General features: G+C 47.2%; 1 protein-coding gene across 1 annotated transcript; it reads left to right on the top strand.

The window, feature by feature from the left end:
- Nucleotides 1-517: 517 nt before the first annotated feature.
- On the top strand, nucleotides 518-53,113 carry C2CD6 (C2 calcium dependent domain containing 6). The gene is made up of 9 exons (XM_067547908.1): nucleotides 518-567; nucleotides 1,231-1,407; nucleotides 12,294-12,362; nucleotides 24,596-24,760; nucleotides 25,510-25,624; nucleotides 33,627-33,705; nucleotides 34,806-34,846; nucleotides 38,052-38,435; nucleotides 50,078-53,113. Exons 1-9 carry the CDS (start codon nucleotides 518-520, stop codon nucleotides 53,111-53,113), a joined length of 4,116 nt encoding a protein of 1,371 aa, XP_067404009.1.
- The last annotated feature ends 3,223 nt before the right edge of the window (nucleotides 53,114-56,336 follow it).

A 56,336-nucleotide genomic window follows, 5' to 3' on the forward strand; every position in this document is an offset into this window, starting at 1 on the left:
TTTGTATTGAAACAATAGAACAGTTAAATATAAAAAAGCAATACTTCCTTGTATAAGTATCCATTTGTTAGCTGATTGGGTAATAATGTACTGTAATAATAATAGTACTTATAGTTGGTATATATACCAGCTTATAAGTTGGTACTTATATTGTTCTTTCTATCTTTAAAGTGCCTACAAAATGTAATCCTCCCAAGACTTGCAAGACTGTAGATAAATATGTTTCAATATCCCTGAGATACTGAGCGGTTAAGGCTAGTTTTGCAAACTTAGGTGTCAAAAGTTAGTTCTGAAAACCAGTGTTTAGGCATCTAAATATGGATTTGGGTCCCAGTCCTGCAGCCACTGATGTGTGCATAACTTTACTTATGTGAGTAGTAACATTAAAATCTGTGTGACTACTTAAATGCATATTATTCACATGTGTTTACAGGATCTGGGCCTTTGACATCTAATTTTCACCACCCAAGTTTGAAAATCTGGTTCTAAATAACCTTTGTAAAGACAAAAAATGACAATGGCAGAACTAGGATTTGAACTCAGGAATTGCTTTATCGCAGTCTCAAGGTCAGACAACTAGACTGCCTAACTGCCTTTCCACGTATGCTTCCCATTTGATTTTTAAATTATAACCATGTGTAGAAAAAGTATGTGGCTTCTTCATCTATTATAGTTACAAATTTTGTGTATTCCTCTTATACTGCTATAAAACAGTAGTTCTACTTTGAGTGATTGCTCATATCCATTCCAATATAGGTGTGTGCATGCCACAGTGCATGGTTCCCAGAACTTTTTTCCCCTTAGCAGACCCCGTAGGGCTGGCTCTGGTGCCCCCTGGAGTGCCCTGTGCATGCCGCAGCACATGAGACACTGCCAGCCCCATGCCCCCTCAGTCTCTTCTTTCCGCCCGTGACGGTAGCATGGAACTACCACTTGCTTTCTGCAAGTGCCATTCCCCTTCTTTGATCTCTTTGATTAGTCGAAGTACCCTAGTTAGTTTTAAGTAGTTGTTAAGTATTGTAGTTTAGTAAGAAGTCCCTGACGGACTTAAGGTGGCCGGGCTAAGTCCCGGCTGCCTGGTCTTAAGCCCCCATTGTCCTCCCCTGCTCGGTACCTTAAGTGCCTGGGGGGAGAGCAAACAGGAAAGACAAGAGTAAGATATGCAAGGCTTTTAAACAGTGAGCCCAGAGGGGCAGAGAGATCAGGTTTAAAGCCTTGCTCTTATTGCAGCGCTCCGCTCTGTGTCCGGGCCGTCCTGCTTCTCAGTGCGGAGTGCACCGTGGGCACCGAATGTCACCTCAGTGCGGAGCGCACCGTCGGCACCGGATTCGACTCGGCATGGAGCAGCATCCCCAGTGCTGACGATGAGGAGAGCGCATGGAGCGCAGACACTCCCCTGCGCCGTGAGTATGGGCAGGGTCGAGTACAGAGATGCACCGGCCACGGCCCGTCGAGTCTTCTTCGGGTCTGCATCTCTGAGCAGGGAGCCACCCCTCGACTCCTGGGAGTGGGAGAGTGCCCCTGCCAACGTGGAGGTTTCTGGCGGCAAGAGCCTTGTTGGCTGGCCTATGCCACCTCCGCCCCCCCCCCCCTGCCGAGGGAGAAGGGGCTGGGGTCCCGGGACCGTCGGCACCGGATTTGACTCAGCACAGAGCAGCATCCAATGTGCCGACGACGAGGAGAACACGTGGAGCGCGGAGACTCCCCTGTACCGTGGTACGGGCAGGGTCGAGTACAGAGATGCACCAGACACGTGGTGCTCGAGCTCCACGCGGTGCCGAGGCTCCCAGCAGTAGCGGGGCTCCCAGCGGTAGCAAAGCTCTCACAGCTCACAGCAGCGCCACAGCTCTCCCAACCCTACAGCTCCAGGAGGTGCCACAGCTCCACGCGGTACTGAGGCTCCCAGCGGTAGCGGGACTCTCGTGGCGCCACGGCTCCAGGCAGTGCCGGAGCTCGCAGCGGCGCCGCGGCTCCACATGGCACCAGGGCTCCATGGGGTACCGTAACTCCACGCGGCACCGGGCTCCATGCAGTGCCGCAGCTTTCTGCAGTGCCGAGGGCTCTTTGGAACTGCCCCTCGGCGGTTCCCCTCCCCCCCCCGTGCCAACACAGGCAGTCCTCAATGGCGGAGGCAGCGAAAACATGGTCCCCAGCACAGGCATGGCACCCGGGACCAAAGATGGCCACCTATGTAGTGGCTCAGGTCCCACGGGGGGAACTGTCGTCGGGACAGCCAACGCCTCCACAAGGTGTCCAAGCAGGTGGCACAGACAGCCCCAGTTGGGCCCTGGGGTCAAGGGCCTTATTGGGCCCCATGAGACACCCAGATGGGACCAGGGCCCCAATCCTCTCTGCTAGCAGGGGTACAGTCCATGCCCTGGCACAGCGTAAGGCCCATAAACACTGCTCCTCAGCCGAGGAGTCGGACCCCATGGAGGGACTCTCTACAGGTGCATCCCTTCAGCAAGGGGAGCACCCGCAAGACTTGCATCGGCAATCCTCTTCCTCCTCCCCGGACGAGGCAGTCTCCGGGGATCACATGGCGCCACTGGAAGATTTCAGGGTGCACCAGGAGCTGCTCAAGGGGGGGCCCCTACCTTGAGGTTGGATTCCACCATTCTGCATGGAGGAATCATGGTGGCTAGGGCAGCACTCCAAATGTCCAATGACGCTGCTGCTGCGGCAGGTAGGGCCATAGCCCCCGCCAGTTCCAGGAGGAAGTACTCAGGGCTGCTACCCTCAGGCCTGTCCAGGACCTTCCCTTTCATAGGTCGGCCCTCTTCTCCAGTCAGACCAATGCGAAGCTGCACGGCCCAAAGGACTCCAGGGCCACGCTTCGCTCCCTGGGCCTGTACACGCCCCAGGCTTCCAGGTGGCAGTCGCGGCCCAGGCGCAGCAGCGACCAGGACCTCCGCATAGGCCCTTTTCAACTCTACAGAAATAGGGGGTTTAAAAGACAGACTCAATCCCCCCCAGCTTGTCCTCAGCCCCAGCAGGGGCCTCCCAGGGGTCGGGCAATCGTAGAAGACAGTTCGATGGTGCACCCGAGGGTGGCGCCCTTACTGCTCTCCTGACCCGACCCGCCCTGTCCTGAACAGGTTAAGGCCCTTCTATCCTGAAGGGGCTCCCCCAAGGGTCTGAGACCCGTACTAGACCTGCGTCGTCTGAACAAATATATAGAAGACTTAGGTTTCACATGGTCTCCCTAGTCTCCATAATCCCTGCCTGGATCCAGGAGACTAGTATGCCTCCCTCATCCTACACAGACACATACTTTCATGGGTCCATCCTCCGGAGCCACAGGCGCTTCCTCCGCTTCACAGTGGCTGGCTCTCACTACCAATTTACAGCCTGCCTTTGGCCTATCTTCAGCTCCAAGGGTGTTCACTAAATGCATGGCGGTAATGGCGGGCTGCCTGAGGCGAAAGGGTGTGCAAATCTACCCTTACCTGGACGATTGGCTGATATGGGGTAGGTCCAGGTTCCAAGTGCAGGAGAGCGTTACTCTCACTTGCTCCACGTGCAAAAGGCCGGGACTGCTCATAAACGAGCAGGAGTCCACACTAACCCCAGTGCAACACATACAATTCATTGGGGCCACCGTGGACGCTTCCCAGGCCAGAGCCTTCCTGCCTCAGCCACATTTCAAGGCGATGGTCTCTATCATCTCCCAGCTGCACTGATGCCCCATGACAACAGCCAGGCACTGCCTACTGCTGTTAGGCCACATAGCGGTCTGCACCTACATAGTGAGGCTAGCTTGTCTGAGGCACAGGCCACTTCAGGCGTGATTGGCCTGGGTATATGTGCCGAGCAGACACCCACTGAATTGGGTGGTTCAGTACCCCGCCCGCCCTAGCCTCCCTAGACTGGTGGAGATTCCCCAGGGCAGTAGGGAAGGGCGTTCCTTTCATGGAATTGGTCCTGTCGGTCACCTTAATCTCCGACGGCTCGTATGTGGGATGGGAGCCCACATCAGTGCCAACCTGAGCACTCGGGGGCTCTGGTCGGGGGAGGAAAGGTGCTTGCAGGTCACCGTGGAGGAGCTGAGAGCCATTCGCCTAGCGTGCAGGCTGTTCCTCCGATTCCTGACAGACAGAGTGGTGCAGGCACTGCTTGACAACACCGCAGCCATTTTTACATAAAGGGGCAGGGAGGGGCATGTTCCTCCGCTCTCTGCGAGGAAGCTACCCATTCGTGGGGCTTTGCCGTGAGGCACGACTCCGCTGGACTGCCTCTCACCTCACGGGGGTGCGGAACGACAAGGCGGATTGCCTCAACAGGTCGTTTCTACCCCGCCACGACTGGTCACTGCACCCAGAGGTAGTGACTGCAATCCTCCAAAAGTGGGGTATCCCCCAACTAGATCTATTCGCGTCAGTCTGAAATGCGCAGTGCCAAGGCTCGGCTTGCGACGGGGTCAAGAGACTGGGTCAGTTTCAGATACGTTCCTCAGTAATGGGACGGGGACCCTCAGGTACGCGTTCCCGCCCATTCCACTCCTGCCCAAGTTCCTACTGAACATAAACAGGGACAGGGCGGATGTCATATTCACTACTCAGGCCTGACCGAGCCAGTGCTGGCTCAGCATGTTGCTGGACCTTTCGTTCACCTCGCCCATGGGGCTCCGGAGGTGGCACGACCATCTCTCCCAGGACCAGGGTCGCCTGTTGCACCCGTACCTGGACTCCCTGCAGCTCACGGCCTGGAGGTTCTGAGGCTGACAGAGGTAGAGGGAGCCTGCTTGGTGCAGGTGCAACAAGTCCTGCTGGGCAGCAGGGACCCTTTTACACAGGTAGTGTATCAGGCTAAGTGGACATGGTTTACCTCTTGGGCGGAGTCCTGGGGCATTCCGCCAGCCTCTTGCCTCCACAGGCGACCCTGGAGTACTCCGGGGTCTGGTGCTGGCCTAGTTGATGGTCCACTTGGCAGCTATTTTGGCCTTCCATTACCCGCTAGCGGGGAGATCCCTGTTCTCCCATCCCATGTTGGTCAGGGTGCTCAAGGGGGTGGAGAGGCGGTATCCCCAGGTCCGCAACCCAGTCCCTCCCTGGTATATCAGCCTGGTCCTCTCGAGACTCATAGGGCTCTTGGAACCCATGGCTTCATGTCCTCTGCCACACTTTGTGGAGGGTAGCCTTCCGGGCGGCCATTACCTCAGATTGGGGGATCTCTGAAATTAGGGCCTTGACCTCGGAGCCCCCTTATACACTATTCTATATGGATAAGGTGCAGTTGAGGCCGTGCCCAGCCTCCCAGCCTGGGATGGTTTCCCAATTTCGTTATAATCACGATAAATCTCTCCCTTTTTTTTCCCCAAACCACATGGTTTGGAGGAGGAGCGGAGATGGCATTCGCTAGATGCGACACGAACCCTGGCCTGCTACATCGAAGACACGGCCATTCCAGAAATCGGTGCAGCTCCTCGCTGCGGGCAGGGACCGGATGAACGGATCACCGGTCTCCAGTCAGCACATCTCCGCGTGGATCACATCCTGCATCAAGTGCTACTATGAGCAGGCGAATGTGCTGCTCCCGGGTGTCATCACAGCGCATTCAACCAGAGCTAAGGTCTTGTCTGTGGCTTTTCTGGTAAGAGTGCCCCTGTAGGACATCTGCAAAGCCGCCACCTGATTGTCCTTCCACACCTTAGTGTCCCACTACACCATCGTTCAACAGGCGAGAGAGGACGTAGGATTTGGCAGAGCCGTGCTGAGGTTAGCTCACCGGTAACTCCTACCCACCTCCAGGGTATGGCTATTTAATCACCTATATTGGAATGGATATGAGCAATCACTCGAAGTAGAAAACAAGTTTACTTACCAATAACAGTTGTTCTTCGAGATGTATTGCTCATATCCATTCCACACCCACCCCCCGTCTCCGCTGTCGGAGTTGGCAGAAAGAAGGGACTGAGGGGGTGTGTAGCCGGCAGTGCCTTATGTGCTGCGGCATGCACAGGGCACTGCAGGGGGCACCAGAGCCGGCCCTACGGGGTCTGCTAAGGGGAAAAAAATTCCAGGAACCGTGCACTGTGGTGTGCACACACCTATATTGGAATGGATATGAGCAACACATCTCAAAGAAAAACAGTTACTGGTAAGTAACCCTGTTTTTTGGAGATTTGTGAATCTAAATATTCCTTTTCTTTCTTTCCCCACCCACCCAGAAAGGCCACTTCATTGAAACATGTGCCATGAGGATTGGAAACACGGTAGGATTTCTTTGGTGAAAATTACAAAATAACAGACACAGGTGACTTTATGTCATTGCAAAATAATTTTAATTGCATACAAACATGTACATTTAAATTGTACACTGCATTATAGCCTTCCAAGAGCACTAAATGTTAAAGTGACTAAAAACAGAGGGAAAAGGATAGTGAAAGAGAAGAATGGTAAGTAGATGCCAATCCTTGGCTGGAGTAAATCAGCATAGCATCAGTGAGGTCATAATGTACACATACAGCCCATGGGCTATAGTCTATTCCCAGTGATGCCAGCAGAGCCTCATTGACTTCAGAGGAGTTGCACTGATATCACTGACAATAGAATTTAGATAGTCTGCATAATAAGAAAATTTGAGACTTTTAAAATTATCAGTGAGTGTAAAATCAGTCTGTGTAAAACTGTGCTAATCTACCGAATGCTAGCCAAATTTTTAGGCCATGTGAATATTCATAATATACTGAACCATCTGCAGTTTCTGACACACATTGGTTTGTAAGTGTGGCAGTGCAACTCAGGCCAGGACTGAGATTGTGGCAGTGTAGTGCCTTCCTGTGGCATAACCCTTGAGGGAAGTTGGCAGGAGAAACAACTCCTGCCCTTTCCCTATGATGAATTTTCTCTCTGCGCTGGGCAGGTGCATCATGTCTATGCAGTATAGAGAATACAGGCTAGTAAGATGCAGGTGGGACTTGCCATGAACATGAGCAACACATCTCAAAGAACAACAGTTACAAAAGATTAGTAACTTTTTTCTTCTTTGAGTGCTTGCTTATGTCGATTGCAAGTAGGTGACTCCGAAGCAGTTCCATAGGAGGAGTGGTTGGAGTTCATTGACCCACAGATTGCAGCACTGCTCTGCCAAATGCAGCATGTCCCTGGCTTGCTGTGTGATAGCATGATGTGCAGCTAAGGTGTGGATAGATGATCATGTCACAGCTCTACAGATTGGGTTGGGACCTGCACCAGGAATGCTGCCTAAGATGCCTGCGCCCTTGTGGAGTGAGCTGTCAGCGAAGGGGTAGGTATCTTTACCAACTCATAGCACACCCGGATAAAGGATGTGATCCATGATGGGATTCTTAACTGTACACAGGTAGAAGAAAGAGAGTCCACTAGAGAAACACTTGCCGAAGCAAGACAAAACTTGTGTTCCAGCGACCATCGTGGGCGGTAAGAAGGAACTGTAGAGGCAAGGGATCGATAGGGCCCTATATACAGCACCATGAGGTCGTGATTCAGGGGGATACCAGAGCTGGCCAACCGGATACCACTTGGGGGAGAAACTTCTGGTGACGGCAAGCACACACCTTGGAATCGACATGAACAAGTACTCGAAGAAGAGCAAGAGATCCATAAAAGTAGACAAGGAAAAGTTCTCCTTTGAGTGATTGTACACACATACATTCCACATACATTCCACACACATACATTCCACATTGTACACACATACATTCCACTAGTGCACTCGAGTCAGAGACTTTTACCGGCCATACTGGCAGGCAGCACATGTGCCCCCATTTTCTGAGCCTATTTGCATGGTTGCCACCTCTTTCTCACTTCCTTCTTACTGCCTATGGTGAGAGTTGGAGCTTCCCATCACTCTTGAGCTTGATATTCAGCCTTTGAAAATAAGAAACAGTTTTTTTATATAGCTGCAGTTTAGTTTAGTGTAGCTAGCAAATTAATTTAACTGGGATTTACTATGCGGAAATCCCCAGGTTTTAAATAGAGTGCCACATGCAAGGCTGTGATCCTTGTTAGTTGCCTAATCTGCTTAGCCAAGGGACATGTGAAGGACAATTGTCTTATTTGATCTTCTGTCCTGACAAGGATGAAGAAACAAAGAGATTTCTGTCTTAAAGTACATTTTCTCATGAAGGCAATGTGTCTTTCCTCAGAGACTGATCCTGACCACAAGAGGTCAAAGAGTTTGTCCTGAAGAGTGCCTCTCCCACTGCCTCTGCCACTAAGCTGAAATCTGGTGCGAAACATTGCTCATCTTCCTCCTTGAAGCACTCAAAACTATCTTCATCATCAGAGACTGATAGACCTTCGATGTCTCATTCTTTGCCTATCAAAAAGCTCTGAAGAAGTCCTCCAGTGCTGAGTTGAGGTCTGGTCACAAGCACTGACACTCACCAGCACCATCCAGCTCCAGCAGGTCTGTCAAAACCAGTGCCTTCACTTCTACCAGAGATCTTTGATCCTGGCACTGTTGGGTCCATCACCTTTGGTGTCAGTAGCGAAGCACTTACCTCTGCTGTCAGAGCCATTGGTGCCGCAGGCTTTCCCCAGGCAAAAAATCTTTTGTATCTCTCTCTCGCAGGCCTTCTCTGGTCCTGACCTTAGTGACCTCCACTGCATCAGCACCATTACCACTAATTATCATCACAGCATCAGCAGTTCCATCTTTTTTGTCAATGCAGCCTGGCTTCCTTTCTGTCAGCACCGTCAACAGTGACTCAGCTGTCTGCATTATGTCCTCCCCATTTGCTTCCACCGGCACTGTCAGATACATCAATGATGTTGGTACTTTTGGGACAGCACTATGTGTTACCCATGCAGAGACCTCCATGCCTACTGGGATTGTTCTGCCATTCATTGAGGAGAGTAATATTGTCTCCTCTTCAAATACTGACCATTATGATGCCCACCACCTTTGCCCTACAAAGACTGGGCAGTCCTCCTTGGCCCTACTAGGCCTCTTACAGTGCTCCAAGAGCATCTGAGGCTTTTATTAGCCATACCATCCAGGAGAAAGTTGTCTACCCCAATACTTATATCAATAAGACAAGATCCTCCTTTTAATCTTCAATCCCCTCTTTTTTGGAGCCCACAGGGGAAGAGGACACTAAAGAGAAACCCCTGGATAGTCCCTGTCCATATTTCTTTCTCTTTCCCAGATGGGGCCATCACACCAGAGTCAACATTACCTCCTCCTGAAAACTTGAAAGTTTTTCAAGAACTCATTAGGAGGGTGTCTACATCTCCGGGAATACAGGTAGACCTTGTGCAAGACAATCTACACAAAGTGTTGGACATCTTACAAACTTCTGCTCTGGAATGGATTGCCCTTCTCATTAATGAAGCCTTGCTAGATCCCACAAAGAGGCTTTGAAAGACACTGGCCTCTATCCCACCCACTGCCAAATGAGTGGACAGATGGTATCAGGCTTTCCAGCAAGAATTTGAGCATTTTTTTTTTATCCACCTGCCCCTTTAATGACTCTTTAGTGGTCACAGTGGTAAACAAGCATTCAAGGCGGTCTCACTGTCTGGCTACCCTATAGGTTAAGGAGTATAGAGACTGGACCTATACAATAGAAAGGCTTATGCCACTGCAAGCCTTCAAATGAGTGTGTCAAATGACCAGGCATTGTTGTCCAAATACACCTTTATTAAGTAGTCAGCTATTTTAACATTTGTGAACAAACTGCTCAAAGAATACAGGGATCACTTTTCGATTTTAGTGTCAGAGGGTCATCTCACAGCTCAGATGTCTTTCCAGATGGCTAGCAACATGTCAGATACCATGCCATGTTCAGTGTCTACAGTCATCTAATGAGATGCTCTTCTTGGTTGCAGGCCTCTTGCATCCCCAAAAGAGCTACAAAATACAATAGAAGATTTGCTGTTTGAAACTGTTTTCTCAGAAGACCAATGACACCATGTACATGTTGAAAGATTCTCATATAATCCTTCTTTTGCTGGGTTTCTACATTCCAGTAACAAAGAGGAAGCTGTTTAAATCCCAAACAAAGTACAGAGCTTACTGCCAGCAGAAACCTGAATGTAGAGAAATCAACATTACAACCAACACAAAAAATAGGTTTCATAGGGGCAGATCTTGACATCACGACTGCCATGGCTTACCTCCCAATGATGAACAGGTTCCAGTCCATAGTCTGCCTGTGAGAGTCTCAAGTCCAGCCCAAGGACAACAGTGCACTTGTGTCTACAACTGTTGGGACACATGGCCTTATGCACATCCATGACTCAGTATGTCAGATTTCACTTCAGGCCTGGCTTCACTCAGTATATCATACAAGCAAACATTCATTGGACACACTGATTTGCATACTTGCATGAATGGTTCATTCCCTGAATTGATTAGACCCTTAGACTGTATGCAGAGGCTTCCTTTCCTAACACCAGAGCCAACTGTGACTTTAGTAACAGATGCTCCACTGACTCAAGTACTTTGGATGCCTCAGGAACTTTTGTTCCATATAAATGGGCTGGAACTTCGAGCTAGTTGTTGGACCTATGAGATGTTTATTACTACCATCAGGGATCAGGTGGTTCAAGTTTTTACCAGCATCACCACTGTTACGTTTTATCTGAACAAGCAGGGAGGTGCAAGGTCATCTCAGCTATACCAAGATGCAATCTACTTGTGAAACTTCTGTATAAAGAACTATAGCTAGCTAAAGGCTTTTCACCTTCCAGAGTGGGAGTCACTACACCCCAACTTACAGTCTCTTCTCCTGTGATCTCTTGGTTGAGCAGTAAGGAAAGTCTGTTTCTGTGATGTCCAAGCCATTCTGGTGAACAGCAGAAAGGATTCCACCAGAATCACATGTGCAGCAAAATGGAGAAGGTTTTCAATCTAGGTGGAATGTCATCAGTTATTTCCTGATAACACAGAGATGATACAAACTAGACTACCTACTGCATCTAAAATCCTCTGGTCTCTCTATCAGTTCAGTGAGAGTCCATTTAGCAATCATATATGCAGTACACCTACCAGTGGACGGAGTTTCACTTTTTTTCGCATCGCTTAGTATCCTTAAATTTATGCCCAAGATGATATTGACATTCCACCTTAACCAGACTAAACATCTTCCAGTGTTCTTTCCAAAGCCTCATTCTTCCAAGGCTGAACAGAAGCTTCAGATCTTGGATGTTTGGAGGGCTCTGGCATTTTACTTGGACTGCACAAAGTCTTTCAGATCCTCTCTTAGACTGACTGTAGCCTATGCTGAGAGCATTAAAGGACAACCTCTTATAGGCCTATGTATTTCACATCGGATGTCTGATTGTATTAAATTTTGCTATGATCTGGCAAAGGTCTATTTGCCATCAGGGATAACGGCCCACTCCACTATGGCTCATTCCACTCCATCAACCTTTTTGAGCAATGTTGCTAGAGTGAACATTTGCAAAGCAGCAACGTGGTATCTATATATACCTTCTCCAGACACTACGCTATTATTAAAGCTTCCTGATAGGATGCCAACTGCAGCAAGTCAGTATTGCTGTCTCTTTTCAAGTGGTCTGAAGTCCTACCCTTGTAAAGAAACTGCTAGTGAGTAACCTAAAGTGGAGTGTATCTGTGCACAATAACTCAAAGGAGAAAAAATTTACTTACCTGTACACTAACTGTTTGTTCTTGGAGATGTGTCGTGCATATGTACATGCAATGATCCTCCAATCTTCCCTGCTGCTATGGGTTTAGCTTACCAGTGTGCCAAGGAACAGAGAGGGAGGTGGTGACTATACCCCTTTATACCCTGGGCTTGAAGCACAAGGATAGTGGGGGGTCCATACACCACCTAATGCAGGGGTTCTCAAACTTTTTGCTGGGACCTCCTTTGAAAATATTTCAGGTTGTGATGACACCCCCCATGACATGCCACCCTTATCAGCATGCATAGGGGCTGACAGCTCGCAAACACCCCCCCCCCCCCCCCATAATAACCTTGCAACCTCCTAAAGAATCACAACCCCTAGTTTGAGAATCCATGACCTAATGGTATGACTAGTAAATGTCTCTTGACTCAAGTGCATTGGGTGCATATACATGTACAGTGGAATGTACATGTGCAACCCATCTTGAGAAACAACAGTTACTGTACAGGTAAGTAACTGAGAATTTTTTATCCCTAATAGGAATTGCCTATTAAATAAGTAATATGTTAATAAAATGGGGTGTATCATGTATTTTTCTCTTTGCTTACCATACTTGTACTTGTTTACTGAAAAACTTGTTTGTAAATGTATTTGCCTTAAGAGTTAATTACTTGTTATATTCAAAATAGAAAAACATTATTACATTTTCAGGTTTTCTGCACAATGGAAGTGGAGTTTATGTTCTGCTATGGAAGTTTTGGGTATGGCTACTCGCACCAGGTTTGGACCTCTCTCTCTCTCTCTCTCTCTTTTTTTATTTTTCCCCTCTGTTATAACTTAGCGCCATTCCATTCCAAAGTTCTGACATTTATAACTTCCACATTTCCCAGACTTGGGCTAATCTTTTTATAAAAATTGAATAAAATTAATTGAGATGTTATTTGAGTTAGACAAAGATGAAAAAAGTTGTATGCTTAAAAACTATATATATAGATATAGATGTATATTTGGTGTTCATCTAGCTAGTAAATAAATCATAACAGTACAACTTGGGTTTTTGTACTTTTGAAAACTTTCATGGGGGTGTATAGACCCCACGCTGACATGAAGTCTAGGAGTTAATGCAGCAGCTACCAGCCAGTGCTGACTGGCACATCCTTGCGGCAGCTGGGAGAATAAAAGAGCTGAGAAGTAGAGGGATGGGGCGGCTGCCAGAAGTGCAAGCAGGCTAGAGAAGGAGAGTCCTGCCAGCAAACTGGTGAGAAGCCACCAGGGACAACTCCCTAGAGAAGGGCTGACCAGAACCACAGGCTGAAGAAGCCCACAGAAGCGAGAGAAGTAAAAAAGGAGCTCAGGGTACAGCAGGAGGAATTGTTGAGGATGGATTCTGCCTGCCTAGTTTAAGGACCCTGAGCTGGTTCCCCAACTGATCCCTCAACAGAGACTTAAGAACCAAAAGGGGTTTGCAGGCCTCTTGCGGACCAGGAACAGTAGCCCCTGCCAACTATAAGGGGAAACCTGTACACCACAGAGGGACTGAAATGAACACCCTTCATAATCCAAAATAGGACTGCCATAGAGACTCAGGCAAGAAGAGCTGACTCTGTGGAATGCTCTGTCTGACCAAAAGGGGCGCTGACACATTAGCACCCAGCCCACATATGGTACCAGAAGTGGGGTTTCACTGTGTCTGAGCCCCCCCAATAAGGCCTAAGATTGAGGAACCACTCAGATTGCTAGCCCAGAAGTGGGCTGCTGCAATGGATCACCAAACAGTGGCACAGGAACAACAATTACAGATGCAGAGCTTGATGGTACACTTGTTACAGGCTCAGCAGTGTCAAAATGAGCTGCAAGCAGCGACTCAGCGACAACAGCAGGAAGTTCAGGCCGTGGCTCAACAACAGACCCAGCAAATGTTGGACATGATAGCCACCCAGCAACAACAGCTGGGTAACTGTATGGAACCTAGGAAAGCCCTCCTCCCACTGGCTGGAGGTAGGGCAAAGTTGGTGAGTTGGTCCAGCAATCCTGTGCTGTCCAAGATGGGACTTGAGGATGACCTAGAGGCCTTTTAGGAGATGTTCAAACACCTCACCACCTGCACTACTGGGTCCCTGAGACATGGGTCATCTGCCTAGCTCCAGTTTTGACCAGGGAAACACAGGCAGTCTACAGGGCCCTCAACCAACAATTTGCCCTCGGCTACATAACGGTAAAGGCGATCATATTTAAGTGGCTGCAATTAAGTGAAGAGACTTACTGCTACTCTTTCAAAGAGCAATGATTTAGCCCATTCATGCCGCCAAGGTACTGGCAAAAAAAACTCAGATGTCTGTTGGAACTGGATGAGACCTGACGCCAGAATGAGCATGCAGATATCTGAACTGATCATCCTTAAACAGTTCCTTTAGATCCTCCCCACAACTATGCAAGGGTGTGTGCAGAGGCACCAACCAGAGACTCTGGAAGAAGCAGTGAAGCTAGCAGGGAACTATTTTGAAGATGATATTCCTCAAACCCGACTCAGGAGGCCAGAGCCTGCCTCCCTCAGTTTGACTAGGGCTGCCCATAAGGGGGGGTGGCCGTTCCGAGTCCAGGGCACACCTCACTCCCGACAGATAAGACCTCACATTGGAGGTTGACCATAGCTTACTCCCCACCCTGTTCTCTGAAGTCCAGACTCTGAAGGTCGCATCAAAACAAGACCCCAAATGTCCCACCATATCAAGAAAGAATGCCCAACCATGGTGTCTAATTATAAGGAGGGCTTCTCTTTGCTTGACCAAGTGCCAAGTGGTTTGAAACTGGAATGGCAGCCATATTGACTCTGACCATTAGACCATGCAGTCCTGACTGGGAGAGCAATCATATTAGACCATACTGCCCTGAGGCTAAGAGAGGTCGTTCAAAATCAGCTGTGGGGCTGTAATGCCTATCCCCCTCACCAAAGGGTGACAGGGAATACTAGCCCTGCGACAAGACCAGTTCTCTGGTGGCCAGCTGGGGAACCTGGGGCCACCCTCTACTCCAGCTTCCAACACAGGGACCCTATAAACAGCAGCTATGTGTCTCTCACTCAGTTCGTTGCTGCCATTTCCCTGGGCCTCTTCCCACTTGGTTCCTTTATCTTCAGCCCTTATCTTAGGGTTAAAAGTTCTCAGGCTCTTTGTCTCCCAGTTTAGAACCAAACTGGTTGTCTCTCGAGCTCCTTTGGTTGGAGAGGAGCACCCTTCTTTGGCCCTGTAATCCCATCTAGGAACTGATCTTGCAGCTCCTTTTATCTATCTGAGCCTGCTGGGCTATGATTGGCTGCTACCATGCAGTCTCTGTAGGCAGGACTGGAGGATCCACCTTTACGGCTCCTTTCCTGGGGCGTAGTAGGACCACAGGGCCTCCACCAGGGAGCCATGAAGGCCAGGTACACCCTATCACACATTCCCATAAAACGTATGGAAAAAACACGTCTACTCAGGGAATTCTTGGAGAAGTGAAACTTAATTTTTTTATGTGAATGTTTTTCAGAGGTATGAAAGGCCAAGATAAGCCAAAAAGACATTAGCAAAATTTGTGAAATTTGAATGACCTAGAAGTTTTTAAACTCCCATGTTTTTAATATTCCTTGTGAGATTTGTCCCAAACTTTCTCAGAAGTTTCTATTCTAGAATGGGATGCAGCATAAGAAATTTCAGATAGGTTGGTTTGTTTTTGGTGAGATAAGGTTTGGTTTAGAAAATCAGTCTTCAAATGAGAAACTAACATCAGCCTTAATTATGGAGGGACTAGCATCCTTCTATAATATGGACCATATGCGTGGATGTTATACAATATTTCAGATACAATACTATGCAGACCACAAATTGGTTTCTATTGGCAAAACAGTCCATTATACTTGCTTGCTCATTGTACTGCTTTTTCTTGTTACCTGCCAAATTTTTCAGTCTCTGATTTTACTGAAGGATTCAGATATCTCCTGAGTCCATCAAATCATTAGGGTGGTATTGTCTACTATACCAATGCTAATTATTCACTTTAATATCAGTGTTTTCTTTTTGTAGCTGAAACATCCTGAGGCAGAACTTCAGAAGACCCCTGAACATTCCATGTTTATTCGGATTCCACCACCTGAAGACAGAACAGATCCTCAAAGGTTCTTAAAAATCAGATTTGTTAATGATGTTTCAAAATATCATGGACATCTATAGTATCCATCCACATGTTGTTCCTATGACATTTCACAAATGTAGCTACTGTATATTGCAAGTAAATACCATTCATTCAGCTATCTTACTTTCTTCTTCGAGTGCTTGCTTATGTCCTTTCCCAAATTAGATGTGTGTGCATGCCACATGCACTGGTGCTGGACAACTTATTTCCCCACTGGTACCCACAGGAGCCAACTCTAGCATCCCTGCAGCAGCCTGCACATGCGCCCGCATATAGGCACCGTCGGCTCCCCCTTCCTCTCAGTTCCTTCTTGCCATCAGTGATGTGCTGGTACGTCTCTTGCCTTCTCAAGTTCTCTTGTTAAAACCCAGTGGTTTATTAATTGTTCTAGTTAATAGTTTAGTTATAGTTGGTTCCAATTTGTTAGTTGTTAGAATCCTAGGGTCGGGGCATGCCCTGTTTCCCGGGATTTAAACCCTGCGCTTCACGTAAGACACCTATGCCGAGGAGCGACCCGCATCAAGGTTGTTTAAAGTATTTGGGAAAAGTACACATCTGTGAGAGGTGCAAAATCTGTAGAAGTTTTCGCCCTTGGACTAAAAAAGAACGAGATATACGTCTCAAAGCCATCCTGATGGAGTCAGCACTTAAACTGGTGTCTGAGCCCAGCAGATTGGACTCAGCACCGAGCACGACGGCCTCAGCATGCAGTGCTCCTCCAGCTCCCTCTTCCTCATCTCAGCACTGTTTACAATCTCTGGTGCTGAAGAAGAAGCCAAAGAAGACTCTCACAGAGCAGAGATGCTTCCCTGCAGAAAAGACTAAAGGGGACTAGGTGAGACCCGTGTCAGGCCACCAATCCTCCCTGCGTCAGAAAGGTCCCTTGCCGCTGCGAGCATCGACTCTGGCACTGGGCCCTCCACCGACTCTGAGTAGTGGTAGAGGCCCTCACCACCTGATGCTGCCATTGACTCCAGAGGCTTTCCAGGCAATGAAAGACCTCCTGGCATTGCCCGTGCCACTGACGGCGAGTGATGGTAGGCTGCACTGAGATTGGCACTGGCACCAATGGGCAACGTATTGAGGGACAGATATGCCCGACAGTCCCCATCTTTGAGGCACCATTCACCGGTGCGCAGGCGTTCCCTGGAGTCGAGACCACACTCTCCGGGTCAAGACAGTGTCAGACCAGACTCCCACCATTTGTCTCCAGAGGACCAGCACCAAGTGGAACACTGCCAAGGAGCTACAGAGCGATGCAGGTTGCCAGATTCGCGGCACGTCTACCTGGCACCGTGGCCTCGCTTGCCTAGCCCGTATAAAAAACTAAAGGACAAGAGCAGGTCCCAGCATGCCTATCGCTTGGGTTCTCCGCACCACACTCTGGTGCCGGAGCAGCAGTGTGCTCCACACAGCACCGTGAGATATTTATACTCAGTGTCTCCCTGGCCATCAGATAACAGCACCTCCTTCTCAGGCAGCAAGGAGTTTATTTATATGAGGCAGACCGCAGCATTGATGCCCGGCTTCCCTACGGCGCCGCCAGTGGGAGCATGGCCACGGGGTCAATGGCCCGGATTGTGGCCTTACTGGTGGAGGGTTTTCTTGGGGATTCCGCAGTCCGGTTCCGGGAGAGGAGCATAGGTACTGCAGTCCTCCATCCCTCAAAGTTCAGCGCTGCACTTGGACATGGAGATGGACCATGAGGGTTCATGCACCTCGAGCCTGGGGGGAATCCATCCTTCCCAGAGCAGAGACCCCCACCTCATCTCAACTACCAGCCTCCTCATCGTTGTCGCCAGACGAGGCAGTCACGGGTTCTTCATCAGCAGTACCGCTAGATGACTTTAGAGCAGACCAGGACCTGCTGAAAAGGGTCGCCTCCAACCTGGACCTTAAAATAAAGGAGTTGAACAAGCCAGTGGACAAACTCTTTGGGATACTGGCCTCGACGGCTCCCAGTAGAGTGGCCTTCCTGGTCCATGAAGGGGTGGTTAAATTAGCCCCCCACATCGAAAAAGGCAGAGAGGAAATACTATGTTCTGGCAAAGTACCTCTACACTGACCCTGCACCAGGTTCCCTGATGGTTGTAGGAGAGTAAAGAGTTAAAAGCTGGACAAGTGGCCAGGTCCAAATTACAGGGAACGGGGTCAAGTCAAGGGCAAACCTTGTTTCTGTTAATTGGTGTGAATTTTAGTTAGAGTCTGTTATCCCTCTTTTTCTCCTCCCTTCCTGGCCATCTGTGCAGGGAATGAGTCTATTGCTATTTCTGTGCAAGGTCTTTTGGTGCGAAGAAAGCATTATCTTCCTTCTCCCCCTGGCATGCCTTTACTTCAAAGAATGTTAGTGTAAAATGTAAGTGTAAGGTGATGTGTCTGACCTCTGTATGGTAATCCTGTAGACAACAAACGGGGGTAGGGGTGTAATTATATTAATTATAGAGTTGTTAATATTCATTTTATAGGTGTCAATATAACCAAATAAGGGTCTATGCGGAGTTGCTGAAAATGTATACATTTGCATACTGTTATGGATAAAAGAATTGTAAAGTAACCCCCTCGTTACTCACTCGCGGCATCGATGTGGAACAAGCAGACAATAAAGGGTTCTGTCTTCCTAATCCACTCCCGGGATAACCTGTTTAATTATTTCTAACAGTGGTCACTGCCACCATTGAGAGGGACAGACAGGGGAAAGTGAGCTTGGCCCCCAAGAAAAGGCAAAAAGACTGGACTTGTTCGATCGGAAAGTTTATTCCACGGCTAGCTTACAACTACGAGTGGCAAATGAACAGGCACTGCTGGGAAGATATTTCAACATCTGGCAGTTGTTAGAAAAGTTTGGGGATTCTTTGTCCCCCTCCTCCATACAGGAGTTCGTGGCCATTGTGGAAGAGGGGCGAGCGGTAGCCAGAGCATCTCTGCAGGCGGCTTCCAATGCAGTGGACTCAGCAGCCAGGTCAATGGCCTCAGTGGTGTTGATGAAACGGGCATCATGGCTGCAGTCTTTGGGTCTCCCATCAGAGATCCAGCAGTCGATACAGGATCTCCCTTTCAATGGCATGGCCCTCTTTGCTGATCAGACGGACTCCAGACTGCACGGCATGAAAGACTTGAGGGCATCAGCAGCGGTCTGGGTAATACTACTGCAAGGACTCTGTAGGAAGCCGCTGTGGCCTCCCACGGAGCCAGAGCCTGAGGAAGGACGCCCGCGCTCTGATTGGCTCAACTCACACCCTGCCCTGGAGTCTGCCCGGCAACAAAGGGCCCGGGCCGGGATAGGACAACCCGGCCAGGCCAATTGGCTGCCGCAGGGCGGAGCCCCAACAGGAAGGGGAAGTACAAAAGCCTGGCCCCTGAGCTCAGCAGGCCCCAGACTGCTGCCAGAGGCGGACGTGCTGCCCCGCCAGCAGAGGCCTAGGCCAGAGCCTAACCGCCGCCGACGAACCCCGCCCCCACCTGGGCCCGGGGATTGGATAGGGCCCTCGAGAAGCTGGACTAGGCAACCCGGCCAGGACGACTGGGCCGAGTTACCCCGAGCCCGGGGCCGTACTCTGGAACCGCCAGACTGGGCCGAGACCCCAGAGCGGCCCGAGTGGCGGGCACCCCTGGAGGCTGGGCTAGATTTGGAGGAACTGCCAGCCGCCGAGCCCCTCCCTACAGCGGGGCTGGACTTGGAGGAGCTGCCTGACGCCGAGCCGCTCCCCACATCCAACGACCTTGAGGAGCTGCCCCCTGAAGAGGAGCTCCCCGCCTTACCCCCGGTCGACGAGGAATGACTGGCGGCGCTACCCCCGGAGGACCACCTTCGTGGCACGGAGGAGGCAGGTACTAGGGTCAGTGGGGAGGAAGTAGCCCAGGGACAGCCACGGCCTATGGCTGAAGCCGCCTTATAGCCGGTGTGTTGCGGCGGGAGCCCCGCCGGCACAGTGGCAGCCGCTTCTGCCACTGCTAGGGCCCTGGGCTGGGACGCAGTGGAGACGGGTGGGCCTGCGTCCCCCTCCCCTTCCCCTTTTCCCTAGCCACCCCAGGAGAATTGCTCTCCTGACCCCGCCTGAAGCCGTTGCCTTCTCTGCTCACCCTGCCTAGGGGTTGGAGCAACTGACTCCTGGTTCGCTCGCCCTGCCTGAGGGCCTGAGCGATCTGCCTCTGCTCACCCTGCCTAGGGGTTGGAGCAACTGACTCCTGGTTCGCTTGCCCTGCCTGAGGGCCTGAGCGATCTGCCTCTGCTCACCCTGCCTAGGGGTTGGAGCAACTGACTCCAGGTTCGCTCACCCGGCTCAAGGGCCTGAGCGATCTGCCTCTGCTCACCCTGCCTAGGGGTTGGAGCACCTGACTCCTGGTTCGCTCGCCCTGCCCGAGGGCCTGAGCGACCCACCTCTGCTCACCCTGCCTAGGGGTTGGAGCACGGGACTCCTTGCTCACTCGCCCCGACTGGGGGCTTGAGTGGCAGACTGAGTGCTCGCCCCCACATATGGGCGAATTGCCTAAACTGACCTCTCGCCAAACGCGAGCTATTCCCCTGTAGGAAGCCGCTGTGGCCTCCCACGGAACCCGAAACGCTTACAGACTCCTATAAAAGGAAGGGCAAGGGATATAAGAGACATCAGGGCTCTCGTCACCCACCGGTTTGCAGCCGGGCTCTAGCCACTATACTTGGGGCAGAAAGCAGGCTTTTTGAAGGTGCGCCTGAGAGCGACCTCCCAGTTTTCCCCGTGGATCCAGCCTCCCTTTTCTTTCCTCTTGCCTGGCCCGCTTCCTCCCAGCCTGGGCCACCATTACCTTGGACTGATGGGTGCTCAGCACAGTGGCCCTTGGCTATACCCTCCAATTTGCCTCCCTCCCACCTTCCCATTCCATCCCTCTTTAGGGAGCCCTCTCATGAACTACTTCTCGAGCAGGAGGTGCAAGCACTCTTGCAGGTGGGGGCAGTGGAGGAAGTTCCCCGGGACCAATAGGGTTGAGGTTTTTACTCCCGTTATTTCTTGATTCCAAAGGCAAAAGGACGACTGAGGCCTATCCTGGACTTAAGGCACCTCAGAAAGTTAAAATTTCATATGGTTTCCCTAGCCACCCTCATTCTCTCTCTGGATCTGGGCAACTGGTACGCCACTCTTAATTTAAAGGACGTTTACTTTCATATCGCAATCTTCCCTGGTCACAGGAGATTCCTACGGTTTACAGTAGGAGACTGCTATTACCAATTTGCAGTGCTCCCCTTTGGCCTTTCAGCTGCACCAGGGGTCTTCGCCAAGTGCATGTCGGTAGTGGCAGCATACCTTGGAAGGAGAGGGGTGCAAGTGTTCCCTTACCTGGACGATTGGCTCATCAGGAGCAGGTCAAGGTCTCAGGTCCAGGCCGGCATCACAATGACCCGAAACGTTTGCTAGGCGATAGGTCTCCTAATAAATTAGAAAAAAATGACATTAGTTCCTGTGCAGATGATAGAGTTAATAGGGGCAATGCTTGACTCGTCCAGGGCCAGAGCATTCCTTCCAGAGGAAAGGGTCCTGGCAATGACAGACAGATGTAACCTGCATTTTGTCCCATCCCCTCACAATAGCGAGGGTCTGCCTCAGCCTCCTGGGCCACATGGTGGCCTGCACCTACATGATTCCCCATGCCAGACTGGACCTCAGACCTCTCCAGATGTGGTTGGCATCGGTGTATTTTCCGGTCAGGACAGGATATTTATGGTTCCTCCGGAAATACTTACCTTCCTGGTGTGGTGGATGGATCCATGTTGGATGCTCTTGGGAATGCCTTTCGAAGCACCCCAGCCATCAGTAACACTGATTTCCGATTCCTCGGACCTGGGATGGGGAGCTCGCTTGGGTTCGCTAAAGACCCAGGGCATGTGGACCTCAGGGGAACTGCGGCTACATATCAACGTCAAGGAGCTCAGGGTGATTGGTCTAACCTGTACAGGCTTCCTGCCACATCTTACCAGCAAAGTGGTGCAGCTACTCACGGACAATATGGTATTATTGTATTATATCAGCAGATGGGGGCCCAATCCACGGCCCTGTGCAAGGAAGCCATGAGCTTCTCAGACTTTTGTGTCACTCACAACATTCACCTAATCGCAATACATCTTCCAGAAGTCAACAACTCTTTGGCGGACTGACTCAGCACGTCCTTCTGCTCTCACCACGAGTGGTCCCTCCATTGGAGGTAGCAACCCACATCTTCCAAAGGTGGGGCAATCCCCAAGTGGACCTCTTTGGCACCAGGGACAACAGGGAATGCCCTCGCTTCTGTTCCTATCTAGGACTCAGTGCAGGCTCTATCACAGATGCCTGTCTCCTCTCCTGATCAGGGAGCCTCTTGTATGCCTTCCCACCAATATCTATGATCCACAAAGTTCTCCTGAAAGTGAAGAGGGACAGGGCATCCTTGTAGCACCAGCGTGGACCCGACAACATTGGTTCGGGATGCTTCTGGAGCTGGTGGGACCCAGCCATTGGACCCTGCCGCTGAGCCCGGATCTCCTATCTTCCTTTGGTGGAAGGTAGAAGAAACTTTTCACATGAGATGACATCCAGGTTCCTTAAGGGATTAGAAAGGCTTTTCCTGTCAATAAGGGAGCCTTCTCCTCAGTGGGACTTGAACTTGGTCCATTCCAGGGTTACCGGTCCACCCTTTGAACCCATGGCCTCATGCTCCCTTACGTATCTGTCCTGCAAGGTTACCTTCCTGGTGGCTATTACGTCCACCAGACGAGTTTCGGAGATCAGGACATTGACATCAGAACCACCCTACACTATGTTCTATAAGGACATGGTCCAACTACGCCCGCACCCAGCCTTTTTCCTAAGGTAGTCTCGCATTTTCACCTTGACTAGGATATCTTTCTGACTGTCTTTTGTCCCAAACCTCACAGCTCCAGTGAAGAGAGACGCCTGCACTTTTTCGATGTGACAGGTCCTGGCGTTTTACATTGACAGAACCAAACCTTTTCGTCATTCAATGCAACTCTTCATGGCTGTTGTGGACTGGATGAAGGGGTTGCCGTTTTTCTCGCAACATATCTCAAAGTGGATTACGGCCTGCATCCGAGCCTGTCGCACCTCCGGGGCCCTTGACAGCCCATTCAACGAGAGCGCAAGTCTCATCTGTGGCCTTTCAAGCTCATGTCCCCATTCAGGACATCTGCAGGGCAGCTACCTGGTCATCAGTACATACCTTCGAACCCACTATGCCTTAATGCAGCAAACTTGGGACGACGCTGGCTTCAGTAGAGCGATGCTTCGAGCGTCATGTGCATGAACTCCTGCCTGCCTCCAGAGACACTGCTGGTGAGTCACCTAATTTGGGAATGGACGTGAGCAAGCACTCAAAGAAGAAAGAATGGTTACTTATCTGTAAGTGTTGTTTTTCAAGATGTGTTGCTCATGTCCCTTCCACACCCACCCACCTTCCCCTCAGTCAGAGTTCCGGCAAGAAGGAACTGAGTGGGAGGGGGAGCTGACAGTGCCTATATGCAGGTGCATGTGCGCACCACTGCAGGGGGCACTAGAGTCAGCTCCTACAGGTACCACTAGGGGAAAAATGTTGTCCAGCACCGGTGCATGTGCTGCGCACACACACCTAATTTGGGAATGGACATGAGCAACACATCTCGAAGAACAACAGTTACAGGTAAGTAACCATTTCTGCATCCCTCGGGAAATAAATTTCCTAAATAGTCAACGTAAATTGCAAAAATTAAGATCATGCTTCTTTGTGTTTCTCTCATTTATTCTGCATGCAGGCATGGAGGAAAGTTTCCCCTTCGTTGGGAAAGGAGAGTTCCTCATGACTTTTTGCAACCACAATACTTCAGAAAAGACTCCCTGTCTCTGTATGGAGCACTTGCTAAGTGCCAGAGCCTACAACAGGACTTGCAGGAGCATATCCCCAAACCAGTACTGAGCTCCATTGAAGTCAGTTGGGCTCCATGCCAGTACAGGGTCTGTTCACATGGATTCCATTGCAGGATGTGGTCCTTAGTGATTGGCACTTCATTCATAGGCAGAGTGGAACACTGACTTCTTCCTTGCAGACTTAATGTCTGGGTATGAAAGTTGTCAGTCAAGGCTCCCATCTGTTGTACATATGATTTCTGAGCCCTAACCATGGAATGGGCCTGACAACCTTCTTCCATTCCTACCAAGGAATTAAGGCTCTTCTCTCTCTCTTTCTCTCTCCACACTATCGGAGGGGGAACAGAGCTTCATGAGCCCCAAACATGATATAATGACAACACATGTTGAATATAGTCAGAACCATCTGTTTAGTCCAGAAACTTGTCAGTCATCTCAACATGTCTGTCTTTCTGCATGTGACATAATATTGTCACCATGGCCATGCAGCCTGATGGGATGGTTTGAAAATGCAAAGCCAAATGGCAAAGGTTTCATAATTTAAAAATAAATTAATGTACAACCAGCAAAATTGCTTGGTGTTCCCAATGACACAGTATGCCATGGAAATCACCGTTATTGGGGTATGTTCTGAGTACAAAAATCATGAAGCATGATACTCCTTTTTATGCTCTGATAATGAACTTAACCAAATAGAATTTTTTTTAAATTTATAAAATGATTTCTGTCTGGACTGAGAGAGAGCATGAGGAATTTAAAATTAAAGGTTATTTTTTTCAGAAAATGATAGGTGTGTAAAAACAATGATTTATACAGAGTGCTTTCTTAACCATAGCTATAGCATTGTATAGCATTTTGGAGCCATTTGTCGTCGTCATGAGATGAGGGACTTCTATTCATTATTTTTGTAAAGATGATTTGTGCATTATCCTTATATATTTTCTTGTATTGCTGATCTTAAAGTGATTTGTTTTATTACAGTAATACTACCACAGCACAACACCTGGGACACCCAGCATTCTTATCCCCAGATCTGAATGTGACAGAGGAGACGCTTGAGAAGGATATTCCTACAACATCTGGTGTGCCTTCTGATGGTTTAGAAATGTTTCAGAGTGTTCTGAATAGAATGCCTCCTCGAAACAGGCAAGAAATGTTCACTTTGTACAGAGGATACAAAATGGATCCCTTCTTTTTTAACTTTTGCACTTAGCTTCATTGTGTTAAAAAAAACAAAAAACAAAAAAAACCAGCAGCAGCTTGGAAATGGGAGCATGAGTAGGTGGTGGTTCATTTTGGTACTTACTGTTTCTGCCTTCACACTGTGCAGAGTCATGCTTCACAATCTGCACTGATGGCCGCCCAGTCACATGCAATTTTTCCCTTTATCTGCTAATTTTACTATCTGTGACTTAGTTATACCAGTGCAGACATCCATCCAGAAAGGATTTTGTTAGGAAATAGATACAGAGTTGGTCTTGTAAATAAACGTAGAACCAAAGTAAAGCTAATGTGCTACATTCATTTATGGAAGTACTCAAAGAAGAGGATCAAATAGTAATGAGAAGAGGAGGACCTCTGTGATGAGCATCTTAGTTGTAATTGCTGCCACCTGTCCGTCTGACAGCAGTGTGGAAGAATACCCTTCAAATTGCAGAGGTGGCATTACCATTAAAACCAAGTGAGTTGGTAAGGAAAAGTGTCTTTTATAGTGATACATGTGCACTGAATCTAGAGTTCTTATGTTTTTTAGCTGTACAACAATTATAAATGCCAAAAAATGTGAGTTCATGCACCAAGCTTTTTGGCCTTTTCCTTAGTTGCATGCTGTAGTAACTGACGAACAACCCTGAAAGTTTAGATATAAACCTATTGACTGATTTTTTTCACTTTAGACTGGAAAAATTGAAAAAGGAATATAGGGGTCTGAAAACGTGGCCAGAAAAGGCTGAATATTTAGACCAACTCATCATGAAAAGGGGACCTAAAATGACAACAGAGCAGACTATGGTAACTAAAGAGCACTTAGAAAGCATTCTATATACACTTTATTGTTGCCTTTCTTGTTGGTGAAACATTACAAGAAAATCAGACTAATTTTTATTACATGTTGGATTTATGTAAAGTTCAATACAAACTGGAGAACACATTAGTATATTCAAGTATTTCTCAAACACTATTCTCCTAAGTCACTTAATAGTAACATATGAATTCATGCTGGTGTTTCTGTTTAACCCACTAATAGATTCTGCTGAAGTAGCTAACAGGGCAGAGTTAAAGCTGCTAGCATAGCATTTCTATACTTTAAATTTTTAGAGTTTCTTTTAAGTTTAACCTTAACTCTGAATTTCCTGGGTTTATAGTGTTTGATTTGGGGATAATTAAATCATTCTCCCCCCCGAAAAACGTTATTGGAGGAGAAACAGACTATGAACTTCACTTTATATTGTATCGAACACACCTAAGCTTGCTCCAAATCTGCCTGTTTTATTGAATTTCACATAGTTACCTTGCCCTGTAAAGGTGTTTGAAACCCCCTTGAAGGGTTGTCACCCAGAGCTGTCAAAATTACCGTCTGGGACTTCAAATGATTCTCAACTGCTGGCTCATCCCCTTGGAACAATGGGCCTTCTACAGAGACAACCACATAGGGGATGGGGCAAGCATGATTATTGGGGGCAGTCGGTAGCTTTTGAGTTTAAGCACATGGCTCAGGAGAGAAACCCTACTTAAGTGCAGGGTCATGCTCTGTGCATGAGGCTGTCTTCACCACATGTAAGAAGGACATGCAGGAGGGACTCGGCCAAGCTTGAAACACTGACAAACCTTGGAGATGAGATATGGGGAGGGTGCAGCTCAGAACTTTTGTTTTCAGATATCTGTTTTTCTTGAATACTTTAAAAAAAAAAAAAAAAAGAAAACATACTTGTTAAGACATTCTCTTTTGAAGCCTGTGTTTCTTGCTTGCCTGCCACATTGTCCCAGAGGGGATAAACTAGAGACCTAGAGTGCCCACAGCCTAAGTGGAACTCTGGGCAAATATGTATAAGCAGCTGGGAGCTCTCGGGAGATCTTTGGTTTCTGTTTCTGGGAGATTGTGAATTTGGAGGCCTAGGGTGGCGGTGCCCCACTTTCCATAGATGAGCATCTGACAAGTGGTTTGAGCCTGTAGATGTGTTCTAAGGCTCCAGAGCTAAAAACAGTGACTAGACTGTGCCCAAACCCAGCTGACTTGGAAGCAAGTTCTAGTAACCCAGCAGTTGGATCCACTTACAACAGACTAGTGACCATACAGAGTAATACTTGGCTAGTTGCAATAATCCATGTAATGTATTTACTCTAGATTACTGAAATGTACCCTCAACCTTAACAGCATTATAAATTAACTTCTCTCTTCGAGTGATTGCTCATATCCATTCCATTATAGGTGTGTGCGCGCCCCGTGCACAGATTCCCGGAACATTTTTCCCCTTAGCGACCTCATAGGGTCGGCTCAGGCACCCGCTGGAGTACCGCGCTCATGCCGCGGTACATAGGGCACCGCCAAACCTGCGGGCCCTCAGTTCCTTCTTTCCGCCTGTGACAGTTGCTGGAACGTTTGCCTCTTGCTGGGGTGCTACTTGCCACTTAAGCATTTAGCAGTTTATTGTTCGAGTTAAGTAGTACGTTAGTGATAGTAATTAGATAGTTGCCCTTACGGGCTTGTGGTTGAGCCATGCCCGGCTCCACCAGCTTCAAAGCCTGCAAGTCATGCTCTAAGGCTTTCCCCGTGAGTGACCCTCACGATCGCTGCCTCCGATGCCTCGGAGAGCAGCATAGAAAGGACAAATGTAAAATCTGTAAAGCCTTCAAGCCCTGGACCCAGAAAGAACGGGACTCCCGGCTTAAGGCGATACTGATGGAGTCCGCGCTCCACCTGGACTCCGAACCATCCCAATCTCCGGCGGCACCAAGCGTCTCCTCGGTGCGGAGCGCTCCGCCGGCACCGAAGTCCTTGGTGCCGAAGAAGAAGCGGCCCGTGGCCGCCCACGTGGACTCCCCCCGTGACCGGTACAGCAGGGGGTCACCCAGGAGATGCCCCAGCCACGTGCCGTAGAGAGTACTCCGGCACTGGCATCTCCTCGCAGAGAGCCTCCCCCGACTCCTGGGGGTGGGGGAGTGCCTCTGCAAGGTCTGTCGACACTGGAGGCGTTTGCAGCGGCACACGCCCTCAAGGGCATGCCCACGCCTCTGTCCCCCCCTCGGCCGAGGGTGCAAGGGCAGGTGTCTTGGGGTAATCCCACGCTGGGTGCCCCTGGTGGGTGGAGGAGACAGGAGTCGAGGTCTCCCCCAAGATGGTCAGGGAGGGTCGAGAGAGCGGGCTCCCTTCCTAGCTCCGACTCCCAGTCATCGAGCTTCTTGACATCGAGGGCGGTTGAGAGGGACACGTGTGAGGCGACACCACTGCAGTTCCACCTCGCGCAGAGGTCGCAGCTCTAGTTCTCGTACCCCGGTACAGAGCCTGGCCTGGCACCGATCTCCAACCCTGGTGCGCAGTCCGACTCGGGGACGGCACCGGGCGAGATCTGCAGGCAGTCCATGCTGCCGTCCGGCACCGATCGCCTCAGCACCAACTGCCTCAGCACCGACTGCTGCACCGATTGCATCGGCACCGACCGCTGCACAGATTGCATCGACACCGACTGCCTCGGCACCGACCGCTGTGCTGAATGCCTCGGCACCGAGTGCTGCGCTGATTGTATCGGCACCGACTGCCTTGGCACCGACTGCCTCGGCACTGCAGAGCTGGTCACGCTCACGGTCGGCACAACAGCGACATAGACGGCACCGCTCTCTGTCCCGAGGAGGGAAGCGTCACCGCAAGAGCTCAAGGAGGAGGAGATGAGCCTGATCCAGCTCCTCCAGCAGCTCTTCCCCCAGACGGCACTGCAGACATCGGCACCGGTGGTCGCCCTCGTCTTCATCATCACGGGGCCGGTCACCACCCAAGAGCCGCAAACGACGATCCAGCGGCTCTGGGTCCCGGGGCCGCCACCCTGAGGTAACCCAGCAGACATCCATGCCTGCCCCGGTGTGGGCTCAAGGCCCCTGCCAGTGGCCATACTGGGGGCCCTGGGGTACCCAGGTGGGCCAAGGTACCACCTCTGTCCAGTCCTCTGTGGCCCAACCAGTGCCCCCACCTCTCAGTCAACAGGACCAGGGCCACCCCTCAGATGAGGGTTTGGACCCAGAGGAAGGTCCCTCCACGGGGCCCCTACTGCAGTCCTCCTCCTTGTCCCCAGACGATATGGCGGCCAGGGACCACAGGGCTCCCTTTTATGACTTTAAGGCTCACCAGGACCTCCTTAGAAGGGTGGCGAGCAATCTTAATCTGGATCTTAAAGAAATCTCGGAGGAGGAGGACCCCCTATTCGGGGTGTCGGGATGGGCAGGGCCATCAAGAGTTGCCCTGCCAGTACATGACAGGGTCATGAAGTTGGCTAAGGCCCTATGGCAGACCCCATCCTCGATGGCCCCCACCTCCAAGGGCACCAAGTGAAAATACTATGTCCCCAAGGAGGGTTTTGATTTTTTATATACCCACCCTGTCCCGGGGACTTTGGTGGTTGACACTGCTAACCAGCAGGATCGGCAGGGCGGGCAGGGCCCTCCTAAAGACAAGGAGAGTAAAAAATTGTAACTCTTTGGCCGCAAGGTGTACTCGACCGCGGCCCTGCACCTGAGGATCGCAAACCACCAGGCGCTCCTTGGGAGGTGTAACCTCAACTTGTGGTCCTCGCTGCAGAGGTTTGCTCCGGTGTTGCCCCCTGAACAAGCGGCAGATTTCACCACTGCCACCCAGGAGGGCGCTGTGGTGGCGGCAACAGCCTTACAGTCTGCCAGTGATGCGGCGGACTCCGCCAGCAGGGCCATGGCTTCGGCCATAGTCATGAGACGCTGCTCCTGGCTCCAGGCATCGGGATTATCCCAAGAGGTCCAGCAAGCCATTCAGGACTTACCGTTCGATGGCGCTGGCCTCTTTTTCGATAAAACGACGATAGACTCCACGCCCTCAAGGACTCCCGGGCCACACTGAGGTCCCTAGGGCTTTATACCCCACAGGCCTTGAGGCGTCAGTCTCCACCTCAGACCCAGAGGCAACCTCAGCCTCCTCCCAGGTTGCCCCCCAGACCTGCCCAACCTAGGAGAGGTCGGGACCGGTACCAGGCACCCTATCACCGCGACCGCCAAGGGTCTTTGGCAGGATCTCAACAAGGCCCAGGCAAGGGCCAGAGTAATAATAAACGTCAGTTTTGACGGGGCGCACGAGGGTGGCTCTCCTTTTCCCCTGGATCTTCCCTGGCCCTTTGCCCACAGGCTCCGGCCACATTACGCTGAGTGGGAAGCTGTCACTACGGAGCGCTGGGTCTTTGGGATAGTCCTGCGGGGCTATGCCCGGCAGCTTACTGCCTTTCCCCCAGACTCCCCCCTACCCCGTCCCTCTTCAGGGACCCCTCTCACGAGCAACTCCTCACACAGGAGGTCAACTCCCTCCTCCTACGCGGGGCTGTGGAAGAGGTTCCTCCACAGGAAAGGGGAAAGGGTTTTTACTCATGGTACTTCCTAATCCCCAAGGCCAAAGGGGGCCTGAGGCCGATACTAGACCTCCGCCGTCTGAACAAATTCATCAGACCGCCTCAGGTTCTGCATGGTTTCCCTAGCCTCCATCATTCCTACCCTAGATCCAGGGGACTGGTATGCTGCCCTCGATTTAAAGTATGCATATTTTCATATTTTGATCCTCCCCGATCACAGAAGGTTTCTCAGGTTCATGATAGCTGGCTGCCACTACCAGTTCTCGGCCCTGCCCTTTGGCCTCTCATCAGCCCCCAGGGTCTTTACAAAGTGTATGGCAGTGGTGGCGACCCACCTGTGCCACAAGGGGGTCCAGATCTTTCCATACCTGGACGACTAGCTGATCCGGGGCAGGTCCAGGGCCCATGTGAGGAACAGCCTGGCATTCACCTGTGCGATGTGCACCAGACTGGGGCTGCTCATCAACGAGCAGAAGTCCACGCTCACCCCGGTGCAGCGCATAGACTTCATAGGGGCCATCCTGGATGCCACCCAGGCCAGAGCCTTCCTCCCACGGCCTTGATTCGAGACCATGGCCGCCATAATCGCCGATCTACACAGGTCCCCCATGACAACAGCCAGGCACTGCCTCCAGCTGTTGGGTCATATGGCGGCATGTACGTATGTGGTGAGGCTGGCTCGCCTCAAGCTCAGGCCTCTCCAAGGGTGGTTGGCCTCGGTATATGTACCAGCGAGGCATTCGCTGAACAGGGTGGTCACTGTTCCCACCCCGGTACTGTCCTCTCTAGATTGGTGGAGGGACCTGGGAGAAGTTCTGAGGGGCGTCCCCTTCAGAGACTTAGCCCCATCAGTAACGCTGATTATGGACGCCTCAGATGTGGGATGGGGAGCCCACATCACCAGCGACATGAGCACCCAGGGGCTCTGGTCGACAGGCGAGAGGTATCTTCACATCAACGTCAGGGAGCTCAGAGCAGTCCGCTTGGCCTGCAAGGGCTTCCTCAGATTTCTGAGGGGCAGAATGGTTCAGGTCCTCACAGACAATACAGCAGCCATGTTCTACATGAACAGGTGGGGGGGGGGCACGCTCCTCGGCTTTGTGCCAGGAGGCCATCCGTCTTTGGGACTTTGTAGTGAGGCACGACTTTCATATATCAGCCTCTCACCTCCCGGGGGTCAGGAACGATGAGGCAGATCGCCTCAGCAGGTCGTTCTTACCCCGCCACAACTGGTCACTATATCCGGAAGTGGTGACCTCAGTTTTCCAAAAGTGGGGATTTCCCCAACTGGACCTGTTCGCGTCGTCCTGGAATAGGAAGTGCCGAAGGTTCTGCTCGCTCTGGGGTCACGAGCTGGGCTCCCTCTCGGACGCGTTCCTTCTAGACTGGATGGGGACCCTCATGTATGCGTTTCCCCCCATTCCACTCCTGCCCCAAGTCCTCTTGAAAATCAAGAGGGACAGAGTGGACATCATACTGATTGCACATGCTTGGCCGAGGCAGCACTGGTACAGCATGCTGCTCGACCTGTCTATTGACACGCTGCTCCCGCTCCCGAGGCACTACGACCTGCTCTCACAGGACCAGGGTTGCCTGCTGCACCCGGACCTGGACTCCCTCCACCTGACGGCATGGAGACTCTGTGGCTGACAGAGGGAGAGAGAGCCTGCTCCGTACAGGTCCAGCAGGTTCTGCTGGGCAGCAGGAAACCTTCCACTCAGGTAGTGTACCGGGCCAAGTGGAAACGATTTACCTGTTGGGCGGAGTCGCCCATATAGGCGATTTTGGAGTACTTGCTCCAGCTAAAGCTCCAGGGTCTAGCACTGGCCTCCCTAAAGGTGCACCTGGCCTCTATTTCCACCTTCCATTACCCAATGGAAGGACAATCCCTGTTCTCCCACCCCATGTCAGTCAGGTTCCTCAAAGGGGTGGAGAGGCTATACCCGCAGGTCCGTGACCCGGTGCATCCCTGGGATTTGAACTTGGTCCTCACCATGTTGACAGGACCCCCCTTCGAGCCCTTGGCTACATGCCCGCTGCTCGTCCTCTCGTGGAAGGTAGCCTTCCTGGTGGCCATTACATCGGCTAGGAGGGTCTCCGAGTTAAAAGCTTTGACCTCGGAGCCCCCCTACACGGTCTTCTACAAAGATAAGGTCCAGCTGAGACCCTACCCGGCTTTCCTGCCGAAGGTGGTGTCTCAGTTTCATTATAACCAGGATATCTTCCTCCCCGTGTTTTTTCCCAAACCACACAGTTCGGAGGAGGAGCAGAGATGGCACTCCCTGGATGTCAGACGAGCCCTGGCCTACTACATCGAGCGGACCAGGCCGTTCCGGAAGTCAACACAGCTGTTCGTGGCAGTGGCGGACCGAATGAAAGGCTCACCTGTCTCCACCCAGTGCATCTCCACCTGGATCACCACCTGTATCAGGGCCTGCTACGAGCGGGCGAAGGTGCCGCTTCCAGAAGCTGTGACAGCGCACTCAACCAGAGCCCAGGCCTCATCCGTGGCCTTCCTGGAGAGGGTGCCCCTGCAGGACATCTGCAGAGCAGCTACCTGGTCGTCGGTCCACACCTTCACGTCCCACTACACCATCGTACAACAGGCGAGAGAGGACGCGGGCTTTGTCAGAGGTGTGCTGGCCAGGGTAGCTCAATGCTGATTCCTACTCACCTCCAAGGTATGGCTGTTTAATCACCTATAATGGAATGGATATGAGCAATCACTCAAAGAGAGAAAACAGGGTTACTTAACAGTAACTGTTGTTCTTCGAGATGTGTTGCTCATACCCATTCCAAAACCACCCTCCGTCCCCACTGTCGGAGTCGGCAGAAAGAAGGGACTGAGGGCCCGCAGGGTTGGCGGTGCCCTATGTACTGCAGCATGAGCGCGGTACTCCAGGGGGCCCCTGAGCCGACCCTACGGGGCTCGCTAAGGGGAAAAAAGTTCCGGGAATCCGTGCCCGGGGCGCGCACACACCTATACTGGAATGGATATGAGCAACACATCTCGAAGAACAACCTTTACTGTTAAGTAACCCTTTTTTTTGACGGAATTACGTTAATATTATTGTAATTATTAAAAATCATTGTGCATACAAAATAGAAGAGAGCTGTCTTTTGCACTAGTCTCAGTAGTTTGCTTCTCTCTTTCCCGTCTTGAACTTTTGTACTTCTTTTGTGTGTTTGGCTTATGTTTGACAGAATGATGATGATGGAAAGAAAAGTTATAGTAACAAATGGTCTCTTCCTTGAATTTATTAAGAAGATGCACAGCTACAGTATGTACTTGCTTCATAGATTTAAAATGTCTCTCCTAAAGTTCACAAAGTGGCACTGAGAATTTGCACGCCAAAAAGTGTGACTTTGTATGGAGATAACTCAGGAGGAGAAATTGAGATACTGACAAATAACATTTCACCTATTTTGGGTTTTAGGCTTCTCGTTTCAAGGAAATGGTTGGAAAGATAAAACATGCTACTGAGGAAGGAAGCAGAAGCTGTTCTGACACATCAGGTTTGGAGAACGTTAATATTTCATATTTTTAAAAACGGCAAGTGGCAAGGACAGTGCCAAAAATACAATTTTTTGTGCCTCATTCTTCTACAGCTTCAAAATATATCATCACTGCTCACCATTTTAAGTATAGTTGATGTATATACAAACTATTCTGAATAAAAAAACGAAAGAGGCACTATTAGAGAATGAAAATAGTCCTAGTCAGAGTCAGAATATGTACTCCAAATTTTGGACTTTAAAGTAGTTCAGTTTTAAGTTGTTTTTCCTTATAATTTATGGAGATGCCCATGTGGTTTAGAGAGATTGTCATGCAAACCTGGGAGGTGAATTCAAGGTTTGGGGCAGGCTATTTGTTATGTAATGATTAGCCAGTGGATGAGTGGCAGAATTGGTGTGAATATTGGGAGGATATGTGTATGTTATTAGTAAGTAGGTGTTGTAGATGACCTATTGTGAGCTGTTACATTCAGTTTTATTAACTGTATTGGACATGTGATAGCATGATAGTGTTACATGTGAGATTTGACCAAAGCAAAAATCTACTGTGGTCTGTGGTTTTCAGTTATTATAAAACAATACACAATAAAATTATATACAGGGACAGGGGAATGTACTTATGAAACCTAAAACAGTACTAGCTGTATAAAATGCTCATGTTGGCAAATATCCAGTATGTTCAGTATAAAAAAGTAAATCAAGAGATTGGAATAGAATTCAGCCTTTTGTGAGTAAGACTGATGTTTTGTTAGTTATTACTATAACATAATAAAGGCTTTTGAATGGAATGTTTAAAATATAGAAAAGAAATATTTAAAGAGCATATTGTTAGTAGTATCGCAACAATTGTAGGTGAAATTGCATAAAATAATCTGTTTTAGTTTATTATTTAGTAAGCATGGTGGTCTAACTAGTTCAAGAGATGAAATTTCCAAAGTAAATCAGTTTTTTATCTGCTTTGTGTAACTTGGCAGTGTCCCTTTAACTTATTAAAAGTAAATTAGAATTTAAACATTTTTTTCTGTTTGTTCGGTACTTCATATTTTGTTAGTAAGATTAAGAAGATATATAATTTCTAATTGTTTTTTTCTCACCTGAAGCTGATTCACAATTACAGGAAGAGCAGTTGTTTGGAATTGAGGTAAGGGTGTTATTTCTTTAAAAATTAATTGTATTTTCATGGAATGAATTGTCCATGTTTGTACTTAAGGTTTGAAATACTTTAACACCCTGCAACTGTTAGTTCAAATCCCAGCAGGGGTCAACTCAGCTCTTCGCATTTCTGAGGTAGGTGGATTAACTCTATGTGTCCTTTTACTCAATGGGTGAAACGCTGGTCCCCTTAAAATCCATGGCAAAACTCCTGCTGGCAGACAGGCAGTCAGGATTTCACTTTGTCTTCAAGTTATGATGCTGGTGGTGGTCATTTGGAAGATATGATAAAAATGGAGGACCTGTCTGTCCCGAGTAGACGTTAAAAATCCCATAGTACATTTTGTCCAAATAGTTTTGCCCTCGTATCCTTGGCTAAAATTTTTCCTGCCCAGTCTCATTTATGACTGTCACCCTTCCATGCAAGAGTAGCTGGAATTAACTTGTGTTATATGTATTGTGGACAAGGCTTGGAACACTTATCTGACACCTACTAGTTATGATGGAAAAAAACCTTTGCCTTTGCATCACCACTAAAAGCACACATTTTTCTTCCACCTTGCAACTGCAATGAATAAAACAGTTGCACACTGTTTATTGTAACATATTGCCAGTGCAGTTTTAAAAAGTATCTTGAGTATCCCTGTTTTGTTGCTTTCATTCACTTTCTCTGTCATTATTTTTCTGTGGTAGATTGTGATCATCTTTGTCACATTGTTTCCAAGGTCTGTTTTCTTTTCTCCCCTTTTCCTCCACCTCCTTATTTCCCTTTCTATTTCCTACGTTGTATGCTCTTAACATCTCTGCTATATTTGTCTTTCTCACATCTTCCCGAAGTCTCTTCCATCCCTGTCTCTCATTTGCTGCTGCTTCCATCTGCTCTCTGGTGTTAAGATAGACTGTTCTGCCCTTCCTGCTAAGGGTTCTTCCTAAGGTTTCTCTTGGTTGCCCTCTTTTCTTCACACCAGTTGGTTTCTGTTTGATAGATTCATGTGGGAGTCTGTATGTTAGCATCCAGAGTAGATGCCCGAAATATATCCAATGCTTCCTTCTAATTCTAATGGAGATGTGCTGGCTGGTGATTTCTTAGATCTCGTAGTTGGTGATAAAGTCTCTCCCACCAATGCCCAGAATAGGCACTTATTTTGGAAGTTTTCTGTCTAACATTTTTAATAGATCTCCAGCTCTGACAGCTATACGGTAGCATTGAGAAAACAGTTGAGTTGAAAACTCTCGGTTTGGTTTTGTTACTGTATATTTTTTATTTCTATAGATTGTTGAGTTTAGTGAATACTGTGGAAGCCTTTCCTCTTATCTTTGATACCTGCCTGCCTAGCCTTATTTAAAACGAAGAAAAAAAACCAAACAAACAACACACCTCATTGGTTATAGAAATGGTAAAAATGACTGCTTAATAGAGAACACTTCTGCCCCCTACTGCTTCACGAAGTCTCCTAGTGCAAGGCAGTCTCTGGAAGGTAGGGCCCCCACAAATTTGATTCTGGCAGCAAGAAAACACTTCAGTGTTAGTTACTGGAACATGAGAACAGGGTTTCAAATATCAAAGATCTCACTGATCATGAGGAAGATTGACAACTAAGGACTTGAAATCCTGTGCATCTGTTGAGAGCAGACTGATAAGTGTGACTAGGAAGCACTTTAAGCAAGAGAAGAAACATCTTATCTGTTCAGGTCATCGGGACAATGTACACTCAGAGGGAGTAGCGCTCATTATGACAGGTTCCCCAGTAATAAGGGCTTTTCCCACAAAATCTATTAGCCAACAATGCATGTAATAAACAATTTTTTTTAAAAAAGATCCGAAGAATGCTATCTTTGATCATGTTTACCTTTACTAGGGGCCTTATTTTGCTCACCACTGACGTCAATGGGAGTTTGGCCATTAACTTCAGTGGGAAAGGCTGAGCCCCTTAACAGAAGTATATAATACTGATACATTTTATTTTAATGTAACATTTTCTCATTTCATTTATTTTTATCCTCCTTTCTGTAGCTTCTGTTTTATTGATCGGCATAATGGTGGATATTTAAAAACTAATTACATGAGTTATTGTTAAAGGGGGATTTTTTTAATCTTTATTTTCAAATGTTTATAGTAAAAAAAATCCAATATTATTTAAGCAAAAATGCAGACTCTGGGCCAAATTTCCCAGTTACATAAATGGTAGTAACACAGATGGGAGTGGTAAAGTACTGCACAGAGTTGCCATTCAGTGGGTCTGCAGATTGAGTGTGATTTATACCAGTGTAGTATTCTGTAGGTAGTAATTCAGTCTTGGTCCAAGTGGGTGCAGCTCCTTTTGAAATCAGCGGGAATTGTGCACATGCTTTCACCAGGGCTGAATTTAGCCTGTGGTGTTGAGAACAGCATGGGCTTAAGTTAAGGAAAGAGAGCTTACTGTATCTTGCAACCTTTTGTTAGTTTCCCTACCCAATGAGCCATTTTTTGTTCTTCTACACTGTTGTAAATTCATAAAAGTTAATGTGGCCCTTAGAACAGTACTGTAAAGTATGATTGTTTTGCAAACCAGTGAATGCCAAATCAGTGCAATTTAACTATTTTACCATTTACACTGTACCAACTTAAACCTGATGGTTAACTATACCAGTGACTCTCAACCTTTCCAGATTACTGTATCCTTTTCAGGATTCTGATTTGTCCTGCATACCCTCAAGTTTCATCTCACTTATAAACTACTTGCTTACAAAATCAGAAATAAAAATACAAAAGTGTCACAGCATACTATTACTGAAAAACTGCTTACTTTCTCATTTTTACCATATAATTGTAAAATAAATTAATTGGAATATAAATATTATACTTACATTTCAGCATATAGTATATAGAACAGTGTAAACAAGTAATTGTCTGTATAAAATTTTAGTTTGTGCTGACTTTGCTAGTACTTTTTATGTAGTCTGTTGTAAAACTAGGCAAATATCTAGATGAGTTGATGTACCCTCTGGAATACCACTGCATAACTGCAGATGTAGGCATACCTCTGGTTGAGAACCATTGAACTATATCACCATTTAGCTCATTGCTGAAATTGACACAGAGACTTCCATGAGAGTTGCCTGTACTCACTCTAGGCTGTATTTTGGACTTTGACTTTTAAACAATATTAGTATTTATTAGAGAAAAATTAATTTTATTTTTTATTTAATTACAGACTGAACTCAAAGAGGATTCTGACCAGTCCTTGGGAATTCCAGAGACAGTACTGAGAAGAGTGAAAACAGATTTTAATGATGCCCAGGAACATGAAGAATCTGAAGAAAATCTTCTTTCTGTTCCCACAATGATTGGACTATCTACATCTATTATTTCTCAAAAACTGTCAACTAAGAAAGTATCTGAAAATCTGATTAGAAAATCTTTAGAAGATCAAGTCAGATTTGTGGACTCACAAAGTATTGCTATAGCTCCAGAGAGGGAAACAAAGTTGGGAAATACTCATGGCATAAAAGAAATAGAAGATCTGGAACCAGCAGGCATATCATCAAAGGGGTCTGACTTTTCTGGTTTAGAAAATTATCCAGTAATGCAAATACAGGTATCTGCTAGGTATCTGAAATAAGTATCCGTTTCAGTACATCAGCATCAATAATGAGTTTATTTAAAGTGCTCCAAACCTAGCTCTTCCTATTTCTTTCAAACATTACATCCTAAGTGACTATTCTTTTTAAATTTTAAGTGAATTTCATGTGGTGGCTGTTCGCTGAGATATACATGGTGATGCTTGATGATGACTCATCCATCCTCCTTTTCACAGTGTTGAGGAGTCTAACTTTATCATATTTATTTTTATAAATCACTTTTTACATTTGTAAATAGTTTCCATCTCCTTTTGAAAGGAAATTGCAACTTAAGGGTAAGGTCATAGGGGGAGACTTAAGTTTCATTTCAGGGGCTGATGCAGCACTCACAGTCCTGGAGTCACTGGCTTGAAGCTTAGAGAATTTCCCTCCTTGGTTTTGTTCAGTATCATGGATCCAAGAGTGCTGAGTGTCACATAACTTTAGAGAATAGCAATTTGATATAAGTAATTCTACGTGAGGATTGGAAGTAAATTTGGGTCCAAAATATGGCCTTATCTACATGAGTTTTTTTCTAAATAATTCCAAGTGTGAATTTAAACCAATATAGTTATAGTACTATAACCCACACGTACTCCATTTAAACACTACAGTATATGTGCCTTTTTTCAAGTTATCCTATGTTGCTTGGGAAAGGGTTTTAAACTAAATTGAAAAAAATCTATTTTTCTGCCACAATAAGTATGTCCAAACAAGTAGCTACACCTGTATGACTGTATCAGTACAACTGGTAAAACTTTCCCTTGCAAAAAAAATCCTAAGTGCCTTATTTAATAACTAGGTACAGTGGAGTGGCATGCTTGCTTTTTCTGAAAGGGAACTGCTGAAGCCACTCTGAGACAAATTTTTATCTGCTCTTTCAGTTATAGTAATAAATTAATAATAGTGTGTGCACTGTTACTAAATCTGTGCACATAAACAGGCATTAGCATGTGTAAAATAGAAGTTAATCTTCCAAATAACAGATATTTTTGTGCAGTAACTTGCTTATGTGAAGTTTTTTGCATGGAAAATTAGAGGTAGCTACTTGTAAAATATGGTCCTCTGTGTCTTTTATTTAACAAAGCTCTTCAATTGAGATGCAGTAGTTAGAGCCTTAGTGTTATTTTAACACAGAATTTTAAAGATTTCATATTTTATAGGGTATGTCTACACTGCAGGGTGAAGTCGACATACTGAAAGTTGACTTTCACCCACCAATTTTTAGAAGTCACTGGATCGTGTCCACACCATGCTCCTTGTGCCGGGCTCGTGCGTCCATACTCGCCACGATTGTGTTGGCAGTCAAAGCAGTGCACTGTGGATAGTCATCCCACAGTGCAACTAGCAGTGATGGCTGTTGGAACGAGATTCATCATCCCGTGATGCAATGCTCCATCCCCCTCCCTTCTTCCCCCAAACAGGAAACTGATTTTCGCGCCGTTTGTTTATGCTGCATGCTCACCATTCCTATGGAGACATGGAGACAGCTCAACTCTGCACTATTATTCTGAGCGTCATAAATACATCTCGACTTATCATTGAGTATTTTCAAAGAAGAGCGAGAAGCCGAAGCACAGGCAACCACTATGCCACCGAGGCTGCTCTCCTACAAGCCATCGAGCGGAACAATTCCCGATTGCTGCATATCGTAACGCATCATCTGTAGTCCATGGAGCACCAGTTCTGGTCCCAGGAAACAAGCACAGACTGATGAGACTGCATCGTTATGCAGCTGTGGGATGATGACCAGTGGCTGCAAAACTTTCATATGTGAAAGGCCACTTTCCTTGAACTTTGCTCAGAGCTGGCCCCATTCCTGAAGCGCATGAATACTCACTTGAGACAAGCTCTGATGAGAAGAGAGTGGCCATCGCTCTATGGAAGTTGGCAACCCCTGGCTGTTACTGCTTGGTTGGGAATCACTTCGGAGTTGGTAAATCTATAGTGGGCACTGCCGTGATTCAAGTATGCAAGGCCATTAATAGACTTCTGCTACGAAGGCTAGTGACTTTGGGAAACGAGCAGGATATAGTGGACAGGTTTGCCACAATGGTGTTCCCAAACTGCGGGGGGGGCCATTGATGGCATGCACATCCCTATCTTAGTGCCTGCCCACCTCTCGACCAAGTACATAAACTGCAAGGGGTACTTTTCCATGGTCCTGCAGGGCCTTGTGGATCACAGGGGTCGTTTTACAGACATCTGTGTGGGGTGGCCTGGAAAGATTCATGATGCACACGTATTTAGGAATTAGGGGCTGTTCTCTAACATGCAGGCAGGCACTTTCTTCTCAGACCAAAAAATTCACATCAGGGGTGTGGAAATGCCAATAGAAATCCTGGGGGATCCTGCTTACCCCTTGCTCCCTTGGCTTATGAAGCCGTACACTGGGCACCTTGACAGCGACAAGGAGCATTTTAATAACAGGCTAAACACTTGTAGAATAGTAGTTGAATGTGCATTTGGGCGTTTAAAGGCCAGATGGAGAAGTCTCTTCACTAGGCTGGACATGAGTGAAAGGAACATCCCCTCAAGTGATATCTGCATGCTGTGTTCTGCATAATGTGTGTGAAGCGAAAGGGGAAAGGTTCCCCCAGGGTTGTGCTGTGGAGGCAGAAAGACTGGCCGCCAATTATGAGCAGCCAGATGCCAGCAATACACTGAGAGCTAACCATGGAGCGCTTTGCATTAGGGAAGAATTGAAAACCAGGTTTTGCAATGAGATGCAGTAATTATTTCTGTTCCTGTATGTTATGTGCCTTTGCTTTAAATCCCCCCTACCATGGACATCAGTACCCTCCAAATCCCTCCCAAGCAAGATATGATTTAATAAAGAAACGTGTTGAAACGATGCAAACTTTTATTTATGAACATTCAAGTCAGTGGGGGCAAGGGGCTAGTGTTTATTCACAGTCTCAAATGGTAGTGTGGTTGCTTGCAGGCCAGCTGTTAGCATGTCTGCCGCTGCTTTCTGCTCGTCTCCACCGGGGTGGAGTGCACCACATACTGCAACCTGGCCATTTTCCTCTGAAACTGCTTAGGGATGCGGGAGGGATAGGGCAGCAAAGCCATAGGCTGAGAAGCGTTATGGAGAGGCTGCAGTGGGACTCTGTCTGGCCGCCGCTCCTCCTGAAGTTCCACAAGCTGCCGGAGCATGTCCGCTTGGTCGTGCATGATTCACAGCATCTCATGCTTGGTACTGCGATCATGCTCCAGCATCGCTCTTCGACTCTCCCTGTCCATGTCCATGTTCTGGGACAAGGTCATCCGCCATGCTCGGAGCTCTGTCTCTGCGGCCACGGAGGCGTTCATGAGCTCGCCAAACATGTCGTCCCTTGTTTTTTTTTTCCTATTCCTAATCTGTGATAGTCTTTCTGCAGCAGTTTGAGCGGGCTGGGCCAAGGCCGAGTCTACAGAACAAAAAGAAATGCACAATGCTGCCATTGTTTGCATAGGCAGGGAAATGAAAGAAATGCAACAATGTATAAAAAACTCTCCTTGCTGTCCACAAGGATAAGACAGACCCTCATTCCATTCTGCACATCCCAGAAGGGTCGGCTGGCTGTGCCATTGCAGAGATGGTAAGCTAGGGGCAATGTACTATGCTTTAGAGAGGATTAAAAAGCTCATTTCAAATGCCCTATATGAGAGGAGTGCCTGGGCGCCACAGTTTAATTAAGATGACCATTTTGTCACGAAGTGGATACGGGGGCTCTGGGGGCAGCGTGGGGTGGGGAGGGGTTAATAGTGTCGTTTGAAACCATAGCCAAATAATTAGTGACTTTAGTGGGAAAATACAATGGGGAATAAACATGCGCCGTCTTCCCTAGGTGACCATGAGCGGTATCAGTCTCCTGAGGGTAACGCATGAGGAAAGGAAAGATTTGCTGTACGCAGCGGGGTACCAGCCTGGCCTTTATGCCACTATGCTGTGTTCCGCCATGATTCCGGCTCCCTTGATTGCAGCATGGCGCAGCAAGGTATCCTACCAGGGAGGAAGGAACAAGGCTGCCCTGCCCCAAAACCTTTTGAAAAGAATAACAGATTATCTACATGAAAGTTTCCTTGAGATATCAACTCATGATTCTCGGAGCATATCTCTGCACATAAATAATCTGTTCCTGGAGTAGCCGCTCAAGACAGTACGCTAAACCCCTGAAATCCCCTTTTTCTCCCCCCCCTTAACTGCTAAGAAGAAAAAAATTCACCAGATGTTTCTTCCCCGGGATCATTAGTGCTGTCCTGCGTGCTGCTGGACTGCTCTGGGGTCAGGTCCTGACTGTCTGAGAGAAGGGACAACCTGCTCTCCTGCACCCTGCTCTCTTTATCCTCGTCCACGGAGTCCTCATCGTCCCTGGAGTGGGATGAAGCGGAAGTATCGATGCTGCATGGCAGCACCGTAGTGGGGTCCCTGCCGAGAATGGCATGCAGCTCCTCGTAGAAGCGGCATTTTTTGGGCAAGGAGCCAGAACGGCTGTTAGCTTCCCTGGCCTTTTGATGTGCCTGCCGCAGCTCCTTGATCTTCACGCAGCACTGCTGTGTGTCCCTGTTGTGCCCCTTCTCCAACATGCCCTGGGATATTTTGCCGTAAATGTCCAAATTTCTTTTGCTGGCTCTGAGCTGTGCCATAACTGACTCCTCGCCCCAAAGACCGATGAGATCTAAGACCTCTGGTCGACTCCATGCTTGAGCACGTTTAGGCCTTACAGTAGCCACGAGGAGTTTAGCTACAAAGCTCTCTCCATGCTGGCAGCACAGGAAATGAAAATTCAAATGTTCCTGGGACATGAGGGTTGGGGGCATTTCCGGTGAGCGTAACCATGTAACAACAGAGCGCGAATGTCCAGAGCGGTCACAGCGGGGCATTCTGGGATACCTCCCGGAGGCCAGAACTTCGAATTACATTACGCTCTGTCTACACTGACGCAAAATCGAACCAATAAAATCTGATTAGGCGCTATGCCACTTGCAGAGGTGGTTTTATGATGTCGACTTTTGATGCATGTTAAGTTGACGGCACTGCCGTGCCAGTGTAAATGCAGGCTTTCAGACATCAACATAAGTGATGTTACGTTGACCTCCGTCGCCAGTGTAGACCAGGCCATAGGGTTGCAGAACTGTCATTTTTGGTTGTCCAGTACATTTTCCCCAAAAAAGTAGCACTAGACAGGCAGCATGGTCAAGTCTAGTGGTAAAAGCACAGGAAAAGGAGACAGGCAATCCAGAATTTTAATCCCAGCTCTGTCATTGAGTCACTGGGTGGTTTTGGGTAAATCGTTTAGGCCAAAATTTTCAAGCTTTGGTGCCCAAAGTCAGGTTCTTCAAGTGCTTGCTCATGTCCATTCCCAAAGTAGATGTGTGCACGCCACATGCACCGGTGCTGGACAACTTTTTTCCCTAAGTTGTACCCATAGGAGCTAACGCTAGTGCCCCCATTAGCGGCGCACATATGTGCCCACAGATAGGTGCCGTTGGTGCCCCCTCTCTCTCAGTTACTTCTTCCCACCAGTGATTGTGCTGGAACGCTTCTCGCCTTTGCAAGTTCCCTTAATAAACCTAGTGTTTTTTTTCTCTTTGTTCTAGTTGTTAGTTAATACTTCCGTTTAGTTGGTTCTGGTTGTTAGAAACCCAGGGTCGGGGCATGCCCCATTCCCGAGGGTTTAAACCCTGCGCTTCATGTAAGAAGCCTATGCCGAGGAGCGACCTACACCAAAGATACTTAAAGTGTCTGGGAGAATTGCACATCAGTGACAGGGTCAAAATCTGTAAAAGTTTTCACCTTCGGACTAAGAAAGAACAGGATATCCATCTTAAGGCCAGCCTCATGGAATTGGCACTTAGACTGATGTCGGAGTCTGGTAGATCTGACTTGGCACTGAGCATGATGGCCTCAGCACGCAGCACTCCGCAGGCACCCTCTGCCTCATCTTGGCACCGATTGCCATCTCCGGTACCGAAGAAGTCAGAAGAAGACTTGCACGGGGCAGTGACACTCTTCTGCGGAAAGGGTGAAAGGGGACCAGGTGAGACCCGGGTCGGGCCACCAATCCTCCCTGCCTCAGAGGGGTCCCGCGCCTCTGAGAGCATCGACCCTGGCACCAGGCCGTCCACTGACTCCAGGTAGTGGTAGAGGCTCTCACTGCCTGGTGGTGCCATCAACCCCAGGGGCTTTCCAGGCTATGAAAGATCTTCTGGCATTTCCCATGCCACTGATGCCGAGAGATAGTAGGCCGCTCCAAGATTCGGCATCGGCACCAACGGGCAACATTTTGAGGGACAGATCTGCCCAACAGTCCCCTTCTTCGAGGCACCATTCATCTGTGCACAGGCAGTCCCTGGAGTCGAGATAATGCTCTACGGAACAGGACTGTGTTAGACCGGGCTCCCGCCATCAGTCTCCTGAGTGCCAGCATCAGGTGGAATATCACCATGGACCATCAGAGCGATGCAGGTCATTGACCTCGTGGCATATCTCTGGCACTGCAGGCCCGCTTGCCTAGTCCATACAGGAAGCCAAAGGACAAGAGCAGGTCCCGGCACACCCACCGCTCAGACTCCCCACACCATTCTCCTTTCCCGGAACAGTGCACCCTGCACGGCATCGTGCAATATTCAGACTCTGCGCCATCATGGCCATTTGGTAGCTGCACATCCTTGGACAGTGAGGAGGTTACTTGTGTCAGGCAGACTGTGGCACCGATGCCCATCTTTCCTACAGTGCTGCCAATGGGAGCTTGGCCACAGGGTCAGTGGCCCAGACCGTGACCCATGGGGGGTTTCACTCAGGGATTCTGCAGCCCGGTTCCAGGAGAGAAACTTTGGTGCCGCAGTCCTCCATCCCTCAAGGTTTGGCGCTGCATTTTGACTCGGAGTCCGACAGTGAGGGCTTATGCACCTCGATCTTGAGGGAATTGACCCTTCCCAGAGAGGAGGCACCTCCCCCATCGCAGCTACTGGCCGCCTCATCATCGTTGCTGGATGAGGCAGTTGCGGGCCCTTCATCAGTGGTACCATTGGACAATTTCAGGGCTCACCAGGACTTGTTCAAAAGAGTCGCCTCTAACCTTGGCCTTAAGATAGAGGAGTTGAATGAGCCAGTGGATGAGCTCTTTGGGATGCTGGCCTCAGCAGATACCAGTAGAGTGGCCCTACCAGTCCATGAAGGGATGGTTAAGCTAGCTAAAGCATTGTGGCAAACCCCGGCCTCCCTGTCCTCCATGTCAAAAAGGGCAGAGAAAAAAATACTATGTTATGGCGAATGGGTTCGAATACCTCTATACCCACCCCATGCTGGGTTCCCTGGTGGTCACCACCACTAATGAGAGGGACAGGCAGGGGAAGATGAGCTCGACCCCTAAGAACAAAGAGGCGAAAAGACTGGAGCTCTTTGGTCAAAAAAATTTATTCCACGGCTAGCTTACAGCTATGGGTGGCAAATCAACAGGAGCTGCTAGGAAGATATCACTTCAATATCTGGCAGTCGCTAGACAAATCTGTGGACTTTTTGACTCCTTCCTCCAAACAGGAGTTTCAGGCCGTCCAGCAGTTGATACAGGACCTCCCTTTTGACGGCATGGCCCTCTTTGCTGAGCAGACAGACGCCAGACTGCACAGCATGAAGGACTCAAGGGCAGCACTAAAATCCCTCAGGCTCTATACCCTGTCTTCCTCCAAGAGGCATTTCAAGCCCCCATATCAGCAACAATCTGGGGATTACTCCCACAAGAACTCCTATAAGAGGAAGAGCAAGGGTTATAAGAGACACCAGGGCTGTTTGTCATCAGTTGGCCCACAGCTGGGCCTTAGTCGCCATAATTGGGACAGAAAAAAGGCCTTTTGATGGTGCGCCCGAGAGCAACATACCAATTTTACCCGTGGATCCAACTCCCCTTATGTTTTCTTTTTTTGTGGCCTGCTTCTTCTCCGCCTGGCCACTATTACATCGGACCATTGGGTGCTCAGTACGGTGGTGCTTGACTATACTCTCCAGTTTGCCTCACTTCTCTCCTCCCATACTCCCTTCCTGTTTCTCTTCAGGGATCCCTCTCACGAACAACTTCTCGAGCAGGAGGTGTGAGCCCTCGTGCAGGTGGGGGCAGTAGAGGAGGTTCCCCAGGACCTACGAGGTCGAGGATTTTACTCCTGTTACTTCCTGATTCCAAAGGCAAAAGGACGACTGAGGCCTATCCTGGACTTAAGACACCTCAACAAATACCTCAAAAAGTTAAAGTGCTGTATGGTTTCTTTAGCTACCATCATTCCCTCTCTGGATCCCGGCGACTGGTACGCTGCTCTCAACTTAAAGGACTCTTACTTTCACATCATAATCTTCCCTGGCCACAGGAGATTTCTACGGTTTACAGTAGGAGACCGCTATTACCAATTTGCAGTGCTCCTCTTTGGCCTTTCAGCTGTAGCAGGAGTCTTCACCAAGTGCATGTCAGTAGTGGCAGCATACCTTGGAAGGAGAGGAGTGCAAGTGTTCCTTTACTTGGACGATTGGCTCATCAGAGGCAGGTCAAGGTCCCAGATCCAGGCCAGCACCACGATAACCCGGAATGTCTGCCAGGCATTAGACCTCCTAATAAAAGAGCAAAAATTGACATTAGTCCCTGTAAAGAGGATAGAGTTAATCAGGGCAATGCTGGACTCGTCTAAAGCCAGAGTATTTCTTCCAGAGAAAAGGTTTCTAGCTATGACAGACATTATAACCCGCGTTTCGTCCCACCCCCTTATGATGGCGAGAGTCTGCCTCAGCCTCCTGGGCCACATGGCGGCCTGCAACTATGCGGTCCCCCATGCCAGACTACATCTTAGACCCCTCCAGATGTAGATGGCGTCAGTGTATTCTCCAGTCAGGATACTTATGGTTCCTCTGGAAATACTTACCTCCCTGGTATGCTGGATGGATCCATGTCAGGTGCTCTCGGGAATGCCTTTCGAGACACCTCAGCTGTCGGTAACACTAATTTCTGATGCTTCAGACAGGACATGGGGAACTCACTTGGGTCCCCTAAATACCCAGGGCATGTGGACATCAGGGGAACTGCGGCTACATATCAACATTAGGGAGCTCGGCAATTCGTCTAGCTTGTATGGTCTTCCTACCACATCTTGCCAACAAGGTCATGCAGATACTCACAGACAATATAGCCTCTGTGTATTATATCAACAGACGGGGGGCCCGATCCATGGCCCTGTGCAGGAGGGCCGTGAGCTTCTCGGACTTTTGTGTCACTCACAACATTCACCTAATCGCAGTACATCTCCCAGAAGTCAACAACTCTTTGGCGGACTGACTCAGCAGGTCCTTCTGCGCTCACCACGAGTGGTCCCTCCATCCGGAAGTAGCAACCCACATCTTCCAAAGGTGGGGCAATCCCCAAGTGGATCTCTTTGCCACCAGGAATAACAAGAAGTTCCCTTGATTTTGCTCCCGTCAAGGTCTCAATGTGGCTTTACCAGAGATATCTTTCTCCTCTCCTGTTATACACCTTCCTGCCAATACCTCTGATCCACAAAGTCCTCCTGAAGGTGAAGAAGGACAGAGCATGGGTCATCCTTGTAGTTCCAGCATGGCCTCAGCAACGTTGGTTTGGGATGCTTCTAGAGTTGGCGGGACCCAGATGTTGGACCCTGTCACTGTGACTGGATTTCCTGTCTCAAGATCAAGGTCATCTGCTCCATCCAGAGCTGAGCTCCCTGCATCTGATGGCATGGGTGCTCTATGGCTGAGTCAGGAGAAACAGGCCTGCTCTGCCCAAGTCCATCACGTAGTCCTAGAAAGCAGGAAGCCATCGACCAGATCAGCCTATAGAGCTAAGTGGAAGCAATGCTGCTGGGCGACAGACTGGTGTGTCTCCAACAGAGGCATCAATCCCAACAATTTTAGAATATCTGCTTCATATGAAGCAGGAGGGATTGGCCTTCTCGTCCATTAAGATCCATGTAGCGGCCATATCTGCTTTCCACCCCTTAGTGGAAGGTAGAACAGTCTTTTCACACAAAATGATGGCCAGGTTCCTTAAGGAACTGGAAAGACTATTCCCGCCAATAAGGGAGCCTTCTCTCCAGTGGGACCTGAACTTGGTTCTTTCTAGACTCACCAATCCTCCCTTCAAACCTGTGGCCTCATGCTCCCCTTACGTATTTGTCCTGAAAGGTCACCTTCCTGGTGGCTATTACGTCCGCCAGACGAGTTTCAGATATCAGGGCACTGACATCAGAGCCACCCCACATGGTGTTCTCTAAGGACAAGGTTCAACTATGCCTGCAGCTGGCCTTTTTGACTAAGGTAGTTTCACACTTTCACCTCAACCAGGGTATATATTTACCTGTCTTTTGTCCTAAGCCTCACAGATCCAATGAAGAGAGGCACCTACACACACTCGATGTGAGATGGGTCCTGGCATTTTACATTGATAGGACCAAATCCTTTCATAGTTTGATGCAACTCTTCGTTGCTGTTGCAGACTGGATGAAGGAACTGCCGATTTCTTCGCAGCATATCTCAAAGTGGATTACGACCTACATCCAAACCTGTTATGAGCAGGCCGGTGTCACACCTCCAGGGTCCTTGATGGCTCATTCAAGGAGAGTGCAAGCCTCATCTGCGGCCTTCCAAACTCATGTGCCCATCCAGGACATCTGCAGGGCAGCTACCTGGTCATCAGTACTATGCCTTAACGCAACAAGCTCAGGATGACGCTGGCTTTGATAGAGCGGTGCTCCAAGTGTCACATCCATAAACTCCTGCCCATCTCCGGAGATACTGCTGGTGAGTCACCTACTTTGGGAATGGACATGAGCAAGCACTCGAAGAAGAAATAATGGTTACTTACTTGTAACTGTTGTTCTTCAAGATGTGTTGCTCATGTCCATTCCACACCCGCCCACCTTCTCCTCAGTCAGAGTTCCAGCAAGAAGGAACAGAGGAGGAGGAGGAATCGATGGTGCTTATATGCGGGCACATATGCATGCTGCTGCAGGGGGCAGTAGAGTCAGCTCCTACATGTACTACTGAGGGAAAAAATTTGTCCGGCACCAGTGCATGTGACGTGCACACACACACCTACTTTGGAATGGACATGAGCAACACATCTCGAAGAACAACAGTTACAAAAAAGTAACCATTCTTTTCTAAATATCTATTATCTATAAATATCTCTATCTTAAAAAAACCTGTGATTTTTTTCAGAGGCCCTTAGGACCCAAAGCTTCCATTGGAAGCAATAGTAGCTGCAGATGGTCAGCATCTCTGAATATCTAACCACTTTTTAGATGAATAAATAAGGATTTAGGTGCTCAACTCTAGGCACTAAAATTTGAAAATGGTAGCCTTAATTTCCATTTGTTTCAGTGTTTATAAAATGAGAATAAATACCTATCTCACAGAAATTTTGTTTGGATTAGTTTAATGTTTGTACACATTTTGAGTATTATTCATATTGAAATATCTCATGAATCATTCCTTGCTTATGTTTTTGTTTAATCAATCTTGAAGAACTGTTCTGAGAAAATTAAATAACTGGTGCACTGTTGTAATATAATAAATTATGTTAATTAATCCCCCTCCTCCTTAAAAATATTTTCTTAATTGATTTGTGTTTTGTTTCAGTACCAGCAACCTCTTCTTAGTGGAGACAAATTTGAACCTTTTTTGCGACATGTAGGTAGAACACAATCAAGTGCAGAGAGTGAAAAGAAAGAAGATCAAGAGCCTCCTATTTTCACTCTTCTGAAAAAAAAACTTTCATGTGCAGAGATTAAAGAGCAAGAAGACCAAGATCCACCTGTCAAGGCATCTTCAGCAAGAAGCTCAGATATTAATTTAAGTAAGAATGGTCAACATCTGTCCATATTAAAACTTCTAGAATCAAAAATGGAATTAGAGGATGATGGAATTAGTGTTAAAAAAGAGTCCCCAACACTGGCTATAAAAACAGATTTGCCGGAGAAATGGCAAGAGGAGAGACTTTCAGAAACAGAAATAGTACGTCTAAACTCTTTTTTAAGTGAAACTCTTGAAGACTTTCTTGTAGATAGACTTATAAAAATAATAATGCTAATATCTGTTTTAAGCAAAAATCTTGAAGGATTTGTCTCAGAGAGACTTTCAGAAATAGGGATAGTCACAAAGATAGAGTTAGGAGAAGAATTCCAGAATTTACAGAGTATTATAGACGGCTCACCAATTGTTTTAGAGAGAGAGTTACTTGAAAAAAGAAGAGATATTTCCAGGGAAAGGCTTTCAGAAGCAGAAATAATAAATTTAAAATCTGTTTTGAGTCAAAACCTGCAAGATCGTCTCATAGAGAGATTTTCTGAAACTGGGATAATCACAGATTTGGAGTTAGGAAAGCAGCATCAGAACCAATCCTTAGAGCGAATTAAAGATAAATCACCCATGGTTTTGGAGACAAATATAGCTGAGAAAATGCATGATAGTTGTGAGGAGGGACTTTCAGAAATGAAAGAAAGTCTTAAACCTGTTGTAAATCAAAATCTACCAGATCTTCCCACAGAGAAGTTTTTAAAAGCAGGGTTAATTGAAGAAGTGAAGTTAAGAAAGGAACATCAAAAGTTTTGTTTGTCAAGGGTTGAGGAGACTCAACCAAAGCCTGAGGCAGCCGTATCTAAGAAGAAAAAAGATCAATCCAGGGAAGAATGTTCAGAACCTGAAATAATAATAATGAAATCTCTACGTCAAAACCTACAAAACTGTGCCACAGAAAGACATTTACAAACAGGGATAAACACAGAGATGGAGTTAGGAAAAAAGTGCCAAAACCACTCATTGCAGATCATCAAAGCCAGATTGCCAATGGTTATGGAGACAAATTCACCTAAAATAGGACAAGAGCATCACATGGAGAGGCTTTCAGAACCACAAATAAATCTAAAATCTGCTTCAGACAAAACTCTCCAAGATTCTCTCATAGAAAGACTTTTGGAAACAGAAGTAATGAGTCTAAAGGATTTTTTAAACAAATGTCTCCAAGATCATCTCCTAGAGAAACTGTCAGAAACAGGATTAATTACAGAAGAGGAGTTAGAAACAGTACTTCAGAACCTATCCTTGCTGAATATTCTGGAAGGACAACAAATGGCATTGGAGACAGAATTATATGATATAGACCAGGTTCATTCTGGTGAGTGTCTTGCTAAACCATGTCCAATAAAAGGAGAACCTGTTTTAGTTGCACATATACAGGACTTCCTTCTTGAAGTACTCTCAGAAACAGAAATAATGAAACTAAAGTCATTTTTAAGCAAAAAGATCCAAGATCATCTTGTAGAACGACTCTCTGAAATAGGGTTGATCACAGAGGAAGAGTTAAGAAAGATACACCAAAATTTGTTTGTGCTGAGAACTAATGAAAGACTGTCAAGGGATGTGGAGTCAGATTTACATGGGGAAGAGCAAAATCTAAGTCTAAAATCTCTTTTAACCAAAAACCTTAAAGATAGACTTTCCGAAACAAAACTAGTATATCTAAAGTCTCTTTTAAGCAAAATACTGAAAGAAGGTTGTAGAGACAGACTTTCTGAAACAGAAATAAGAAGACTAAAATCCGTTTTAAGCAACAACTTGCAAGATCTTCCTATAGAAAGTGTTTCAGAAACTGGGCTAATCAGAGAGAGAGAATTAGAGAGAGTATACCAGAATCTGTTTTTCCAGAATGCTAAAGGAAAACCACTGATAGTTACAGATACAGATATATGTGAGAGAGGGCAATATCATTCAAAGCAGAGTCTTGACAAACTGACTATAGTAAATGAAAAGCCTATTTTAAGAAAAGAGGAGCTAGAATTTCCTGTAGAGAATGTTCCAGGACAAGTAACACACGTGGTGGTTAATCCACTCAGTGAAACCCAAGCTGATAGTGTAATACACCTTCATCAGAAAGTTAAAAATACCTTAGAAAAAGAGATTCAAGACTCACAAAATTGTTTTGGTAAAACTAAAGTAACACATTCAAACACAGATTTTGGGAAATCATTAAAACCAAAGCCTTCATATGAGATTTTGAGGAGAACACCTGAAACAATTGACTCACCTTCCTTAAGTACCCATGATATTGCAATCCAAACAGAACTTAAGGAATGTCTCTGCAAACCAACACTGTCCTTTCCCGTAAACCCTCAGACATTTATCTTTGTACATTCAGAGTCTGAGGAAGAAACCAAGTCACCAGACAAGTCTCATGAGAAGTCAAAAGGCAAAAAAAAGCATGCTAAGTGTTCTAAGAAGCATTCTGCATCACGCCACCTACCCCAGGGACAAGTATTAAAGTGCACTCAGTTTAAAAAGGAAAAACTAACTGATCTGAATAACTGTAAAGAGCTCTTAAAGGAAAAACATAGAAAACATTCTGAACCACCACCTCAAAGACCATCTGTTTCAGAAGCCAAGAAGGATTCAAAAGCCTCTACATTCTCCAACATTTTGAAAAAGGAAAGCCTGAAGCAGAAAGCTGAGCAAGAAAGAGAGAATGATGGCAGACCAAAGAAATCACTTAGCACGTCTATTAAGATACCAACAACCACAGTGTCTGAACCACAGCTACAGCACTCTGCAAAAGCGTTGCAAAAAAAATCATATGTGAGTAGTTTCCATTTCACTGGTGTGCAGAAGGAAATAGATCTGTAAGAATAATATTCACTCAATTTTCCACCTCTTGAATATCTGAAATAGAAGATTAAATATATGACTTTCTAAATAGCTGAAGACAGAATACTTAGAATGGTATCTCTTCATGAACTGATACTTTCCAATTGGGCAGGCCCAACACTGTAATCCTTGTTACACCTCAGTCTTAGCCCACCCAAAAATATGTTTGTAATGTCACCCAAACAGGGAAGAAAAAAAGAAAAACCGAAACTAAATACCCCATTCTTCTAGCCATTCCTCAGTTTCTCACCTTCCGCCTGCCAGGAGGGTCAAAGAAAATCAGCATTTCCATTTCTCTGGCATGTTAGTGAAATAATAGCGAGTAACTGTAAATAGTGTAGTAAATTTACTAGAGAGTAAATGTGGACTCTAGTCAACATTTGCAGGAGGGGAGGGGAATTGGCAGTTTTTTGTAGTTTTTGGGTTGCCTCAAGCACTTAGAGCCATCTAAGAATCGTAATTTGAGGTGTTCCTTTTACCCCACTACGTTCGCTGCATCCAATGGATATGACAAAGGATTATGCCCCATTGAAGCGTACATGAGCAAGGACTGTAATACCAGCAAGTCCTTCTCAGAAAGAGCCCAGAAGCACCAAAAGACACTCTGCTCCAGAGCCTTTACCTACAGAGGCTTTGAGGATGAGAATATGGATGACTTTCTCCTAAAAAGGTCTCTCAGGCATGTGTAATGTGGCTGGTAAGCCTCCCTCAGTGCCGAGGCCTGACACAGAACTCCAGGCTGAAAGAGGGTTGTCTTCTTGTAAAAGCTCCCTTCACCTATTCTCCCAAAGGTCAAGAGTAGTCCCTTTGATTTGTTTGCTAGGATCCACTTTAGTGGAACTGCCCAGAGGAGGAAAGTATGAAGAATTGGGCCCTATTGTATTACATTAGATGGAATATATGAGCTAGATGTTAACATAACCCAATCACTGTCCAGTATTAAACAGTGTTAAACAAGGTTCAGGTTTTGGTATACAGACACCTAAGCTTGCTTGGTATCATGGCAAACAAACCATTAACCTTTTATTAAAGATACAGAAAAAAGGAAAAACAGGTAAAGCATTTGAAATGCGAAGTATTAAGTAAGGCTTTTATTTTAACATTTTTTGTTCCCTTTCCCTTTAGCTGGAGAGAGTTTTTAGAAAAAAACCTCACGTTGTTTGACAGTCTTTTAGATGATACTAAGGATGATGGTAACTGTTCTTTTAGGTAAAAGTTAGTTGAGATGGGCTGGAGCTGGGGCTGTGGTTAAAGTCCAATTCCATTTTATTCCAAGTGGTGTTTGGGAGTTAGCAAGGGGGAGCTAGTAGGAGTGGCAATGTTTCCTGAGTCCCTCTCTCTGGCCTGGTCTGGTCAGGACATCTCTCAGAATTAGGATGATGAAGGCCTGGGATGCCAGGAGTTTGTAGGGGTGGGAGCCATGATCATGAAGCTCACCTCACTAGACTCCATTTGTTTTTCTGTCTTCCCCCCAAGTCTCTTTCTTTAAGGACCCAAAAAGGGAGAGAGAGGTGGAATAGCCAGCACCAATTAGGCCTAATATTTGATACACCAATTTTGGTTCACTAATTTTTGGTTCCACATTTTCTGTTTTTTTACCAAACACAATTTTAACTCGATCCTTCAGTTATATCAGTGTGGCCTTTTGGTTTGGACATAGTTTTTTTTTTTATGGATTTTTTTTTTGCACCTGTTTGTTTAACATTCATTATTAAAAGCATTTAGATTTACTTTTTATTAACAATTATTGTTATAGAGTATTGTAACAGTTAATGATCTTTTATATACTTGTGACAATTAAGTTTACAATTAACATAAATTTGTAGGCCCAATTATTACAACAGCCCTCAATGCTTATTCAGTCAAAACTCTCACTGACGTGGTGGAATTTGCCCTAAATTAGGAAAACCTTGAGATATTTATGGGTTGCTTAAGGTTACATTGGAAAAGTATAAGTGAATAGGTGAGAGTATGGATTTGTGAAAGGTAAAACTGGAGCTTCCCTGGTATAAGAGGAGAACTTGGCCATTATATCGGTTAGTTACTAGACCAATAGACAATGAAATGTTAGGCTGAGAACAGAAAGTAGCCCACTGTATTAAAACAAATATTTGGATGTCTGTATGAAAAGTAGTAGATTATTACCAAGCCTATTACAGACATTAAGGCCTATGCTTTCTTTCTGTTTCTACACATTTGTGTCATTTTTATTACTGTTTTGTTACATTATATCTCTCACTACTGAAGAAGGCCTTGTGATTGAAAGCATGCTGTGGATTTTGGGGCCATTTCATATCACTTGCATTTTGAGTGCTTGCTTTACACTTTTTGTGTTGGTTTTATCTCAGTTTAGATTTTGCAGCTGAGCTTTTTTATCTGTTTATCAGGGTGTTTGTCGGTGTTTGCTCCCCAAAAAAATTACTTTTACATTTCTGGTGTGGTTCATTTTTATTTCTCATCATTATAAAGATCTCATGTCACTTTTTTGTGAGAGATGGGATGTTAGTTATATTGTTCTGGCCAAATTCTAGTTTGTATAACTGCATTCCATGCTCCTAAGATTTTCCTTGTAGTTTTAATGGATTATGATAGACTTCGCATCCTGTTCTAAACTATTGTGTAAGTGTTACTGAGTTCTTTTAAACATTTTTTCCACCCTAGAGGTGACTCCACTGAGGTGGTGGATGAAGGGATTGGTGAGGTAATTGGCACAGCAGTTTGGGATCCATGAATGAAAAAGGTGCACTGCCCCATTCATATATAAATATACACAGTGGCCCTCATTATTCTAAGTGCTTCACAGGAAACTCAAAAAATGCACATTGTAACCCAAATCCTGATTGAGGCACTACTGCAGTACAAATAATTATTATGAATAATAATAATTGAATGAGCTTGACAGACAAATGAGGATATAAGATACACCAGGAGAGGATGGACAAAGAGGGACATGGGTTATGGATAATCAATTATCCAGTTATTGTGCTGATAGTTCAGAATGCTTTTCTTTGTGTATAAATACCCTCATTTTTATTGGCAATGTAAGATAATTTTTATTAAGTTATATCCCTTTAATGTTGCCTGATGTCTATACTATTTACGTTTTAAAGGCTCAAATCAATTTGTTAATAACTTGTAATCTGCTTTTATCTTAATATTTAGAATTATGCAGATAAAAAAGAATTAGACATGGAAATGTTTA

The sequence above is a fragment of the Emydura macquarii genome, unplaced genomic scaffold, assembly GCF_026122565.2.
Source record: "Emydura macquarii macquarii isolate MOO-44397 ecotype Brisbane River unplaced genomic scaffold, CSIRO-AGI_Emac_v2 contig_1253, whole genome shotgun sequence".
Lineage (NCBI taxonomy): Eukaryota > Metazoa > Chordata > Testudines > Chelidae > Emydura > Emydura macquarii.

Coding starts and splice junctions, on each gene's coding strand:
- C2CD6 (XM_067547908.1), top strand. CDS start 518: ATGGCAGAACTAGGATTTGAACTCAGGAATTGCTTTATCGCAGTCTCA. Junction 25,625..33,626: donor TGACAACAGAGCAGACTATG/GTAACTAAAGAG, acceptor TTTGGGTTTTAG/GCTTCTCGTTTCAAGGAAAT. Junction 33,706..34,805: donor AAGCTGTTCTGACACATCAG/GTTTGGAGAACG, acceptor TCTCACCTGAAG/CTGATTCACAATTACAGGAA.